The sequence below is a fragment of the Triticum aestivum genome, chromosome 4D, assembly GCF_018294505.1.
Source record: "Triticum aestivum cultivar Chinese Spring chromosome 4D, IWGSC CS RefSeq v2.1, whole genome shotgun sequence".
In the NCBI taxonomy this organism is placed as follows: Eukaryota; Viridiplantae; Streptophyta; class Magnoliopsida; order Poales; family Poaceae; genus Triticum; species Triticum aestivum.
Window position 1 is genome coordinate 313,758,995 of NC_057805.1, and position 72,089 is coordinate 313,831,083.

The 72,089-nt window shown below is 47.3% G+C and overlaps 1 protein-coding gene across 1 annotated transcript; it reads right to left on the reverse strand.

Moving 5' to 3' along the window:
• Window positions 1-7,649: 7,649 nt before the first annotated feature.
• On the reverse strand, window positions 7,650-14,409 carry LOC123097633 (SNF1-related protein kinase regulatory subunit beta-1). Its single transcript, XM_044519424.1, has 4 exons — window positions 14,040-14,409; window positions 9,154-9,335; window positions 8,747-8,909; window positions 7,650-8,107 (listed from the first exon to the last, which is right to left on the reverse strand). The coding sequence occupies exons 1-4, from the start codon at window positions 14,277-14,279 to the stop codon at window positions 7,793-7,795; spliced, it is 900 nt and encodes a 299-aa protein (XP_044375359.1). The 5' UTR covers window positions 14,280-14,409; the 3' UTR covers window positions 7,650-7,792.
• Between the last annotated feature and the right edge of the window lie 57,680 nt (window positions 14,410-72,089).

A 72,089-nucleotide genomic window follows, 5' to 3' on the forward strand; every position in this document is an offset into this window, starting at 1 on the left:
TAACCAATAGCGGAACCTGGATGCTCATATTGGCTCCCACATATTCTACGAAGATCTTTATCGGTCAAACCGCATAACAACATACGTTGTTCCCTTTGTCATCGGTATGTTACTTGCCCGAGGTTCGATCGTCGGTATCACTATACCTAGTTCAATCTCGTTACCTGCAAGTCTCTTTACTCGTTCCGTAATGCATCATCCCACAACTAACTTATTAGTCACATTGCTTGCAAGGCTTATTGTGATGTGCATTACCGAGAGGGCCCAGAGATACCTTTGCGACAATCGGAGTGACAAATCCTAATCTCGATATATGCCAACTCAACAAACACCATCGGAGACACCTGTAGAGCATCTTTATAATCACCCAGTTACCTTGTTACGTTTGATAGCACACTAAGTGTTCCTCCGGTATTCGGGAGTTGCATAATCTCATAGTCAGAGGAACATGTATAAGTAATTATGAAAGCAATAGCAAAAAACTAAACGATCATAGTGCTAAGCTAACGAATGGGTCTTGTCCATCACATCATTCTCCAATTATGTGATCCCGTTCATCAAATGACAACACATGTCTATGGCTAGGAAACATAACCATCTTTGATAAACAAGCTAGTCAAGTAGAGGCATACTAGGGACACTCGTTTGTCTATGTATTCACACATGTACTAAGTTTCCGGTTAATACAATTCTAGCATGAAGAATAAACATTTATCATGATATAAGGAAATGTAAATAATAACTTTATTATTGCCTCTAGGTCACATTTCCTTCAAGGACCACGTGAGAAATTTGTATATTAAACTTCTGCAAAAAGAATCAACTCAAAAGCACTCTTCTGTTAAAAATGAGACTTATTTTCGTGAGCGCAAAAGTTTCTGTTTTTCAGCAAGGTCAAATCAACTATCACCCAACATGATCCCAAAGGCTTTACTTGGCACTTTATTGAAACAAAAGCAATAAAACATGATTACTACAGTAGCTTAATCATGTTAACACACAAAAACAGTAGGTAAAAGTGTTGGGTTGTCTCCCAACAAGTGCTTTTCTTTAATGCCTTTTAGCTAGGCATGATGAGTTCAATGATGCTCGCATAAAAGATAAGGATTGAAACATAACAAGAGCATCATGAATCACATGGCAAGCACATTTAAGCCTTAACCCACTTCCTATGCATCGGGATTTTGTGAGCAAACAATTTATGGGAACAAGAATCAACTAGCATAGGAAGGCATAACAAGCAAAACTTCAAGAGTTTCAACACATAGAGAGAAAACTTGATATTATTGCAATATGTAAAAGCATATGTTCCTCTCTCATAATAATTTTCAGTAGCATCACGAATGAATTCAACAATATAGCTATCACATAAATCATTCTTTTCATGATGCATAAGCATAGAAATTTTGTTACTCTCCACATAAGCAAATTTATTCTCATCAATAGTAGTGGGAGCAAACTCAACAAAATAACTATCATGAGAGTGAAAATTAAAATCATGATGACAAGTTTCATGGTTATCATTATTCTTTATAGAATACATGTCATCACCATAATCATCATAGATAGCAACTTTGTTATCATAGTCAATTGAAGCCTCATCCAAAATGGTGGATTCATCACTAAATAAAGTCATGACCTCTCCAAATCCACTTTCATCAATATAATCATCATAAATAGGAGGCATGCTTTCATCATAATAAATTTTCTCATAAAAAGTTGGGGGACTAAAAACATCATCTTCATCAAACATAGCATCCCCAAGCTTATGGTTTTGCATATCATTAGCATCATGGATATTCAAAGAATTCATACTAACAACATTGCAATCATGCTCATCATTCAAATACTTTGTGCCAAACATTTTATTGACTTCTTCTTCTAACAATTGAGCACAATTTTACGATCCATCATTTTCAAGAAAGATATTATAAAGATGATCAATAATATGATGCAACCTCAATTCCATTTTTTATGTAGTTTTATTTTATAAACCAAACTAGTGATAAAACAAGAAACTAAAAGATTCAATTGCAAGATCTAAAGATATACCTTCAAGCACTCACCTCCCGGCAATGGCGCCAGAAAAGAGCTTGATGTCTACTACGCAACTTTATTCTTGTAGACACGTGTTGGGCCTCCAAGCGTAGAGTTTTGTAGGACGGTAGCAATTTTCCCTCAAGTGGATGACATAAGGTTTATCAATCCGTGAGAGGTGTAGGATGAAGATGGTCTCTCTCAAACGACCCTGCAACCAAATACAAGAAATCTCTTGTGTCCCCAACACACCCATTACAATGGAATATTGTATAGGTGCATTAGTTCGGCGAAGAGATGGTGATAAAAGTGTAATATGGATGGTAGAAATATATTTTTATAATCTGAATAAATAAAAACAACAAGGTAGCAAATAGTAAACGGGCACAAAAACGGTACTGCAATGCTTGAAAATGAGGCCTAGGTCCATACTTTCACTAGTGGAATCTCTCAACAATGCTAATATAATTGGATCATATAACCACCCCTCAAAGTGCGATGAAGAATCACTCCAAAGTTCCTATCTAGCGGAGAACATAAGAATAAATTGTTTGTAGGGTACGAAACAACCTCAAAGCTACTCTTTCCATTCGATCTATTCAAGAGTTCGTACTAAAATAACACAAAGCTATTCTTTCCGTTCGATCTATCCTAGAGTTCGTACTAAAATAACACCAAAGCAAATTCATATTCATAATACTCAATCCAACACAAAGAACTTCAAAGAGTGCCCCAAGATTTCTACCGGAGAAACAAAGACAAGAACGTGCATCAACCCCTATGCATAAATTACCCCAATGTCACCTCGGGAATCCGCGAGTTGAGTGCCAAAACATATATCAAGTGAATCAATACAATACCCCATTGTCACCACGAGTATTCAATTGCAAGAATATATCAAGTGTTCTCAAATCCATAAAAGTATTCAATCCGATAACAACGAAATCTCAAAGGGAAAAACTCAATTCATCACAACAAGATAGAGAGGGGAAAACACCATATGATCCGACTATATTAACAAAGCCCGCGATACATCAATATCGTGACATCTCAAGAACACGAGAGAGAAAGAGATTAAACACATAGCTACTGGTACAAACCCTCAGCCCCGAGGGTGGACTACTCTCTCCTCATCGTGGTGTCCGCCGGGATGATGAAGATGGCCACCGGAGATGATTCCCCCCTCCGGCAGGGTGTCGGAAAGGGTCTAGATTGGTTTTCGGTGGCTATAGAGCCTTGCGGCGGCGGAACTTCTGATCTAGGTTAACCCCTAAGGGTTTTGGAATATTTATGAATTTATAGGGTAAAGAGGCGGGAGGCCACCGAGGTGGGCACAACCCGCCCTGGTGGCTTGTGCCTCCCTCGGGGCACCCCCCAGGTGCTGCTCTGGCCCAATGGATGTCTTCTGGTCCATAAAAAATCTCTGTGGAGTTTTGTTGCATTTGGACTCCGTTTGGTATTGATTTCCTGCGATGTAAAAAACAAGCAAAAACAGTAACTGGCACTGGGCACTGGGTCAATAGGTTAGTCCCAAAAAATGATATAAAGCTGCTATAAAATGATTGTAAAACATCCAAGAATGATAAAATAACAGCATGAATACTTCATAAATTATAGATACGTTGGAGACGTATCACTAGACACTTAGCTCGGGATCCCCTACCCTGAGATCTGTCGGACTTTGCTTCGTCGCTCACCCCTTTCTTTCTCTATGTCTTCCTCTTTTTTGAAGGAGCTCAAGGAGTCCCGCGCGACTTCCTGGTGAGAAGGACGCGTGACACTCGAGGGCTACTAATGAAGGAAAGGGTATTGGACTATTTTACCAAGGACTAACTTCAATTGGAAGATGATAAGACACCCGCCCCGAGAAAGGATTGATGCTGAGACCTGGTGTCCTAGGCAGTGATAGGCGCAACAGGATGATCCTGAGCCTGAGTATGGTACCCTGTAGCCCTCGCTCTACCAGGACATATATGGCAAGGCGAGGGGAAAACCCTAGATAGGAGAAAGCATTCCAACCTACCACCAAATAAGGATCTATGCATCGCCGGGCAGGGGGACTTGTAACCCAAGAAATATAGCTCTCTAGTGATCTTCCTTATCTCCGGTGAGCCCCCAAACAATACAACACTAGATGTAGGAGCACGGTCTTACCTCCCATCGGAAGGCCCGAACCTGCGTAAATCCTATGTTCTTCGCCTCGCCATCTCGATCCCTGTTACGCTGCCCCTTTGAACAAGTCGATCGTCCCTCAACAACATTGCCGGTACGAAACACGGACACTCGGTTCCGGCTAGTAGATACGCTAGGGTTTAGTCCTCACAGGGGCGACACTTGGTAGATGGCGGTACTTCATTGTTGAGATGGTCTTACGGGCTCCCTCCCTCCCTGAGTCTATATGTCACGACAGAGCCTACAAAGCTCCGGCATATATGCATGTCGTCCTCTCGGGGCGGCAAGGGTTTCGTGTTGTGTGTGCGCACTAGCGAGATCTGGTGTGAGGTGCTTCAAATCGGTTAATGGGTTCGACGACGACTACAGCTCCTGGGCACTGGTCCTTAGAGGCATGTGTACAACGGCTTCCCAGCTGTCATCGACAAGGTCAAGCCGGCTCTGGTACCTAGAAGGCAGGTGTACAGTGGCTTGTCATCGGCTTTCTTACGGCGGTAGCGGTCATTAGGTGGTTCAGGAACCTTTATGTAATTTTATTATGTTATAATACTTTTGTAATTATGATAAACATTTATAATATATCCGGGCCCTTTTCAAAAAAGAAAGAAAATAAGAAGTGGTTTAAATCTTAACATGATATAACTTTTTTTTTAAACTTTAACGTGATAGAACTTGGTATGTGCTTGTGGTTGTATACTGATCAAACTCCGCCACACGCTGATGTAATTTGCAACACTAACACTCGGTTTGTCGAATGCAGTGGCATCATTGCGGGGCTTTTCTGGTTGCAAGCTACTCTGCGGATGATTTTCCACAAAGCGATGCACCACAGTAATGTTTGTGGCGGACAAATCTATGGCCGGTATTGGGCAAGAGAAGAGCAAGCTAAGCACTAGCCTCGGCGATCCAAAGTTGGCTACCGAGCTGCAGTAAAGCGTGGCCTACATGAAACATCCGAACAATCCTGCCGTGGCAAAATTTCGTGTTTTGACCCTTTTGGGGTATAAAATCGGGATCTAACCTCGGTTGCAAAAGATTTCGTGATCTGATCCTTTTTTTCTTACCGCCAGGGCGATGGCGGTAGGTTTGACCAGGCTACCGCCGTGACCACCAGCGGTAGGGCACTTATCCACGTCAGCCTCACCAAACGGCTGCCGTTTCCTGCCGTCGACCCTACCGGCAGTACACCCGGCGGTAGGTAGTGCAACCCTACCGCCAATGTCCTTGGCGGTAAAGTGTCGAACCGTTATAAGCCCGCGGGGGCCGGCTCAGCCAACCCAGGCGAAGAGGGTATCTCATCCGCACCAGGATGTTCTGAGCCCATCACCGTTTCAGCAACCGGTTCCTCGTCGTCGCTCGAAGAAGCCGGACGAGGGCCGCTCGAAGACAAACGAGGAGCGTGCCGCCAAGAGGGGGAAGGGGAGGAACTAGTGATGTTGAACTTGCTAAGTTAAAGTAGTTGTATTATGTTGAAACTACTCGGTGTCGTGTTATTGCTACCTATGTTAGTAGTTGAGCCTATTTGATATGTTGAACTTAATGGATACATCGATTTTACTATCTATAAGTGTGAGGTTATCATAATTTCATATGCAAACACTTTTTGCTGTTGTGCTTATCTACCTGTGTTTAATTCAAATGATAAAGTTATTGTAAAAAAACCAGACAGGAGCCTACCGCCAGGAAGAACGGCGGTAGGTATTCACAGCCTGCCGCCATGTACGCCGGCGGTAGCCTGTGTACACCTACCGCGCAGAACCCATCATTTTCAAACACAGAACTCTGGCGCGCTTGCCGCACCCTACCGCCGTCGCGTGCGGCGGTAGAGTATGAAACCCTACCGCAGAAACAACCCTATTTTATGTCACAGAACGTTGCTGGGCGGTTAGGACATGTCAGCCCAGTAATGGCTGCCTGCCGTTAACCTACCGCCGGGAGCCACGGCGCTAGCCTGTTCAAACCTACCACCATAAACCTTGGCGGTAGCAAAAGGGTTAGATTTTAAAAAAGTTGCAAACAGGGGTCAAATCCCGATTTTACCCAAAAGGGTCAAAACACGAAATTTGGCCAGTCCTCGGCGAAGAGCAAGCTAAGCACTAGCCTCGGCGATCAAAGTTGGCTACCGAGCTGCAGTAAAGCGTGGCCTACATGAAACATCCGAACAATCCTGCCGTCAGGACTCGAGTGGATGGATCGAGGAGGAACAGTCGGTGCGGGGGTCCTGGGCAGAGTAGAGCAATAATTGACGCCTTGACTGTTGCTTCATGATGCTGGCGCCGAGATTTTCGCTCAGGCAGCAGGATACGAGCACGACGAGGGCGGGACCTCTCGCGTTGGAGCACGCGGGACTCATTCCTGGTCACTTGGCGACACAGACGGTGGCGTGCGTCCTGTGTGCACTGCACGCCGAGGAGAGGACGTCCCCGCGGAGGCGGGGCGACACCGGTACACACAGCACACGCGCGCAGGGAGCAGAGACCGATCGATCGACGGTGACAGTGAGAGTGAGGAGCCGAAGGACGCGGCCGACCGAGTGCGTCCATTCAACTGGCGCCACAGCGGCCGAACCGAATCATGGTGAGAGAGATGGAGAGGACGGAGACAGAGGCTCGCAGGCGGGAAGGGGAGGGGAGGGCGTGAGGCAGGCATGCATCATTGATGGGCGTGCAGCCAGCCACTGCGGCGACGCTGCAAAGCCAGAATGATCCGTTCCAGTCGACTGGGTGCTGCCTGCCCCATCTAGTTACTTTTTTACTGGAGCGATGCTGTGCCGCTACTACCTACCCAACGTGCAATGTCCCGCCACTTTCTCACCCTGGCTCAGTCGCAAACATCAACATGGGTTGGTGATGGAGATGATACGAGGAAAGATTTGACGCTTCTTTAATCGCACACAATCCTTCTGCTCTTAGTGGCACCAACTGTTCCCAGCCCCGACGCTATCAACACGAATGCCTTCCTTCTAGAATTTCCAGGTGATTTTAACAGCCTGCCACGCTTCTGCAGCAGCGACAGAAGAATGGCACTTGTAAAAGTTGATCTGTCCACTGCTGTGCCTGTGTATGTACACTGTACAAGGTTCATGCTCTCGCAACATCTGAACAGGCAAAGCAAACCAGTGCATAAAACAATGGCAACGCAGAGACAATGGCAGCTTGCAGCCTGGGAGCACTAGGATGACAGATCCAAATCCGTAACCGGTAGCTTTGTATTATTACACAACACCATCATCACCATGAAAAACAATGAAGAAAAAGGATCACAAGATCTAACTCTGAAGCCTAGCGTTTCAGTGGAGTCCCACGGTTCTCAGTTCTCACTTTTCGGTGACAATTCTACACGTCTCATTCCCGAGGGGTTGGAAACAACAACAACAAGTATATGTATGAACTCACGACGATAAGGCCGTCCGCCAGGAGGTATACAGAAGGGGAGCAATATCACGACTAGAACCTCCTTCAAGTTATCGAAAATATTCCTGTACCTGAAGTGCTTTTACAGGGAGAGGCCACGCTGTTGCTGTTCGTTGCTGGTTTCGCGGTGAGTTGTCAAGCATTAGCTTCAACTTCATGCGGCTGCTATGCTATCGTTCTATGGGCTTATACAAGACGACCGTTACATATTTGGACTCAAATCTGTGGGTTACACCAAGAGCCACCAGCGGATGGGCACCCCAACCCTTCTCGATGAAAAGGTGGTTGAGGACGATGTGTTGGGGCCGTGCACATATTTCCTCCGAGTTCTGTGAGTTAAGAACGCCGAGGTGAAGCTGAGACGGAAGAGCAGGTGGCTCCTTCGCAAAGTCCTTTTCCTCGGGTGACTGGAAACTGTAGCTAGATTCTGGGGATGGAGGAGCCTCAAATTCTGATACACTTTCAACACTTTCAGGAACAAAATCCTGCATGCATGAAAAGAAATTCCAAATTTAAGAGGACAATGGAAGGGGCAATTTCAGCATAAATATTCCAGTTTTATCTTAACATTGCCTATGAACAATCATATTTACAATTGGCTGAATGTAAGTGTGTATTGCTTTCTTTATTCCCATAACTGTCTCCAAAGGTCATTATTAGTTTTGCTGATCCCAAGTTGACATCGAAGTTTGATAAGTCTCATATGGTTTATTACCAATAGCACGTAATTAATAGCCAAGAAAAATAGCAGCCAATGCAATAACTTCAATTCTTGAATTCAAGTACTCCATATATCCATAAACAGATATTTAACCAACACCAAACTAAAGGCAATTATCAACACCTATTAAATATAAGAATCAGTGCAATTAGTACAGAACAGGTCCTTCCAGACAACTGTAAAGCTCTTGTCAGTTTAAGCATAGAGCGAACAACCTCTCTAAGTGCCTTTCACATTTATTTATAACCTGGTCTACGAGTGAGTAAAGCTAAAAACAAATGCGAGGCACGATAGGTTGCGTAAAGTCTGTTTATATGCATTTGATCAATTTGTTTCTTCACAAGCATGTTGCTCAAGAAGGAAAAAAAAAAGGTTTCATTCTTGAAGAAGAAAGGAAACTCACATGAACATCAAGTAGGTTAACAGCATTGCCCATGGCATCAGTTTCACATGGAAGGTCAGGAAAACATCTCCTCTCTCCATCTACAACAAATCTATAACGATAAACTCCAGAAGGAAGGATCAACAGAAGAGAATGATCTTTTCCAGATTTCTGCATCGGTTTCCTGCGATGTACGTATGAACATCATCAGAATAAAATTTGCTGCATTCCAGAGTTACAGTTTTACTGAGGAGGTCTTGCATTGAACATATACACAGTGTATTTCCATAAATTTTATTATTATCGGTCAAACTAACGAACGGCCAGTGGGTCCGTAATCAAGGAGATCATGTGATTAACAGATCGTAAAAAAATGTATATATATTCATCATATGTGCAGTAGTTCCATTTTTGCGTTAATCAGTTACCTTGATTTCCAGTTATCCCAAGATCCTTCAACAGATACATTCTTTCCTCCAAGAGTCCACACAATCAAAGCAGGTATTTCCTTTTGAGGGGGGCCATCAAATTCTTCTTCTTGTTCATTCATCAGTATTTCATCGAATACTGGAGTTACATCAGCAGGTCTTTGCAATGGAGGTACAGGTGTCTGCAAAATTGTAGTAATTAATACAAAGAATGCTCTTGCTTCACACATTAAAGATAGCAGGTCTTTGCAATGGAGGTACAGGTGTCTGCAAAATTGTACTAGTAATCAATACAAAGAATGCAAACATTTGTAGTATTAGATAGATGAAAATATCTTATCCTAAAGAAAAGATAGATGAAAACATTTGGAGTAGGATAACACAGATAAAAAGATTATAAATGACAGATAACAAAACCCATCTTAGTCATTTAGCAAATCCCAGGATAAGATAATAATGATTTTCATTAAGTTTTGAGACTGTATTGATATGCTTTATATACTGGTTAAGCAGTTACAGGTAACTGAAAGAAATACCTTACATCAGAAATGCTTGGTTTTCTTAGCAAATGGATCAGAATACATATATACACAACAAAGACATCAATAGTTAGCCTATGCGCAATAAAGACATCAACACTTTCAAGATTTTTTTTTTTTTTGAGTTAACACTTTCAAGATTTAGTAGTATCAGGATCAACTAAGTACTTGTGTTTGTGTTAACACTAGTAAAGACATCAACACTTCCAAGATTTAGTGGTATCAGGATCAACTAAGTACTTGTGTTTGTGTTAACACTACTATGGATGTATTGATCTAGCAAGCCATGATTAAATATCTAATCTCTGGCCTTCTATCCTTTCGAAGTGCAAAACTAAGAAAGATTTTGGTCAATAGTCTCAGAAATCGAATTGTAAACCATTAAGACTGGATCTTTTACATCACAACCCCAGACAGTATAAATTGCCCGATATCTAGTACTCCCTCCGTCCCATAATATAAGAGCGTTTTTGACACTAAACTAGTGTAGTGTAGTGTCAAAAACGCTCTTATATTATGGGACGGAGGGAGTATCTTTCCTATACTTCAAAGTGCATAACTAAGAAAAGTTGTAGTCAGTAGTCGCAGTAATCCATATTGTTAACCATGAAGACTAGATCGTTTACATCAGTCACAGACAATTAGAAGTGTAAAAGAATCAGCATTCAGGATTTGCAGGTTTTAGAGAATAAAGCGGGGCAGAGGCCAGATATTAGTACAATTTTCGAAGAAATAGAAATATCAACTCAGCCACTACGTGATATCCATATTGTTGGGAGGCTCAACCCTAAAGTGAATCTATATCCATAATTGTATATGTATACTTACTCGCAGGCACCCTATAAGAATGAACACATTTCTTCTGAACCACCCTACTATAATGGCATCAGAGGAACTCCACCACTGCTCAAGTGTTTATATCAAAGACAAAAAAAGTCTATGAAAGTTGTGATTGCTAACTTGTTATAAAGAGGAAGACATAGATGAACTATTGAGAGGAAGACAAGGCTGAGATATTAAGGTTACACCCAAATCCCAATGTAATGATACATAAGCAGAAACCATAGATGCTACAAGGGGAGTTAAAGAAGAGAGACAGTAAGGTTGTAATATTGCTTTTCCGAATATGCATCAAAACATGTGTCTTTTTGCATCGGAAGGAACACGTCAAAATGATACACTGTACAAAGAGAGAACTGAAAAACAGAGTCAAACAGAAACCAAAAACTAGCAATGCAAAAAATCAAAACTAGGAAAAAGGAACCAAAACCTAACAGCATGACTACCAAACTAGCAAAAAAAAATATAGAGGCAGCATCTGGAGGCGTAGCATTTTCAGAAAAACAAGGGAGTCGCTTGTTCTGTGAGCCTCCTCTAACTCCCACCTCGTCAGATGTAACAATATAATACCATGTATTGGAATGGCTTTATCTACGCATTCTCTCTCCTAGTAGATATAGCTATTGTTGTGAACCTTGATTCACCATGGGATAACTACTGTGCTGTAGCCAGACGGGCATGGCTGTGAGGGATTGGGTAGACATGGGTTTAAACGAGAGAATAACTTGAGAGGGTGATTGATTGTTCTTGCCTGATTAAAACTGAGACACAATGCATCCTTATATATCGGCTATTTTGCCTCTGGACGTTTTCTAATACGACTGGACTCCTTAGTCCCCAACTGCTATAGAAGCTATGTACTGGCAACACCATAAGAGAACCACACTTAGTCTTACTGCATAATAAAACATCCATTGTTTTGGTGTTTCTAAGGTTGTATCTAGGAGAGAAAGAGTGTATGCATATGTTGTATCTAACCCTTGTTTTATAGCAATAAATGAAGACATAAATATTTAATACTGCATATTTCACTAGAATAGAGCATTCCTTGTTATTTTTACCCCTATGCTTATAATGCTTGCAGTTCATCTAGATGTAACAGAATTTTCTCATTTCCATCTGTGCGCCTACTCGATTCATATGGTTCTACCAAGTAAAGGGCAAGATGATTTGGGTGCATGTTCGAGGTAAGAAAGGGCGAAAGGATATCAACATGCAAATGCACTGAAAACAGAAAAATGAAAACACCATATTGCGCCATTCCAAAGCTAAGCGGGACAGTCATGTTGTGAGCATCGATGTACTCATTTAATGGATTTGAACGTGTCAGCTTTACTAGTGACATCAATGAGAAAATTGATAAATGGAGCAGCTGTGGCAACTACTAATTGCGTATATTTATTTGCTTCAATTATTTTCAGTTTAATCAATCCTTAAGGCTACTGCCCAGGAGAATGGAAAAACACCTAACGCATCAACAACAACAACAACAAAGCCTTTAGTCCCAAACAAGTTGGGGCAGGCTAGAGGTGAAACCCATAAGATCTCGCGACCAACTCATGGTTCTGGCACATGGATAGCAAGCTTCCACGCACCCCTGTCCATGGCTAGTTGTTTGGTGATACTCCAGTCCTTCAGATCTCTCTTTACGGACTCCTCCCATGTCAAGTTCGGTCTACCCCGACCACTCTTGAAATTATCGGCACGCTTTAGTCGTCTGTTATGCACTGGAGCTTCTGGAGGCCTGCGCTGAATATGCCCAAACCATCTCAATGATGTTGGACAAGCTTCTCTTCAATCGGTGCTACCCCAACTCTCATATATCATCATTCTGGACTCGGTCCTTCCTTGTGTGGCCACACATCCATCTCAAAATGCGCATCTCCGCCACACCTAATTGTTGAATATGACGCCTTTTAGTCGGCCAACACTCAGCTCCATACAACGTTATGGGTCGAATCGCCGTCCTATAGAACTTGCCTTTTAGCATTTATGGCACTCTCATGTCACAGAGAATGCCAGAAGCTTGGCGCCACTTCATCCATCCGGCTTTGATTCGATGGTTCACATCTTCATCGATATTCCCATCCTTCCGGGGCATCGACCCCAAATATCGAAAGGTCCTTCTGAGGCACCACCTGCCCATCAAGGCTAACCTCCTCCTCCTCGTTCCTAGTAGTACTGAAACCGCGCCTCATGTACTCGGTTTTAGTTCTACTAAGTCTAAAACCTTTCGATTACAAGGGTTCGTCTCCATAGCTCTAACTTCCTATTGGCCCCCGTCCGACTATCATTGACTAGCACCACATCATCTGCAAAGAGCATACAGCATGGGATATCTCCCTGTATATCTCTTGTGACCTCATCCATCACCAAAGCAAAAAAGATAAGGGCTCAAAGCTGACCCCTGGTGCAATCCTATTTTAATCATAAAAACACCTAACGCATAGTTACATTATATCCAATACTTGATGTCAATGCACCACAAGAGATCTACATTCTGCAGACAGTAATAGCATAATCCCAGGAATGTAGCAGAAGGGTTGGTTCAGAAGTAATAGACAGTATGTCACTGAGAAAACAAATGAGAAGGAAGGTGACCGACATACCAATCCAATCTTCAGCCGTAATAATAGAAAACAATATACATCAGGTCACCCACTCTAATTGAACAAATTAACCCGATATTTTTCCTTTGAATGCTTAGACACGACCTACAGTACGACTGTATATCAAGTATTAGTTTAATTTTTAAAAGCACCTAAAGTCATGGTCTGAAAACCAGCATCAGTGTCGATATGAACCAGAGCCCTAACAGAAAGCCTATAAATTCCTTGGACAACCCACACGGAGACATCATTCTCATGACTAACTTACACATCACCATTACAGTGCCTAAACTAACTATTGGGCAAGGGGCAAACGAAAATTCTAGACCTAACGAATCTGCTTCATGTTAACTTTTAATCAAAACAGAAAAAACCCATAAAAAGTCTGTACAATCAAACGGTCATTCAACAGTTTACACATAATAGAACCTCCCTGTTTACTGTCCAAGTAGCATAGCTTATTCTGAAACAGTTTGCTGCTTAGGAGAAAACAATCAAGCTCGCACAAAGGACTGCCAAAGTGTCTTCCTGCATTGTCATTACAATCAGTAATACTAAGATGAAGTAGCAGCAAGTAGGCTCGCGCTTCTTTGCTCTATTCTCGCGCAGGGATCAAACAGTTTATCCACAGGAAGGGCAGCATTAGCTAAAAGTGAATTTGGAGGATACCGAGCCATTTCCAGATCGCGGCCACTCCTCGCGTTGGGACCCTAAGCCAACCAGCCAGCCAACCAACCAACCAACCAACCAACCAACGAAATCAGTGGAACCTCCACATCTGGAGATCACATACGAGCACCAGCAGGGGGGGAAACTAGGCATCCGAACCGAACCAAACTCTGTAGCAGTAGAGCGAGCAAGGAAATGGAGAAGAGGGTGCGGGATCTGGTGATCTGACCTGGGGCACGAACATCCGCGGCGAGAGGGAGCGGCCGGGGCTCCCGGGCGGCGATCCGGGCCCGGCGCTGGCCCCCACGACACCCACCGAGCACGCACGGCGCACGTGGTTGGCGCCTCCGCCGTAGGGAGGGAAGCCGCGGGCCGAGGAGTCGTCGCCTCCGTCCTCCACGTCGACGTCGGCGGCGTCGGCCTCCCCGGGCGCGGCGGCGTCCTCCTCCCTGCCGCTGGCGTTGCCCATGGCCTCCTTCCCTCCTTCTCTCCTCCGCCCGCCCCCCGCGGCGGCGAAATCACGGAAGTGCCACTCACTGCGTTGTGGCGCTGCTGTTGCGCGAGGGGGCAAGGAAGACGAGCGAGAGAGAGAGGAATGGCTGCGCCCGTTTGGTCGCGTAATTAAGCGCGTGCCGCTGCCTGCCCCTTGCCCGGGAAGCGTGGCGGCACCCGTGCACCCGGCGCTCGTGGGTTGCACCGTCACCGTCGCGTCGGCCCCACGTGGCCCGGCCGCCGGTCGGTGCAGGAGGGTGTAGCGCACGGAGGGCCGTGTTTGGTGATAGTATGTACGTGACGTGGAGCGGGCCCCGGCCCTGGTCACGGCGCGCACGTTCGGACGGGCGTTGGGTGAGGGGGATAGAGGAGCCTTCGGGCGACGGCTCCCGGGACCCGAAATCCGCCATCCGTCTCTGCAATCTCATTGGCGTGTTGTCTCGCGAATCCTTTGCGTTGAAGAATTGAGAATCGTGAAAGGGATGGGTTCGTGTCGAGGAACATGGTAGGTGAAGGATTGGCCTTCTGGCGGTTGCCGTCGCGAGTATCACCCAAATTCCAGTGTTTGTCGTGCCACTGCAGGAAATTTGGCAACACTGTCGTCGTTCGTTTCATGTAGGTTGCGCCTCATCTAGAGCTTGGATTTGCGTCGATGAATTCTGAACCATTTTTATTTGATGTAAGTAGGACGAGAGACGACCTAACAACACTTAGTTAATTAGTTATGCGTTCGGCATGCCTTAACACGAAAGTGGTACTACTCCGCATCGACGTGTGATCCATCTCTACCAACACTACTCAGCTCCTTCTTCGAATCTTACCTCCAAAAAAAAAAGTCCTTAATCGAATCATCGGGAATCGATTGCTGATACAGATGGATCCGGCCACCGTCGAATTATCTAAGGCCCTTCCCAGTGCTTCGTCATGGACAAGTGCTAAGCATGTCACATAAGCGAAAAAATGACATGGCACAGCAATTAAAGAGAAGAGAGAGCATTTTATGATCCCAGAAAGAACCAATGTCAAGCACCTGAACCTAGGCAATCCACTTAAATGAAAGAAGTTGACCAATGCATGACAGAGTTTAGGTGCTAAATCATTAAATAAAGTAAGCGCGGCAACGACAAGACAAGCTAAGCGCATATGCATTGGAGAGTTGACTTGCTAAACTATATAATGCACTTAGCACCTCATCTAAGCATCTTTGCATTGGAAAAGACCTAACGACACCAGCAAAGAGAGTAAATAGGATAAAACTACTGCAATTTGGGTTAGGGCTCCAAAAACTATTATTTTTTTTCACTGGTAACTATCAAGTCTGAACGAATAAATTACAATTCTCTTTCCGACTGCCTCTAAGAGCATCTATGGGGCCTCAGACCTCAAACGCCCGAACGGGTTGATCGGTCACAAAATACTGACTCACACAGGCGCCTCAAACCATCCTCAGACGTCCGAGTTGTCCGGCGCCCATCATATCCAACCCAAATATGGGGCGGATATGGGGCAGCCCGGGCTCGTCCGCTACGTCGGCCCGACCCATGCCGACCCCACATATATCCCCTTTGATAAACCCTAGACCTCAGTTCACTCCACTCTCTCCGTCTTCTCCTCTTCCCAATTTGTTCTTTCCCCTTCCCAATATGTTGTCTCCTCTTCCCAATTCGATCCATGGCAGACGACAGCAGCGGCTCCAGCTCCAATCTCGACGAGGGCGACGTGCGGTCGCTCTCCGAATTGCTTCGCGCCGCTCCCGTCTAGATCAGGACGGCAACAGCGGAGGCGGCTGCTACTTGTGAGCTGCGTTGAGATTTCCCTGAAGAGGACAGGATGATGCAGTACAACAGAGATAAGTATTTTCCTCAGTTAAGAACCAATGTTATTAATCCAGTAAGAGAACCACGCAAGACATCGTGAACAGCACCTACACACAAAATAACTAATACTTACGCCCAACGCAAACAAGGGGTTGTCAATCCCTTGGCAGTTAATTGCAAGGATCAAATCTTGTAGTGATAGATAGATAAACAAACACACACAAAAATAACGATAAAAAAATTGCAGCAATGTACTTTTGGATTTTAATATATGATAAAGATAGACCCTGTGGCCATAGTTTTTACTAGAGGCTTCTCTCTTGAGCAAAAAAACACACGGTGGGTAAACAAATTACCGTTGGGCAATTTATAGAAAAACGCATAATTATGACGGTATTCAAGGCAATGATCATGTATATAGGCATCACGTCTGAGACAAGTAGACCGACTCCTGCCTGCATCTACTACTATTACTCCACACACCGACCGCTATCCAACATGCATCTAGAGTATTGAGTTCATAATGAAGGAAATATGCCCTAGAGGCAATAAAAAAGTTGTTATTTATATTTCCTTATATCATGATAAATGTCTATTATTCATGCTAGAATTGTATTAAGCGGAAACTTAGTACATCTGTGAATACATAGACAAAACAGAGTGTCCCTAATATGCCTCTACTTGACTAGCTCGTTAATCAAAGATGGTTATGTTTCCTAACCATAGACATGTGTTGTCATTTGATGAACGGATCACATCATTAGAGAATGATGTGATGGACAAGACCCATCCGTTAGCTTAGCATTGAAGGAAATATGCCCTAGAGGCAATAATAAAGTTGTTATTTATATTTTCTTATATCATGATAAATGTTTATTATTCATGCTAGAATTGTATTAACCAGAAACTTAGTACATGTGTGAATACATAGACAAACATAGTGTCACTAGTATGCTTGACTAGCTCGTTGAATCAAAGATGGTTAAGTTTCCTAGCCATAGACATGAGTTGTCATTGACTATGAGATTATGCAACTCCCGAATACCGGAGGAACACTTTGTGTGCTACCAAACGTCACAACGTAACTGGGTGATTATAAAGGAGCTCTACAGGTGTCTCCGATGGTACTTGTTGAGTTGGCATAGATCGAGATTAGGATTTGTCACTCCGATTGTCGGAGAGGTATCTCTGGGCCCTCTCGGTAATACACATCACTATAAGCCTTGCAAGCAATGCAACTAATGAGTTAGTTGTGGGATGATGTATTACGGAACGAGTAAAGAGACTTGCCGGTAACAAGATTGAACTAGGTATTGAGATACCAACGATCGAATCTCGGGCAAGTAACATACCGATGACAAAGGGAACAACGTATGTTGTTATGCGGTTTGACCGATAAAGATCTTCGTAGAATATGTGGGAGCCAATATGAGCATCCAGGTTCCGCTATTGGTTATTGACCGGAAACGTGTCTCGGTCATGTCTACATAGTTCTCGAACCCGTAGGGTCCGCACGCTTAACGTTCAGTGACGATCGGTATTATGAGTTTATGTGTTTTGATGCACCGAAGGTAGTTCAGAGTCCCGGATATGATCACAGACATGACGAGGAGTCTCTAAATGGTCGAGACATAAAGATCGATATATTGGAAGCCTATATTTTGACATCGGAATAGTTCCGGGTGAAATCGGGATTTTACCGGAGTACCGGGAGGTTACCGGACCCCCCCCCCCCCGGTAAGTGTATGGGCCTTATTGGGCCATAGTGGAGATAGATAGAGGAGGCCAGGGCAGGCCGCGCGCCCCCTCCCCCTCTGGTCTGAATTGGACTAGGAGGGGGCGGCGCCCCCTGATGACGACATAGACCTAGGGTAGGGTCATAGGCCTGACCTATACGTCCTATCCAGGGTCACTGTCCTAGAAGCAAAGAAGATCAAGAGACAACGGGAAAGGCTCAACAAAGGTGTCGAGTGCAATCCACTCGACCTACCAGATACTCGGAGACCCCTCCTTCCTGAAGTCACTCGACCACTCGACCATACAAGAATCCACTCGACTTATAGAAGACCAGGAGTCATCTAGAACAGCAACAGACGAGCGTTCACTCTGTAGTCTTTAAGGCCATTAAGGCATTTAAGGCTGGCATTACCAGTAACGCCTCCTCTTTATGTACATTGAACTCTTGGTAACGGAGGATGGCCGGGGTCCTGGTGCACTCTATATATGCCACCCTCCTCCTCTGGCACAAGGGTTCGCACCCCCTGTAACACACACACGCATAATCCAGTCGACCGCCTCCGCGCACCGAGACGTAGGGCTATTACTTCCTCCGCGAAGAGCCTGAACTCGTAAAACTCGTGTGTACAACTTCGCCATAGCTAGGATCTTGCCTCCTCATACCTACCCCCCATTCTACTGTCAGTCTTAGATCCACGACAGTTGGCGCCCACCTTGGGGCAGGTGTCTTAGCGACTTTTTGGTGAAGTTGCGATTTTTCCGATTCCCATCATCATGGTTTCCGGCGGTGGATTAGCTGAGGGTCGCAAGATCCGTCTCGGCGCGCTCGTCTTCGTCATCGACGACTCCACCTGGCTTCAAGAGGCTCCACTTGACGTCGAGGCGCTCCCCGTCCGCGGGGCGATGCACTTTCGCGCGTGCGTCCGCGGCGTCCTTCTCCGGCAGTCGTCGACCCAATATCGGTCGGCTCCTGTGGTGTCCTCGCTCCCCGCTGTTCGCCGGCGCAAGCGTTCCGGTCAGTCGCGGCTCCAGCGGTGGGTGAGACATGTTGTGGCCCGTTAGTCGGCCACCCCACAAGTCGCGGCAATCGAGCCCGACGAAACTTTCTACGGCCTGTTCGACTGGCTCCGTCGAGACCGCATCCGAGTGCGACAGCAGCGATCTGGCGGCAGAAGTCTTGATGGTCAACGGACCATGCAGTCCTCCTGGCTTCCCCCGCGACGACGGTGGCGATGGCGGCGGCGATTCGTCGCGCATTCACGAGGAGTACCGCCCTGAGCCCCTTTCTTCGCAGCAGAGGGAAGAGCTTCGCCGCCGCAATATGGATGCACTTCACACTCCTATCGTTGGAGAAACCCCCGAGGCCCGGGCCTTAGAGGAGGCGTGCCTGGCCAACTTGGCTGAGCGCACTTGACTGGAGAACCTCCAGCACGCACTCGACGAGCGTGCTCGGCAGCGGATCCCTGAATCCAGTCGACGGCAGCTTTTTCCGCCTCAAACTCAGGTATACCGCACTCCAATTCAAAATCTCACAGCTGCAGCCCGAATAGCGGAGTCAATTCAGCCTTCCCAGTCGGAAGCTGGCAGAGGTTTGATGCAGATCCGGGCCTTGCTCCGAGCAGCCGGAGAGCAGAACACAGCAGTGTCTTGATACGTCTCCGTCATATCTATAATTTTTTATTGTTCCATGCCAATATTATACAACTTTCATATACTTTTTGGCAACTTTTTATACTATTTTTGGGACTAACATATTGATCCAGTGCCCAGTGCCAGTTCCTGCTTGTTGCATGTTTTATGTTTCGCAGAAACCCCATATCAAACGGAATAAAAACAGACGGAGAATATTTTTGGAATATTTGGAGAATATGGGAAGAAGAATCAACGCGAGACGGTGCCCGAGGGGGCACGAGACAGGGGGGCGCCTGCCCCCCCTGGCGCGCCTGCCCCCCTCATGCCCCCCCCCCCGTAAGGCGGTTGCTGCTCTTCTTTGGCCGCAAGAAAGCTAATTTTCAGAAGAAAAAAATCACGGCGAAGGTTTCAATCCAATCGGAGTTACGGATCTCCATATATATACGAAACGGTGAAAGGGCAGAAAACCAGAACGCAGAAACAGAGAGAGACAGAGAGACAGATCCAATCTCGGAGGGGCTCTCGCCCCTCCCACGCCATGGAGGCCAAGGACCAGAGGGGAAACCCTTCTCCCGTCTAGGGAGGAGGTCAAGGAAGAAGAAGACGAAGGGGGCCCCTCTCCCCTTCTCTTCCGGTGGCGCCGGAACGCTGCCGTGGCCATCATCATCACCGCCATCTTCACCAACAACTTCACCGCCATCATCACCAACTCTTCCCCCCTCTATGCAGCGGTGTAACCCCTCTTTTACTTGTTGTACTCTCTACTTAAACACGGTGCTCAACGCTATATATTATTTCCCAATGATGTATGGCTATCCTATGATGTTTGAGTAGATCTGTTTTGTCCCATGGGTTATTTGATGATCAAGATTGGTTTGAGTTGCATGTTTTATTATTTGTGCTGTCCTATGGTGCTCTCCGTGTCGCACAAGCATGAGGGATCCCCGCTGTAGGGTGTTGCAATACGTTCATGATTCGCATATAGTGGGTTGCGTGAGTGACAGAAACACAAACCCGAGTAAGGGGGTTGTTGCGTATGGGATAAAGCGGACTTGATGCTTTAATGCTATGGTTGGGTTTTACCTTAATGATCTTTAGTAGTTGCAGATGCTTGCTAGAGTTCCAATCATAAGTGCATATGATCCAAGTAGAGAAAGTATGTTAGCTTATGCCTCTCCCTCATATAAAATTGCAATAGTGATTACCGGTCTAGTTATCGATTGCCTAGGGACAAATAACTTTCTCGTGACAAAAAGCTTTCTACTAAAACTAACTTAGTTGTGTCTTCATCTAAACAGCCCCTAGCTTTTATTTACGTGCTCTTTATCTTCTTGCAAACCTATCCAAAAACACCTACAAAGTACTTCTAGTGTCATACTTGTTCTAGGTAAAGCGAACGTTAAGCGTGCGTAGAGTTGTATCGGTGGTCGATAGAACTTGAGGGAATATTTGTTCTACCTTTAGCTGCTCGTTGGGTTCGACACTCTTACTTATCGAAAGAGGCTACAATTGATCCCCTATACTTGTGGGTTATCAAGACCTTTTTTTGGCGCCGTTGTCGGGGAGTCATAGCGTGGGGTGAATATTCTCGTGTGTGCTTGTTTGCTTTATCACTAAGTAATTTGTATTTGCTGTCTAAGTTGTTTTCTATCTTTAGTTATGGGTAGGAAACGCAAAATACCAAAAAAATTAGTTGTACCTACTGAACCAATGGTTGAAGAACCAATCAAAATCTATCACACTCCTGAAGCTTATTACTTGGATCATCTTCGATCCCTATGTGCTCGTGCTGAAACCCCAACTAGCTTAGTTGAGGGCAAATACTTAGATGAGCATGCTTGTTATGTGCGACACCGTATATCTGAAAAAGGGAAACGTTTACTGGATCAAATTCATCGTTTGCAATGCTATGCTTGGAATTTATGTGAAATATATGATGTTACTTGTTGTTCTGAAAACCCTAAGAAACACCTTCCCTACCAATGTGAGTTTATTGATAATGGAATTGTATCTTCTTATGATAAGGGTGTTTATAATTAATATGATGTTAAACAAATTGAAGAATTTGTTGCTTTTAAGGGTGCTTATGAGATTGCTTCTTTGATTGAAACGTATGATGCTACTCTTTACAAATCTGAAAATTTTGCCATACTTGAATATTGTTATGATAATTATGCTTCTAATGTCTATGTTAAACCATATATTGAGGACTCCTCCGCTGTACAAGAAGAGATTAATATTTTGCAGGAGTCTATGGAAGAAGAAATTGATGAAACTGTGAGCTCATTGGATGAAAAAGATGACGAGGAGAGCGAAGAACAAAAGGAGGAAGAGCGGATTAGCTACCCGTGCCCACCTTCTAATGAGAGTAACTCTTCAACTCATACATTGTTTAATTTCCCTTCGTGCTTACCGAAGGATGATTGCTATGATGATTGTTATGATCCCATTGATTCTCTTGAAATATCCATTTTTGATGATGCTTGCTATGCTTGTGGCCAAGATGCCAATATGAATTATGCTTATGGAGATGAACTTGCTATAGTTCCTTATATCAAACATGAAATTGTTGCTATTGCACCCACACATGATAGTCCTATTATCTTTTTGAATTCTCCCAACTACACTATATCGGAGAAGTTTGCACTTATTAAGGATTATATTGATGGGTTGCGTTTTACTATTACACATGATGATTTTTATAGATATAATATGCATGTGCTTGCTGCTCCTACTTGCAATTATTATGAGAGAGGAACTATATCTCCACCTCTCTATGTTTCCAACATGGTAAAATTGCAAGAAACTGTTTATACTATGCATTGGCCTTTACTATGTGTGCATGAATTGTTCTTTTATGACATGCCGATGCATAGGAAGAGAGTTAGACTTCCTTTTTGCATGATATATGTTACTTTGTGCTCACTACTAAATCACAAATCATTGTTAATTAAAATTGGCTTTGATATACCTTGGGATCCGGGTGGATCCATTACTTGAGCACTATATGCCTAGCTTAATGACTTTAAAGAAAGCGCTGCCAGGGAGACAACCCGGAAGTTTTAGAGAGTCATTTATTTCTGTTGAGTGCTTTTATATAGTTTAAAAACAAAAAAATAAAGAGGGGAACCTAAAAACTTTTTCGAAAAGGAAAGTGAAAGTGAGAAAGACGAGCATTGTTAGTGGGAGCTAGCCTTGAACTTTGTTCATGCCCATGGAAACTTTGTGAATCTTAATTACAGCAAATTTTCAACAAAAATAATTATCCCCTTGTGCAATTCTATTGTATTATAAAAATAATGTGCCAAGGTTTGCCTTTAGGATGTTTACAATGCTTGTTGGTTTGTACGGTGCAGGACAGAAACTTTGGCTGTAGTGTGCGATTTTTAATTTTTTACTGGAACATCAAAAAGTTCTGATTCGTTTTGCACTGTCTTTCTATACAAATTTTTTATTTTTCATAATTTTCGCAGAATTTTTCAAGTATCATAAGTATGGTGAATGTTCAGATTATTACAGACTGTTCTGTTTTAGACAGATTCTGTTTTTGATGCATAATTTGCTTGTTTTCATGAAACTATCGATTCATATCAGTGGATTAAGCCATGAAAAAGTTATACTACAGTAGACGCAATAGAAAAGAAAAATATGAATTGTTTGCAACAGTACTTAGAGTAGTGATTTGCTTTATTATACTAACGGATCTTACCGAGTTTTCTGTTGAAGTTTTGTGTGGATGAAGTGTTCGATGATCGAGAAGGTCTCGATGTGAGGAGAAGGAAGAGAGGCAAGAGCTCAAGCTTGGGGATGCCCAAGGAACCCCAAGTAAATATTCAAGGAGACTCAAGCATCTAAGCTTGGGGACGACTCGGAAGGCATCCCCTCTTTCTTCAACAAATATCGGTATGTTTTCGGATTCGTTTCGTTCATACGATATGTGCAAATCTTGGAGCGTCTTTTGCATTTAGTTTTCATTTTTCTTTTATGCACCATGCTGGTATGAGATAGTCCTTGGTTGATTTATAAGAATGCTCTTTGCACTTCACTTATATCTTTTGAGTATGGCTTTATAGAATGCTTCATGTGCTTCACTTATATCATTTGAAGTTTGGATTGCCTGTTTCTCTTTACATAGAAAACCGCCATTTGTAGAATGCTCTTTTGCTTCACTTATATTTGTTAGAGCGTGGCATATCTTTTGTAGAAAGAATTAAACTCTCTTGCTTCACTTATATCTATTTAGAGAGATGACAGGAACTGGTCATTCACATGGTTCGTCATAAAATCCTACATAAAACTTGAGATCACTGAATATGATATGTTTGATTCCTTGTAGTAGTTTTGCGATATAAAGATGGTGATATTAGAGTCATGCTAGTGGGTAGTTGTGGATTGTAGAAATACTTGTGTTGAAGTTTGTGATTCCCGTAGCATGCACGTATGGTGAACTGTTATGTGATGAAGTCGGAGCATGATTTATTTATTGATTGTCTTCCTTATGAGTGGCGGTCGGGGATGAGCGATGGTCTTTTCCTACCAATCTATCCCCCTAGGAGCATGCGCTTAGTACTTTGTTTCGATAACTAATAGATTTTTGCAATAAGTATGTGAGTTCTTTATGACTAATGTTGAGTCCATGGATTATACGCACTCTCACCCTTCCACCATTGCTCGCCTGTCTAGTACCGCACAACTTTCACCGGTACCATAAACCCACCATATACCTTCCTCAAAACAGCCACCATACCTACCTATCATGGCATTTCCATAGCCATTCCGAGATATATTGCCATGCAACTTCCATCATCATCATATACATGACTTGAGCATTTACTGTCATATTGCTTTGCATGATCGTAAGATAGCTAGCATGATGTTTTCATGGCTTGTCCGTTTTTTGATGGCATTGCTACGCTAGATCATTGCACATCCCGGTACACCGCCGGAGGCATTCATATAGAGTCATATCTTTGTTCTAGTATCGAGTTGTAATATTGAGTTGTAAGTAAATAAAAAGTGTGATGATCATCATTATTAGAGCATTACCCCAGTGAGGAAAGGATGATGGAGACTATGATTCCCCCACAAGTCAGGATGAGACTCCGGACTAAAAAAAAGAGAGGCCATAAAAAAAGAAAATAAAAAATGAGACGTGTGCAGAACGTGTGCAGAACTCGGAGGTGCCGTGTATTCGGTACTTGGATCGGTCGGATCGTGAAGACGTACGACTACATCAACCGCGTTGTCATAACGCTTCCGCTTTCGGTCTACGAGGGTACATGGACAACACTCTCCCCTCTCGTTGCTATGCATCACCATGATCTTGCGTGTGCGTAGGATTGTTTTTTGAAATTACTACATTCCCCAACAGTGGCATCCGAGCCAGGTTTATGCATAGATGTTATATACACGAGTAGAACACAAGTGAGTTGTGAGCGATACTAGTCATACTGCTTACTAGCATGTCATACTTTGATTCGGCGGTATTGTTGGATGAAGCGGCTCGGACCGACATTACGCGTACGCTTACGTGAGACTGGTTCTACCGACGTGCTTTGCACATAGGTGGCTGGCGGGTATCAGTTTCTCCAACTTTAGTTGAATCGAGTGTGGCTACGCTCGGTCCTTGTGAAGGTTAAAACAACACATACTTGACGAAATATCGTTGTGGTTTTGATGCGTAGGTAAGAACGGTTCTTGCTCAGCCCGTAGCAGCCACTAAAACTTGCAACAACAAAGTAGAGGATGTCTAATTTGTTTTTGCAGGGCATGTTGTGATGTGATATGGTCAAGACATGATGCTAAATTTTATTGTATGAGATGATCATGTTTTGTAACCGAGTTATCGGTAACTGGCAGGAGCCATATGGTTGTCGCTTTATTGTATGAAATGCAATCACCATGTAATTGCTTTACTTTATCACTAAGTGGTAGCGATAGTCGCAGAAGCAATAGTTGGCGAGACGACAACGATGCTACGATGGAGATCAAGGTGTCGCGCCAGTGACGATGGTGATCATGACGGTGCTTTGGAGATGGAGATCAAAGGCACAAGATGATGATGGCCATAGCATATCACTTATATTGATTGCATGTGATGTTTATCTTTTATGCATCTTATTTTGCTTAGATTGACGGTAGCATTATAAGATGATCTCTCACTAAATTTCAAGGTATAAGTGTTCTCCCTGAGTATGCACCGTTGCTACAGTTCTTCGTGCTGAGACACCACGTGATGATCGGGTGTGATAAGCTCTACGTTCACATACAATGGGTGCAAGCCAATTTTGCACACGCGGAATACTCGGGTTAAACTTGACGAGCCTAGCATATGTAGATATGGCCTCGGAACACTGGAGACCGAAAGGTCGAGCATGAATCATATAGTAGATATGATCAACATAGGGATGTTCACCATTGAAAACTACTCCATCTCACGTGATGATCGGACATGGTTTAGTTGATTTGGATCACGTGATCACTTAGATGATTAGAGGGATGTCTATCTAAGTGGGAGTTCATAAGTAATATGATTAATTGAAGTTTAATTTATCATGAACTTAGTACCTGATAGTATTTTGCATGTCTATGTTGTTGTAGATAGATGGCCCGTGCTGTTGTTCCGTTGAATTTTAATGCGTTCCTTGAGAAAGCAAAGTTGAAAGATGATGGTAGCAATTACACGGACTGGGTCCGTAACTTGAGGATTATCCTCATTGCTGCACAGAAGAATTACGTCCTGGAAGCACCGCTGGGTGCCAGGCCTGCTGCAGATGCAACTGATGACGTTAAGAACGTATGGCAGAGCAAAGCTGATGACTACTCGATAGTTCAGTGTGCCATGCTTTACGGCTTAGAACCGGGACTTCAACGAAGTTTTGAACGTCATGGAGCATATGAAATGTTCCAGGAGTTGAAGTTAATATTTCAAGCAAATGCCCGGATTGAGAGATATGAAGTCTCCAATAAGTTCTACAGCTGCAAGATGGAGGAGAATAGTTCTGTCAGTGAACATATACTCAAAATGTCTGGGTATAATAATCACTTGATTCAACTGGGAGTTAATCTTCCTGATGATAGTGTCATTGACAGAATTCTTCAACCACTGCCACCAAGCTACAAGAGCTTCATGATGAACTATAACATGCAAGGGATGGACAAGACAATTCCCGAGCTCTTCGCAATGCTAAAGGCTGCGGAGGTAGAAATCAAGAAGGAGCATCAAGTGTTGATGGTCAACAAGACCACCAGTTTCAAGAAAAATGGTAAAGGGAAGAAGGGGAACTTCAAGAAGAACGGCAAGCAAGTTGCTGCTCAAGTGAAGAAGCCCAAGTCTGGACCTAAGCCTGAGACTGAGTGCTTCTACTGCAAAGGGACTGGTCACTGGAAGCGGAACTGCCCCAAGTATTTGGCGGATAAGAAGGATGGCAAGGTGAACAAAGGTATATGTGATATATATGTTATTGATGTGTACTTTACTAATGGTCGTAGTAGCACCTGGGTATTTGATACTGGTTCTGTTGCTAATATTTGCAATTCGAAATTGGGGCTACGGATTAAGCAAAGATTGGCTAAGGACGAGGTGACGATGCGTGTGGGAAATGCTTCCAGAGTCGATGTGATCGCCGTCGGCACGCTACCTCTACATCTACCTTCAGGATTAGTTTTAGACCTGAATAATTGTTATTTGGTGCCAGTGTTGAGCATGAACATTATATCTGGATCTTGTTTGATGCGAGACGGTTATTCATTTAAATCAGAGAATAATGGTTGTTCTATTTATATGAGTAATATCTTTTATGGTCATGCACCCTTGAAGAGTGGTCTATTTATATTGAATCTCGATAGTAGTGATACACATATTCATAATATTGAAGCCAAAAGATGCAGAGTTGATAATGATAGTGCAACTTATTTGTGGCACTGCCGTTTAGGTCATATTGGTGTAAAGCGCATGAAGAAACTCCATACTGATGGACTTTTGGAATCATTTGATTATGAATCACTTGGTACTTGCGAACCATGCCTCATGGGCAAGATGACTAAAACTCCGTTCTCTGGAAAAATGGAGCAAGCAACGGATTTGTTGGAAATCATACGTACTGATGTATGTGGTCCGATGAATATTGGGGCTCGCGGCGGGTATCATTATTTTCTCACCTTCACAGATGATTTGAGCAGATATGGGTATATCTACTTGATGAAACATAAGTCTGAAACATTTGAAAAGTTCAAAGAATTTCAGAGTGAAGTGGAAAATCATCGTAACAAGAAAATAAAGTTTCTACGATCCGATCGTGGAGGAGAATATTTGAGTTACGAGTTTGGTCTTCATTTGAAACAATGCGGAATAGTTTCACAACTCACGCAACCCGGAACACCACAGCGTAATGGTGTGTCCGAACGTCGTAACCGCACTTTATTAGATATGGTGCGATCTATGATGTCTCTTACTGATTTACCGCTATCGTTTTGGGGTTATGCTTTAGAGACGGCTGCATTCATGTTAAATAGGGCACCATCTAAATCCGTTGAGACGACGCCTTATGAACTGTGGTTTGGCAAGAAACCAAAGTTGTCGTTTCTTAAAGTTTCTGGTTGCGATGCTTATGTGAAAAAGCTTCAACCTGATAAGCTCGAACCCAAATCGGAGAATTGTGTCTTCATAGGATACCCAGAGGAGACTGTTGGGTACACCTTCTATCATAGATCCGAAGGCAAGATATTCATTGCTAAGAATGGATCCTTTCTAGAGAAGGAGTTTCTCTCGAAAGAAGTGAGTGGGAGGAAAGTAGAACTTGATGAGGTAACTGTACCTGCTCCCTTATTGGAAAGTAGTTCATCACAGAAATCTGTTCATGTGACTCCTACACCAATTAGTGAGGAAGCTAATGATGATAATCATGTAACTTGAGATCAAGTTGCTACCGAACCTCGTAGGTCAACCAGAGTAAGATCCGCACCAGAGTGGTATGGTAATCCTGTTCTGGAGGTCATGTTACTTGACCATGACGAACCTACGAACTATGAGGAAGTGATGATGAGCCCAGATTCCGCGAAATGGCTTGAAGCCATGAAATCTGAGATGGGATCCATGTATGAGAACAAAGTGTGGACTTTGGTTGACTTGCCTGATGATCGGCAAGCCATCGAGAATAAATGGATCTTCAAGAAGAAGACTGACGCTGACGGTAATGTTACTGTCTACAAAGCTCGACTTGTTGCGAAAGGTTTTTGACAAGTTCAAGGAGTTGACTACAATGAGACCTTCTCACCCGTAGCGATGCTTAAGTCCGTCCGAATCATGTTAGCAATTGCCGCATTTTATGATTATGAAATTTGGAAAATGGATGTAAAGACTGCATTCCTGAATGGATTTATGGAAGAAGAGTTGTATATGATGCAACCTAAAGGTTTTATCGACCCAAAAGGTGCTAACAAAGTGTGCAAGCTCCAGTGATCCATCTATGGACTGGTGCAAGCATCTCGGAGTTGGAATAAACGTTTTTATAGTGTGATCAAAGCATACAGTTTTATACAGACTTTTGGAGAAGCCTGTATTTACAAGAAAGTGAGTGGGAGCTCTGTAGCATTTCTAATATTATATGTGGATGGCATATTATTGATTGGAAATGATATAGAAGTTCTGGATAGCATAAAAGGATACTTGAATAAGAGTTTTTCAATGAAAGACCTCGGTGAAGCTGCTTATATATTGGGCATCAAGATCTCTAGAGATAGATCAAGACGCTTAATTGGACTTTCACAAAGCACATACCTTCACAAAGTTTTGAAGAAGTTCATAATGGATCAAGTAAAGAAAGGGTTCTTGCCTGTGTTACAAGGTGTGAAGTTGAGTCAGACTCAATGCCCGACCACTGCAAAAGATAGAGAGAAAATGAATGATGTTCCCTATGCTTCAGCCATAGGCTCTATCATGCATGCAATGCTGTGTACCCGACCTGATGTGTGCCTTGCTATTAGTTTAGCAGGGAGCTACCAAAGTAATCCAGGAGTGGATCACTAGACAGCGGTCAAGAACATCCTGAAATACCTGAAAAGGACTAAGGATATGTTTCTCGTTTATGGAGGTGACAAAGAGCTCGTCGTAAATGGTTACGTCGATGCAAGCTTTGACACTGATCCGGATGACTCTATGTCACAAACCGGGTACGTGTTTATATTGAACGGTGGAATTGTCAGTTGGTGCAGTTCTAAGCAAAGCGTTGTGGCGGGATCTACATGTGAAGCGGAGTACATAGCTGCTTTGGAAGCAACAAATGAAGGAGTCTGGATGAAGGAGTTCATATCCGATCTAGGTGTCATACCTAGTGCATCGGGTCCAATGAAAATCTTTTGTGACAATACTGGAGCTATTGCCTTGGCGAAAGAACCCAGATTTCACAAGAGAACCAAGCACATCAAGAGACGCTTCAATTCCATCCGCGATCTAGTCAAGGAGGGAGACATAGAAGTTTGGAAAATACATACGGATCTGAATGTTGCAGACCCGTTGACTAAGCCTCTTCCATGAGAAAAACATGATCAGCACCAAGACTCCATGGGTGTTAGAATCATTACTGTGTAATCTAGATTATTGACTCTAGTGCAAGTAGGAGACTGAAGGAAATATGCCCTAGAGGCAATAATAAAGTTGTTATTTATATTTCCTTATATCATGATAAATGTTTATTGTTCATGCTAGAATTGTATTAACCGGAAACTTAGTACATGTGCGAATACATAGACAAACAGAGTGTCACTAGTATGCCTCTACTTGACTAGCTCGTTGAATCAAAGATGGTTAAGTTTCCTAGCCATAGACATGAGTTGTCATTTGATTAACGGGATCACATTATTAGAGAATGATGTGATTGACTTGACCCATTCCGTTGGCTTAGCATTCGATCGTTTAGTATATTGCTATTGCTTTCTTCATGACTTATACATGTTCCTATGACTATGAGATTATGCAACTCCTGAATACCGGAGGAACACTTTGTGTGCTACCAAACGTCACAACGTAACTGAGTGATTATAAAGGTGCTCTACAGGTGTCTCCGATGGTACTTGTTGAGTTGGCATAGATCGAGATTAGGATTTGTCACTCCGATTGTCGGAGAGGTATCTCTAGGCCCTCTCGGTAATACACATCACTATAAGCCTTGCAAGCAATGCAACTAATGAGTTAGTTGCGGGATGATGTATTACGGAACGAGTAAAGAGACTTGCCGGTAACAAGATTGAACTAGGTATTGAGATACCGATGACCGAACTATGTTGTTATGCGGTTTGACCGATAAAGATCTTCGTAGAATATGTGGGAGCCAATATGAGCATCCAGGTTCCGCTATTGGTTATTGACCGGAAACATGTCTCGGTCATGTCTACATAGATCTCGAACCCATAGGTCCGCACGCTTAACGTTCTGTGACGATCGGTATTATGAGTTTATGTATTTTGATGCACCGAAGGTAGTTCGGAGTCTCGGATATGATCACGGACGTGACGAGGAGTCTCGAAATGGTCGAGACATAAAGATCGATATATTGGAAGCCTATATTTGGACATCGGAATAGTTCCGGGTGAAATTGAGATTTTACCGGAGTACCGGGAGGTTACGGGAACCCCCCGGTAAGTGTATGGGCCTTATTGGGCCATAGTGGAGAGAGAGAGAGAGAGGAGGCCAGGGCAGGCCGCACGCCCCCTCCCCCTCTGGCCCAAATTGGACTAGGGGATCGGCGCCCCCCTTTCCTTCCTCCCTCTCTCCCCTTCCTTCTCTCCTAGTCCAACTAGGGAAGGGGGGGGGAGTCCTACTCCCGGTGGGAGTAGGACTCCTCCAGGGCGCGCCATAGAGGGCTGCCCCTCCCCCTCCTCCACTCCTTTATATACGGAGGAGGGGGCACCCCATGGACACACAAGTTGATCAGTTGATCTTTTAGCCGTGTGCGGTGCCCCCCTCCACCATAATCCACCTCGGTAATATCGTAGCGGTGCTTAGGCGAAGCCCTGCGTCGGTAGCATCATCATCACCGTCATCACGCCGTCGTGCTGACGGAACTCTCCCGCGAAGCTCTGCTAGATCGTGAGTTCGTGGGACGTCACCGAGCTGAACGTGTGCAGAACTCGGAGGTGCCGTGTGTTCGGTACTTGGATCGGTCAGATCGTGAAGACGTACGACTACATCAACCGCGTTGCCATAACGCTTCCGCTTTCGGTGTACGAGGGTACATGGACAACACTCTCCCCTCTTGTTGCTATGCATCACCATGATCTTGCGTGCGGGTAGGATTTTTTTTTTGAAATTACTACGTTCCCCAACAAGCATAATGATCGTTTAGTTTTATTGCTATTGCTTTCATCATGACTTATACACGTTCCTCTGAGTATGAGATTATGCAACTCCTGAATACCGGAGGAACACCTTGTGTGCTATCAAACGTCACAACGTAACTGGGTGATTATAAAGATGCTCTACAGATGTCTCCGAAGGTGTTTGTTGGGTTGGCATAGATCGAGATTAGGATTTGTCACTCCGTGTATCGGAGAGGTATCTCTGGGCCCTCTCGGTAATGCACATCACTATAAGCCTTGCAAGCAATGTGACTAATGAGTTAGTTATGGGATGGTGCATTACGGAACGAGTAAAGAGACTTGCCGGTAAAAAGATTGAACTAGGTATGATGATACTGACGATCGAATCTCGGGCAAGTAACATACCGATGACAAAGGGAACAACGTATGTTGTTATGCGGTTTGGCCGATAAAGATCTTCTTAGAATATGTAGGAACCAATATGAGCATCCAGGTTCCGCTATTGTTTATTGACCGGAAGTGAGTCTCGGTCATGTCTACATAGTTGTCGAACCCGTAGGGTCCGCACGCTTAACGTTCGATGACAATTGGTATTATGAGTTTATGTGTTTTGATGTACCGAAGGTTGTTCGGAGTCCCGGATGTGATCACGGACATGACGAGGAGTCTCGAAATGGTCGAGACATAAAGATCGATATATTGGAAGGCTATGTTTGGACATCGGAATGGTTCCGGATGAGTTTGGGCATTTTCTGGAGTACCGGGAGGTTACCGGAACCCCCCGGGGAGTCAATGGGCCTTATTGGGCCTTAGTGGGAGAGAGGAGGAGGCGGCCAGGTGGAGGGCGCGCCCCCCAAGCCCAATCCGAGTTGGGGTGGGGGCCCCCCTTTCCTTCTCTCCTTCTCCCTCTTCCTTCTTCTCCTACTCCAACTAGGGAAAGGGGGAAACCTACTCCTATTGGGAGTAGGACTCCCCCTTGGGCGCGCCATAGAGAGGGCCGTCCCTCCCCTCCTCCCCTCCTTTATATACGGGGGAGGGGGCACCCCATAGACACACAAGTTGACAGTTGTCTTAGCCGTGTGCGGTGCCCCCTCCACAAATTTCCACCTCGGTCATATCATTGTAGTGCTTAGGCGAAGCCCTGCGTCGGTAACTTCATCATCACCATCATCACGCCGTCGTGTTGACGAAACTCTCCCTCGGCCTCACCTGGATCAAGAGTACGAGGGACGTCACCAAGCTGAACATGTGCAGATCGCGGAGGTGTCGTGCGTTCGGTACTTGATCGGTTCGATCGCGAAGACGTTCGACTACATCAACCGCGTTACTTAACGCTTCCGCTTTCGGTCTACGAGGGTACGTGGACACACTCTCCCACTCGTTGCTATGCATCACCTAGATGGATCTTGCGTGTGCGTAGGATTTTTTTTGAAATATTACGTTCCCCAACAATGGCATCCGAGCCAGGTCTATGCGTAGATGTTATATGCACAAGTAGAACACAAAGAGCTGTGGGCGATAATAGTCATACTGCTTACCAGCAACGTCTTACTTTGATTCGGCGGTATTGTTGGATGAAGCGGCCTAGACCGACATTACATGACCGCGTTCATGAGACTTGTTCTGCCGACGTGCTTCGCACACATGTGGCTAGTGGGTGTCTGTTTCTCCAACTTTAGTTGAATTGAGTTTGACTACGCCCGGTCCTTGTTGAAGGTTAAAACAACACACTTGACGAAAAATCGTTGTGGTTTTGATGCGTAGGTAAGAACGGTTCTTGCTAGAAGCCCATAGCAGCCAGGTAAAACTTGCAACAACAAAGTAGAGGACGTCTAACTTGTTTTTGCAGGGCTTGCTGTGATGTGATATGGTCAAGACGTGATGATATATAAATTGTTGTATGAGATGATCATGTTTTGTAACAGTTATCGGCAACTGGCAGGAGCCATATGGTTGTCGCTTTATTGTATGAAATGCAATTGCCATGTAATTGCTTTACTTTATCACTAAGCGGTAGCGATAGTCGTAGAAGCAATAGTTGGCGAGACGACAACGATGCTTCGATGGAGATCAAGGTGTCAAGCCGGTGACGATGGTGATCATGACGGTGCTTTGGAGATGGAGATCAAAGGCACAAGATGATGATGGCCATATCATATCACTTATTTTGATTGCATGTTATGTTTATCTTTTATGCATCTTATTTTGCTTAGTACGACGGTAGCATTATGAGATGATCCCTTACTAAAATTTCAAGGTGGACCCTGATTGTATCCCCATTGAGGTGTGGAAAGGTCTCGGGGACATAGCGATAGTATGGCTAACCAAGCTTTTCAACCTCATTTTTCGGGCAAATAAGATGCCAGAAGAATGGAGACGGAGTATATTAGTACCAATCTTCAAGAACAAGGGGGATGTTCAGAGTTGTACTAATTACCATGGAATTAAGCTGATGAGCCATACAATGAAGCTATGGGAGAGAGTCATTGAGCACCGCTTAAGAAGAATGACAAGCGTGACCAAAAATCAGTTTGTTTCATGCCTGGGAGGTCGACCATGGAAGCCATTTTCTTGGTACGACAACTTATGGAGAGATATAGGGAGCAAAAGAAGGACTTGCATATGGTGTTCATTGACTTGGAGAAGGCCTGTGATAAGATACCGCGGAATGTCATGTGGTGGGCCTTGGAGAAACACAAAGTCCCAGCAAAGTACATTACCCTCATCAAGGACATGTATGATAATGTTGTGACAAGTGTTCGAACAAGTGATGTCGACACCGATGACTTCCCGATTAAGATAGGACTACATCAGGGGTCAGCTTTGAGCCCTTATATTTTTGCATTGGTGATGGATGAGGTCACAAGGGATATACAAGGAGATATCCCATGGTGTATGCTCTTTGCAGATGATGTGGTGCTAGTTGACGATAGTCGGACTGGGGTAAATAGGAAGTTAGAGTTATGGAGACAAACCTTGGAATCGAAAGGGTTTAGGTTTAGTAGAACTAAAACCGAGTACATGATGTGCGGTTTCAGTACTACTAGGTGTGAGGAGGAGGAGGTTAGCCTTGATGGCCGGGTGGTACCTCGAAAGGACACCTTTCGGTATTTGGGGTCAATGTTGCAGGAGGATGGGGGTATTGATGAAGATGTGAACCATCGAATCAAAGCCGGATGGATGAAGTGGCGCCAAGCTTCTGGCATTCTCTGTGACAAGAGAGTGCCACAAAAGCTAAAAGGCAAGTTCTACAAGACGGCGGTTCGACCCGCAATGTTGTATGGCACGGAGTGTTGGCCGACTAAAAGGCGACATGTTCAACAGTTAGGTGTGGCGGAGATGCGTATGTTGAGATGGATGTGTGGCCACACGAGGAAGGATCGAGTCCAGCATGATGATATACGAGATAGAGTTGGGGTAGCACCAATTGAGGAGAAGCTTGTCCAACATCGTCTGAGATGGTTTGGGCATATTCAGCCCAGGCCTCCAGAAGCTCCAGTGCATAGCGGACGGCTAAAGCGTGCGGAGAATGTCAAGAGAGGGCGGGGTAGACCGAATTTGACATGGGAGGAGTCCGTTAAGAGAGACCTGAAGGATTGGAGTATCACCAAAGAGCTAGCTATGGACAGGGGTGCGTGGAAGCTTGCTATCCATGTGCCAGAGCCATGAGTTGGTTGCGAGATCTTATGGGTTTCACCTCTAGCCTACCCCAACTTGTTTGGGACTAAAGGCTTTGTTGTTGTTGTTGTTGTTGTTGTTGTTGTTGTTGTTGTTGTTGTTGTTGTTGTTGTTGTTGTTGTTGTTGTTGTTGTATAAGTGTTCTCCCTGAGTATGCACCGTTGCGACAGTTCTTCGTGCTGCGACACCACGTGATGATCGGGTGTGATAAGCTCTACGTTCACATACAACAGGTGCAAGCCAGTTTTGCGAATGCAGAATACTCGGGTTAAACTTGACGAGCATAGCATATGCAGATATGGCCTCGGAACATTGAGACCGAAAGGTCGAACGTGAATCATATAGTAGAGATGATCAACATAGTGATGTTCACCATTAAAAACTACTCCATCTCACGTGATGATCGGACAAGGTTTAGTTGATATGGATTACGCGATCATTTAGATGATGTAGCGACCAGACATCAAACAGTTTGATCTCTGTGCATCAGTGGCATCCCTGGATCGGTAATGCTGACACGCACAATACTTGAAGGATTTATAACAGAGTAGCAATCACACACTTATTACATCGAATGTCTCAAAAGAGAACTTATTACAATAAATATGGATTAAGGCCATCTAATACTATAAGAGCGGAAGGCTTGGAAGATAAAGTGAGTCCATCAACTCCAACGGCATCACTGAGTGAAAGACCACGACCTAAGGCTCCTTACTCGTCGTCTGAAAAGTCTGCAACATGATACGTTGCAGCCCGAAAACGGGTCAGCACATGGAATATGCTGGCAATGTAACACAAAAGGATAATGAACAGAATAATGCTATCACTACATGCATATATGGCTGGTGGAGGCTGTAGGGTTAATATGTTTTTGCGAAAAGCCAATTTTTCCCTACTGCAAAGGAATAAGTTTTATTTAACTACAAAGTTTGTTGAAAACATTGAGAAGGTAAACCCCCTCTCAATCCCAATTAAAAGTAATCATTAACAACCCATCAAATTAATTAAGTAACGTGATGAGATCAACATGATAATCCAAGAACCAGATACTCAAGATGTCCATAACCGGGGACACGGCTAATCATGATTAGTTTGTACACTCTGCAGAGGTTTGCGCACTTTCCCCCACAAGACTCGATCTCCTCCGTTTGATTTCTCGCACTACATGATGTTTGAGAAACGGATGACCGAGACATAGTCTTTCAGAAGCGTTAGCACCTTACGATGGGTAGACCGTACCACCTACATCCCCTACATCTGCTAGTCTACCACTGTAATAGTTCACACGACTTAATCAACTATGCTAGAGCCCATAATAGCTTGTGGCTGCATCTCATGATCCCTTTGAGCCTGGGTGGCAGTCCATAGGAGAATCACACGGTACCCCGGGATTTCCAAAAAAACACAGGCAATCACTGGCATTCCCCAGGTGCCTCAATCCACCCAGATGTGTATTTAAGTTGCCACCTTAAGTTGAACCATTAATTAACAATCTCACAACTGTCATGAATACTCTCAAACCCAATCCACGTCTACGAGCATAGCATAGCAATATAAGCATAACGTAGAAGTAACTCCCAGGGTTTGAATGCAGGGCAATAGGTTCCTACCTCATCAACTACTTCCCGATACCCACATGTTATCAATTCCTAACCATGCAATGTTTGAGGGTGAAACTAATGCATAAAAACTGGGTATGAAAGGGATATGGTCAAAGTGTTACTTGCCTTGCTGATGATCCGTGAAACCTAGAGATTCGAAGTAGCAAGCGGCGCACTCCGGGTACTCTATCGCAAACAAACAAGCATACAATAAGCACTCATCTAATGCATATGTAAAACTCAAATAAGAGATCTAACCACAAAGTTCAACTTAAGAACTCCGGTTTGCAAAAAGAATCAAATCAAACGAAGCAACGAAAATCAAACGGCGAAAGAAACAAGCTTCATTTACTAATCTGGACCTAAGTCAAATTTTACAGTAGCAAAAACTTGTTTGAGTTGGTTAAACGGAAAGAGGGTTTCGAGATGAAACTCTAGGCGCTTGAATCGCCTGATTCCGATAAACGAGCAAAAAGTTATACTAGAACGAAAATCGGATCAGAAATCGCGATCAGAAATAATCTCGGGAAAAATCCGAGAAAAAGAAAACGGACGAACAGACTAATGAACGAACGTTCGCTGTCTGCGGTTAAACGGTGAAAATCGTTCGTTAAAACGAACGAACAAACGAGCGTTTGCTATATAACTAAACCGAACAAAAATAAAAACCGATCTAATAAAAAAACCGCGGTTTTATAAAAAAACCGGGCGGTTAACCGGCAAAAACCGGCGGCGGATCCGGTGGCTACCTCCGGCGGCGGCGAACTCCGGCGAGGGCGGCGGCGGTCGGCGGGGTCCAGCGGGTAGCGGCGGTCGGCGGGGTCGGCAGCGGCGGCGACGGCGCGCGGCGCGGGCGGCGGCGGCGGCTGGGGCTAGGGTTTGGGCGGCGGGGTGGGCTGGGCTGGGGTAGCTCGGGGGCGTGCTATATAAAGGGGCCGGCCGGGCGGAGTCCTGGCCGAATACGGCCCGAGGTCGGTTCGCGTTTTTTTAATAATTTCACGCAGAAAAATAAATAAAAGAAATACTAAATGGACTCCAAAAATCCCGAAGTAAATTTTCTCCGTCCTCTAAAATCTAGCCGGACAAGATGAATATTTATTTGGGGTCTAAATGCAATTTTGAAAAACGTTTATTTTTCCTAATTCAAATAAAATAGCGATAAAACTCCGAATAAAATCCAATATTTGATTTTAATATTTTTCCTCCAATATTTCATTTATTTTGGAGAAGTCATATTATCTCCTCTCATATATTTGAATACGAAATATTTTCGAAAAGAAAAATAATTAAAACAAATAATCCTCGTTTCAATATTTGAGAAAATTCAAATATGAAAACAGGGAAATCCCCAACTCTCTCCGAGGGTCCTTGAGTTGCTTAGGATTTCGAGGATCGCGAAACGAAATGCAGCAAAAAAACGATATGCATGAATGATCTATGTATAACATTCCAAATTGGAAATTTGGGATGTTACAAACCTACCCCCCTTAAGATGAATCTCGCCCTCGAGATTCGGGTTGGCAAGAAAATAGGTGTGGGTGGTCTTTCCGTAGGTCTTCCTCTCGTTCCCAAGTGGCTTCGTCCTCGGTATGGTGACTCCACTGAACTTTGCAGAACTTGATTACTTTGTTTCGTGTAACTCGGCTGGCAAACTCGAGTATCTTGACTGGTTTCTCCTCATATGTCAAATCACTATCCAAACGTATCACTTCTAGCGGCACTGTATCTCTTAGAGGAATATCAGTCATCTCCGCGTGGCACTTCTTCAACTGAGAAACGTGGAAGACATCATGAACTCCGGACAAACCTTCGGGTAATTCCAACTTGTAGGCAACTTCTCCCATCCGTTCCAAAACTTTGTATGGTCCTACAAAACGTGGCGCTAACTTTCCCTTAAATCCAAAGCGCTTCACTCCTCGAAGTGGAGATACTTGAAGGCACACTCTGTCTCCGACTTTGTAGACTGTCTCCTTGCGTTTAGAATCCGCGTAACTCTTCTGCCTGGATTGGGCTACCTTGAGTCTATCGCGAATCAGCTTAACCTTCTCTTCAGACTCTTTAATCAAATCTGGTCCAAACAACTGTCGGTCTCCAACTTCGTCCCACAACAACGGTGTTCTGCACCTCCTTCCGTACAGTGCTTCGAAAGGGGCCATCTTCAAACTGGCTTGATAACTGTTGTTATAAGAGAACTCTGCATAAGGCAAATTATCGTCCCAACTAGATCCATAGTCTAGCGCACAAGCTCTCAACATGTCCTCCAGAATCTGATTTACTCTTTCAGTCTGTCCATCTGTTTGCGGGTGAAAAGCTGTACTGAACTCTAGTCTGGTTCCCAAAGTTTCATGCAACTGATTCCAAAACTTTGAAGTAAACTGGGTTCCTCTATCTGATACAATGATCCTCGGAACTCCATGCAGACATACGATCCTGGTCATGTATATCTTTGCCAACTTAGCACTGGTGTAAGTGGTCTTCACTGGGATGAAATGAGCTACTTTAGTCAAATGATCGACTACAACCCATATCGAGTCATAGCCTGAACGAGTCATGGGTTATCCCATGATAAAATCCATGCCTAGTTTATCCCACTTCCATTCGGGTATAGGCAATGGCTGTAGCAATCCTGCTGGCTTTTGATGTTCTGCCTTCACTCTCTGACATACATCACAAACTGCTACATACTCCGCAATATCTTTCTTCATTCCGGTCCACCAGAAACTATCCTTCAAATCCAGATACATCTTGGTATTTCCTGGGTGAATCGAATATGGTGAATCATGGGCCTCTTGCAGAATCAGCTTCCTGATCTCCTGATCATTGGGCACATATACGCGGTCCTCAAACCTTAAGGTATCGTGCTCATCCTCACGAAATCCTTTAGCCTTTCCTTTACTCATCCTTTACTTTATCTCAGCAATCTCCTTGTCCGTCTTCTGAGCTTCTCTGATCTTATCCATCAAGGTAGATTGAATTTCCAAGGCTGCTACATAACCTCTTGGAACTATCTCCAAACACAGCTCGCAAAGGTCTTCTGCTAACTCCTTGGGTAACTCTCCGGTCATGAGGGTATTTACATGACTCTTGCGGCTCAACGCATCAGCTACTACGTTAGCCTTTCCTGGATGATAATGCAATCTCATATCATAATCCTTAATGAGCTCTAGCCATCTCCTCTGTCTGAGATTCAGCTCCTTCTGCGTGAAGATATACTTCAAACTCTTGTGATCCGTGTATACCTCACAATGGTTTCCGATGTGAAAATGCCTCCATGTTTTCAACACATGCACTACGGCTGCTAACTCCAAATCATGCATAGAATAATTTAACTCATGGGGTTTAAGCTGTCGTGAGGCATATGAAACAACTCTTCCCTCCTGCATAAGTACGGCTCCAAGCCCTCGATGTGAAGCGTCGCAATATACTTCATAATATTTGCGTTGATCTGGTAGAATCAACACTGGTGATGTAACCAAGCGTCTCTTCAACTCCTGAAAACTGGCCTCACATTCCTCAGTCCAATTGAATTTGATGTCCTTCTTCAACAATTCCGTCATAGGCTTTGCAATCTTTGAGAAATTCTCAATGAACCTCTGGTAGTATCCTGCGAGTCCAAGAAAACTCCGGATCTCTCCAACTGTCGTGGGTGACTCCCAATTTGTCACAGTGACAACTTTGGTGGGGTCTACTGCTATTCCTTCCCCGGATATAACATGTCCAAGGAATCCGACTTCCTTCAGCCAAAACTCACACTTGCTGAACTTGGCGTATAGCTGATGTTCCCTGAGCTTCCCAAGTACCAAACACAAATGCTCTTTATGTTCCTCTTCGTTCTTAGAGTAGACCAAAATATCATCAATGAACACCACGACGAACTTATCCAAAAACTCCATAAACACCTTGTTCATCATGTTCATAAAATAGGCAGGTGCGTTAGTCAGACCAAATGACATAACGGTGTGCTCGTATAGCCCGTACCTCATTGTAAAAGCTGTCTTGGGTATGTCCTGCTCTCGAATCTTCAGCTGGTGGTACCCTGATCGTAAATCGATCTTAGTAAACACTTTAGCTCCTTGCAACTGGTCAAACAAATCATTGATCATCGGCAGTGGATACTTGTTCTTAATCGTCACCTCATTCAATCCACGATAATCAACAACCATCCTTAACGATCCATCCTTCTTCTCCACTAGAAGTACTGGTGATCCCCAAGGTGACGAACTTGGGCGAATATATCCCTTATCCAGTAACTCCTTAATCTGCTTCTTAATTTCCTCCAAATCCTTTGCGGGCATTCTGTACGGTCTCTTAGATATTGGCCCTGTGCCTGGCAAAAGTTCAATCAAAAACTCAATGTCTCTATCTGGTGGCATGCCTGGCAACTCTTCTGGAAATACATCCGGAAAATCCTTCACTACTGGTACTTCCTCCTGTACAACTCCTGATAAGGAATTTACTTGAGTTCTCTTCGGCACATGTCGGGATACATACTTGATCCTTCTTCCTTCTGAGGTGGTAAGCAAAATCGACTTACTGGCGCAGTCAATGTTCCCTCCATACTTCGATAACCAATCCATGCCTAATATCACATCCAATCCTTGTGACTCCAATACTATTAGGTCTGAGGGGAACGAGTAGTTACCAATCCTTAACGCTAACCGATCACACCATAGGATAGCCATATACTCTACTCCTGGCGAGGTTACTAACATGGGTGACCTAAGGGCTTGGGTTGGCAGTTTAAACTTATCCACGAATCCCCTTGATATGTATGAATGCGATGCACCAGTATCAAAAAGTACGACTGCAGTAAATGACTTAACCAAAAACTTACCTATTACTGCATCTGGCTGGGCTCCAACCTCCTCCACGTTAACGTGGTTCACTTGTCCCCTGGTGAAAGGGTTGGGCTTCTTCCCAGAGCTTCCATTGCCATTCCCATTCTTGGCTTCAGGACATTCATTGGCGTAATGTCTGGTCTTCTGGCATTTGTAGCACGTCACGTGGCTTAGATCCTTCTTGGCGGGTGTTGCCGGGTTGGAACGGTTCTGTCCGCTACTTCCTCCATTACCATTACCATTCTTGGGGCCACCATGATTGTGCAAACTTCCTCCATTATGAGTGTGGCCTCCATGGTTATGAACAAGTCCTCCCGAGTTCGGGGTGTAACGGGGTCTCTGCTGGGCTCCAGAATTATACTTCCCTTGTCCATACTTCCTCTTGCGGCTGTCAATCTGCTGCTGCTTCCTTTCGAGCATGAGAGCTCTATCTACCAACTCCTGATAGTTATTGAAATTTGCCACCATCAACTGCATGCTCAGCTCATCATTTAGTCCTTCCAGAAACTTCTCCTTCTTAGCTGCATCTGTAGCGACGTCATCTGGGGCATAACGTGCTAACTTACTAAACTCATCCACATATTGGCCAACAGTGCGCCCTCCTTGGCGTAAGTTGCGAAACTCACGCTTCTTCATGGCCATAGCTCCTGCTGAAACATGGGCAGTGCGAAAAGCCTGCTGGAACTGGTCCCATGTCACAGTGTTAATAGGGTAAGTGACTATGAAATTCTCCCACCAAGATGCTGCGGGTCCATCAAGCTGATGTGCGGCAAAACGCACTCTCTCCGCATCTGTGCATCCTGCAGTGGTCAACTCCCTATCAATCTTGCGAAGCCAATCATCTGCAACAATCGGCCCGGTGCTACTGGAGAACACTGGCGGATTCAGCCTAAGAAAACGTGCTAAGTGGTCAACTGGTGGGGGTGGTGGTGGGTTGTTGTTATTGTTGTTGTTCCCCTGATTCTGATTCTGGACTAGTATCTGCATCAATGCATTCTGCTGCTGGATCAACTGAGTGAGCTCCGGTGGGAAAGCAAATCCATTGTCGCGTCTCGGAGGCATCTGCTGGGTTTAGAAAAGATGAGAAAACATAATAGAATGAGGTCTAGAGGGGAAACACTACCCATATGCACATGAGACAAACACAAACATATCACTCAATCAATCAAACAAAGGCATACAATCGGTCTAGAACTATCGTTACAAAAAGTGTTTGGACTATACTATATACATGGTGGAATACTACTACTGATTTGGTGGTCTACTAGAAAAATTGATCGGTCGAAGACTCCATGATATCTGCTCCAGCTTCATCAACATAGTCATCATCGCTATCGTCAGAGTCCGAGTCCGTGTCGTCGATGATGATGTAGTTCTCCGGGCAAGTGGAACTGCCATCTTCTCCTCCTGGCGCAGGGTCTCCCATGAAAACTCCGATCTTCCTCGTCAGGTCGTCATTCTTCTCCACTAGTACGACAATTTCCTCCATATAATCCTCGCGTGTAGCCTTGAGTTCTTCCTCCAGTTCCATGATCCTTGTCATTGCTTTCTTCAAATCCGCCATGCCTGCGCACATCTGGTTCTCCTGGCGTCGAATGTGCTGGTTTAACTCCTGGATGAAAGAGGCAATCGATCTATCCTTCCTGGTGCTGATCATCTCCCATTGCTCATCTCGACGCCCACAAATCTGGTAGATTGTATCCTTGAGATCATTGTGGTAAACTTCTCCAATGCGTCCCATGGTAATGTGAGCTGCCATACTCTTTCCTAGACTCCGGGTTGGTGCATCGAAAGAAAACTCTATGGGCTCAGTGACTGGTGTGAACGTCCTTCCTGGAACTTGAACTTGAATCATCCAGCGCTCCTCTTCTGGTAAAGTGGCGTTGTAGGTCCCGGTGAAGCTTGGTATTCCAATGTTCAGGTATCTAGTGACTTCCTTCAAGTGGCGTCCAAAGGGTGTATCTTCGTCCGGTTGCATGAACTTGTTCCTGGCATCCGCCATCCTAAAAGAGTAGAAAAGATGAGGAGTCAGAAATGAGAAGAGAGAGTAGTGATCTTAGGGCTTTAGCTTAGTGGTCGTGTCCTACAGTCAGCGTGTGCTCTGATACCATCTTTGTAGCGACCAGACCTCAAACAGTCTGATCTCTGTGCATCAGTGTCATCCCTGGATCGGTAATGCTGACACGCACAGTACTTGAAGGATTTATAACAGAGTAGCAATCGCACACTTATTACATCGAATGTCTCAAAAAAACTTATTACATCGAATGTCTCAAAAGAGAACTTATTACAATAATTATGGATTAAGGCCATCTAATACTATAACAGTGGAAGGCTTGGAAGATAAAGTGAGTCCATCAACTCCAACGGCATCACCGAGTGAAAGACCACGACCTAAGGCTCCTTACTCGTCATCTGAAAAGTCTGCAACATGATACGTTGCAGCCCGAAAACGGGTCAGCACATGGAATATGCTGGCAATGTAACACAAAAGGATAATGAACAGAATAATGGTATCACTACATGCATATATGGCTGGTGGAGGCTGTAGGGTTAATATGTTTTTGCGAAAAGCCAATTTTTCCCTACTGCAAAGGAATAAGTTTTATTTAACTACAAAGTTTGTTGAAAACATTGAGAAGGTAAACCCCCTCTCAATCCCAATTAAAAGTAATCATTAACAACCCATCAAATTAATTAAGTAACGTGATGAGATCAACATGATAATCCAAGAACCAGATACTCAAGATGTCCATAACTGGGGACACGGCTAATCATGATTAGTTTGTACACTCTGCAGAGGTTTGCGCACTTTCCCCCACAAGACTCGATCTCCTCCGTTTGATTTCTCGCACTACATGATGTTTGAGAAACGGATGACCGAGACATAGTCTTTCAGAAGCGTTAGCACCTTACGATGGGTAGACCGTACCACCTACATCCCCTACATCTGCTAGTCTACCATTGTAATAGTTCACACGACTTAATCAACTATGCTAGAGCCCATAATAGCTTGTGGCTGCATCTCATGATCCCTTTGAGCCTGGGTGGCAGTCCATAGGAGAATCACACGGTACCCCGGGATTTCCAAAAAAACACAGGCAATCACTGGCATTCCCCAGGTGCCTCAATCCACCCAGATGTGTATTTAAGTTGCCACCTTAAGTTGAACCATTAATTAACAATCTCACATCTGTCATGAATACTCTCAAACCCAATCCACGTCTACAAGCATAGCATGGCAATATAAGCATAACGTAGAAGTAACTCCCAGGGTTTGAATGCAGGGCAATAGGTTCCTACCTCATCAACTACTTCCCGATACCCACATTTTATCAAATCCTAACCATGCAATGTTTGAGGGTGAAACTAATGCATAAAAACTGGGTATGAAAGGGATATGATCAAAGTGTTACTTGCCTTGCTGATGATCCGTGAAACCTAGAGATTCGAAGTAGCAAGCGACACACTCCGGGTACTCTATCGCAAACAAACAAGCATACAATAAGCACTCATCTAATGCATAGGTAAAACTCAAATAAGAGATCTAACCAGAAAGTTCAACTTAAGAACTCCGATTTGCAAAAAGAATCAAATCAAACGAAGCAACGAAAATCAAACGACGAAAGAAACAAGCTTCGTTTACTAATCTGGACCTAAGTCAAATTTTACAGTAGCAAAAACTTTTTTGTGTTGGTTAAACGGAAAGAGGGTTTCGAGAAAAAACTCTAGGCGCTTGAATCGCCTGATTCCGATAAACGAGCGAAAAGTTATACTAGAACGAAAATCGGATCAGAAATCGCGATCAGAAATAATCACGGAAAAAATCCGAGAAAAAGAAAACGGACGAACAGACTAACGAGAACGTTCGCTGTCTGCGGTTAAACGGTGAAAATCATTCGTTGAAATGAACGAACGAACGAGCGTTCGCTATATAACTAAACCGAACAAAAATAAAAACCAATCTAATAAAAAAACAACCGTGGTTTAATAAAAACCGGGCGGTTAATCGTCGTAAACCAGCGGCGGATCCGGTGGCTACCTCCGGCGGCGGCGAACTCCGGCGAGGGCGGCGGCGGTCGGCGGGGTCCGGCGGGTGGCGGCGGTCGGCGGCGACGGCGGGCGGCGGGGTCGGCAGCGACGGCGGCGCGCGGCGCGGGCGCGGCGGCGGCTGGGGCTACGGTTTGGGTGGCGGGGTGGACTGGGCTGGGGCGGCTCGGGGGCGCTCTATATAAAGGGGCCGACCGGGTGGAGTCCTGGCCGAATACTGCCCGAGGTCGGTTCGCGTTTTTTTAAATAATTTCACGCAGAAAAACAAATAAAAGAAATACTAAACGGACTCCAAAAATCCTGAAATAAATTTTCCCCGTCCTCTAAAATCTAGCCGGACAAGATGAACATTGGGGTCTAAATGCAATTTTGAAAAATGTTTATTTTTCCTAATTCAAATAAAATAGCGACAAAACTCCGAATAAAATCCAATATTTGATTTTAATATTTTTCCTCCAATATTTCATTTATTTTGGAGAAGTCATATTATTTCCTCTCATATATTTGAATACGAAATATTTTTGGAGAGAAAAATAATTAAAACAAATAATCCTCATTTCAATATTTGAGAAAATTCAAATATGAAAACAGGGAATTCCCCAAATCTCTCCGAGGGTCCTTGAGTTGCTTAGGATTTCGAGGATCGCGAAACGAAATGCAGCAAAAAAATGATATGCATGAATGATCTATGTATAACATTCCAAATTGGAAATTTGGGATGTTACAGATGACTAGAGGGATGTCTATCTAGGTGGGAGTTCTTAAGTAATATGATTAATTGAACTTAAATTTATCATGAACTTAGTCCTGATAGTATTTGCATATCTATGTTGTAGATCAATTGCTCGCGTATAGCTTCCCCGTTTTATTTATGATATGTTCCTAGAGAAAACTAAGTTGAAAGTTGATAGTAGCAATGATGCGGACTAGGTCCATGATCTGAGGATTATCCTCATTGCTGCATAGAAGAATTATGTCCTTGATGCACCGCTAGGTGACAGAATTATTGCAGGAGCAAATGCAGACGTTATGAACGTTTGACAAGCTCGGTATGATAACTACTTGATAGTTTAGTGCACATGCTTTACGGCTTAGAACCGGGACTTCAAAAATGTTTTGAAACGCCATGGAGCATATGAGATGTTCCAAGAGTTGAAATTGGTATTTCAGACTCGTGCCCGAGTCGAGAGGTATGAGACCTCGGCAAGTATTTTTGCCTACAAGTTGGAGGAGAATAGCTCAACCAGTGAGCATGTGCTCAGAATGTATGAGTACTACAATCGCTTGAATCAAGTGGGAGTTAATCTTCCAGATAAGATAATGATTGACAGAGTTCTCTAGCCACTATCACCAAGTTACTGGAACTTCGTGATGAATTATAATATGCAAGGGATGATGAAAACGATTCCCGAGCTCTTCGTGATGCTGAAATCGACGAAGGTAGAAATCAAGAAAAGCATCAAATGTTGATGGTTGACAAGACCACTAGTTTCAAGTAAAAGGGCAAGGGAAAGAAAGGGAACTTCAAGAAGAATGGGAAGCAAACTGCCACTTCCATGAAGAAGCCCAAAGCTAGACCCAAGCCTAAAACTGAGTGCTTCTACTACAAAGGAAATCGTCACTAGAAGCAGAACTGCCCCAAATACTTGGCGGATAAGAAGGATGGCAAAGTGAACAAAAGTATATATGATATACATGTTATTGATGTGTACTTTACTAGTGTTCATAGTAGCCCCTTGGTATTTGATACTGGTTCGGTTTCTATGATTAGTAACTCGAAACAGGAGTTACAAAATGAACAAAGACTAGTTGAGGGCAAGGTGATGATGTGTGTTGGAAGTGACTCCAAGGTTGATAAGATCACCATCGCACACTCCCTTTACCTTCGGGACTAGTGTTGAACCTAAAAAAAATGTTATTTGGTGTTTGCGTTGAGCACAATATGATTGGATCATGTTTATTGCAATATGGTTATTCATTTAAGTCAAAGAATAATTGTTATTCTGTTTACATGAATAAAACCTTCTGTGGTCATACACCCAAGGTGAATGGTTTATTGAATCTCGATTGTAGTGTTACACATATTCATAATATTGAAGCCAAAAGATGCAAGGTTAATAATGATAGTGCAACATATTTGTGGCACTACCGTTTAGGTCATATTGGTGTAAAGCGCATGAAGAAACTCCGTGCTGATGGGCTTTTGGAATCATTTGATTATGAATCACTTGATGCTTGCGAACCATGCCTCATGGGCAAGATGACCAAGACTCCGTTCTCCGGAACAATGGAGCGAGCAACAGACTTATTGGAAATAATACATACTGATGTGTGCGGAACAATGAGTGTTGAGGCTCGCGGCGGGTATCGTTATTTTCTGACCTTCACAGATGATTTGAGCAGATATGGATATATCTACTTGATGAAGCATAAGTCTGAAACATTTGAAAAGTTTAAGGAATTTCAGAGTGAAGTGGAAAATCATCGTAACAAGAAAATAAAGTTTCTACGATATGATCGCAGAGGCGAATATTTGAGTTACGAGTTTGGCCTTAAAACAATGTGGAATAGTTTCACAACTCACGCCACCTGGAACACCACAGTGTAATGGTGTGTCCGAACATTGTGACCGTACTTTATTGGATATGGTGCGATCTATGATGTCTCTTACCGATTTACCACTATCGTTTTTGGGATATGCATTAGAGACAGCTGCATTCACGTTAAATAGGGCACCATCTAATCCGTTGAGACGACACCGTATGAACTGTGGTTTGGCAAGAAACCTAAGTTGTCATTTCTTAAAGTTTGGGACTGTGATGCTTATGTGAAAAAAACTTCAAGCTGATAAGCTCGAACCCAAATCGGAGAAATGTGTCTTCATAGCATACCCAAAGGAGACTATTGGGTACACCTTCTATCACAGATCCGAAGGCAAAATATTCGTTGCTAAGAATGGATCCTTTCTAGAGAAGGAGTTTCTCGCGAAAGAAGTGAGTGGGAGGAATGTAGAACTTGATAAGGTAATTGTACCTTCTCCCGAATTGGAAAGTAGTCATCACAGAAATCAGTTCCAGTGATTCCTACACCAATTAGTGTGGAAGCTAATGATGATGATCATGAAACTGCAGATGAAGTTACTATCGAACCTCGTAGGTCAACCAGAGTACGGTCTGCACCAGAATGGTACGGTAATCCTATTCTGGAAATCATGTTACTAGACCATGACGAACCTACGAACTATGAGGAAGTGATGATGAGCCGAGATTCCGCGGAATGGCTTGAGGCCATGAAATCTGAGATGGGATCCATGTATGAAGAACAAAGTGTGGACTTTGGTTGACTTGCCCGATGATCGGCATGCCATTGAGAATAAATAGATCTTCAAGAGGAAGATGGACGCTGATAGTCGTGTTACTATCTACAAAGCTCGAATTGTCGCAAAAGGTTTTTGACAAGTTCAGGGTGTTGACTATGATAAGATTTTCTCACTTGTACCGATGCTTAAGTCTGTCCGAATCATGTTAGGAATTGCCACATTTTATGAAATCTGGCAAATGGATGTCAAAACTACATTCCTTAATGGATTTCTTAAAGAAGAGTTGTATATGATGCAACAAGAAGGTTTTGTCAATCCTAAAGGTGCTAACAAAGTGTGCAAGCTCTAGCGATCCATCTATGGACTGGTGCAAGCATCTCAGAGTTGGAATATGCGCTTTGATAAGTTGATCAAAGCATATAGTTTTATACAGACTTGCGGTGAAGCCTGTATTTACAAGAAAGTGAGTGGGAGCTCTATAGCATTTCTGATATTATATGTCGATGACATATTGTTGATCGGAAATGATACTGAATTTCTGAATAGCATAAAAAGGATACTTGAATAAGAATTTTTCAATGAAAGACCTCAGTGAAGCTACTTACATATTGGGCATCAAGATCTATAAAGATAGATCAAGACAGTTGATAAGACTTTCAATGAGTACATACCTTGATAGGATTTTGAAGGAGTTCAAAATGGATCAGTCAAAGAAGGAGTTCTTGCCTGAGTTGTAATATGTAAAGTTGAGTAAGACTCAAAACACGACCACGACAAAAAATAGAAAGAGAATGAAAGTCATTCCCTATGCCTCAGCCATAGGTTCTATAAAGTATGCTATGCTATGTACCAAACCTATTGTGTACCTTGCCATGAGTTTGGCAAGGGGGTACGATATTGATCCAAGAGTGGATCACTTGACAGCGGTCAAAATTATCCTTAAAAGACTAAGATATTTCTCTGTTATGGAGGTGATAAATAGTTCGTCGTAAAGAGTTACGCCGATACAAGCTTTTACACCGATCCGGATGACTCTGAGTCTCAATCTGGATACATATTGAAAGTGGGAGCAATTAGCTAGAGTAGCTCCATGAAGAGCATTGTAGACATAGAAAATTTGCAAAATGTGACAGACCCATTGACTAAGCTTCTCTCACAAGCAAAACATGATCACACCTTAGTACTCTTTGGGTGTTAATCACATAGCGACGTGAACTAGATTATTGACTCTAGTAAAACCCTTTGGGTATCAATCACATTGTGATGTGAACTAATCACATGGTGATGTGAACTATTGGTGTTAAATCACATGGCGATGTGAACTAGATTATTGACTCTAGTGCAAGTGGGAGACTTTAGGAAATATGCCCTAGAGGCAATAATAAAGTTGTTATTTATATTTCCTTATATCATGATAAATGTTTATTATTCATGCTAGAATTGTATTAAGCGGAAACTTAGTACATGTGTGAATACATAGACAAAACAGAGTGTCCCTAGTATGCCTCTACTTGACTAGCTCGTTAATCAAAGATGGTTATGTTTCCTGACCATAGACATGTGTTGTCATTTGATGAACAGGATCACATCATTAGAGAATGATGTGATGGAAAAGACCCATCCGTTAGCTTAGCATAATGATCGTTTAGTTTTATTGCTATTGCTTTCATCATGACTTATACATGTTCCTCTGACTATGAGATTATGCAACTCCCAAATACCGGAGGAACACCTTCTGTGCTATCAAACGTCACAACGCAACTGGGTGATTATAAACATGCTCTACAGATGTCTCCGAAGGTGTTTGTTGGGTTGGCATAGATCGAGATTAGGATTTGTCACTCCATGTATCGGAGAGGTATCTCTAGGCCCTCTCGGTAATGCACATCACTATAAGCCTTGCAAGCAATGTGACTAATGAGTTAGTTATGGGATGGTGCATTACGGAACGAGTAAATAGAATTGCGGGTAACGAGATTGAACTAGGTATGATGATACCGACGATCGAATCTCGGGCAAGTAACATACCGATGACAAAGGGAACAACGTATGTTGTTATGCGGTTTGGCCGATAAAGATATTCGTAGAATATGTAGGAACCAATATGAGCATCGAGGTTCCGCTATTGGTTATTGACCGGAAGTGAGTCTTGGTCATGTCTACATAGTTCTCGAACCCGTAGGGTCCGCACGCTTAACGTTCAATGATGATCGGTATTATGAGTTTATGTGTTTTGATGTACCGAAGGTTGTTCGGAGTCCCGGATGTGATCACGGACATGACGAGGAGTCTCGAAATGGTTGAGACATAAAGATCGATATATTGGAAGGCTATGTTTGGACATCGGAATGGTTCCGGACGAGTTCGGGCATTTTCCGGAGCACCGGGAGGTTACCGGACCCCCCTGGGGAGTCAATGGGCCTTATTGGGCCTTAGTGGGAGAGAGGAGGAGGCGTCCAGGTGGAGGGCGCGCCCCCCAAGCCCAATCTGAATTAGGGTGGGGGGCCGGCCCCCCTTTCCTTCTCTCCTTCTCCCTCTTCCTTCTTCTCCTACTCCAACTAGGGAAAGGGGGAAACCTACTCCTACTAGGAGTAGGACTCCCCCTTGGGCGCGGCATAGAGAGGGTCGGCCCTCCCCTCCTCCCCTCCTTTATATACGGGGGAGGGGGGCACCCCATAGACACACAAGTTGACAGTTGTCTTAGCCATGTGTGGTGCCCCCCTCCACAGATTTCCACCTCGGTCATATAGTTGTAGTGCTTAAGCGAAGCCCTGCGTCGGTAACTTCATCATCACCGTCATCACGCCATTGTGCTGATGAAAATCTCCCTCAGCCTCAGCTGGATCAAGAGTACGAGGGATGTCACCGAGCTGAACGTGTATAGTTCGCGGAGGTGCCGTGCGTTCGGTACTTGATCGGTTGGATCGCGAAGACGTTCGACTACATCAACCGCATTACTTAACGCTTCCGCTTTCGGCCTATGAGGGTACGTGGACACACTCTCCCACTCGTTGCTATGCATCACCTAGATGGATCTTGCATGTGCGTAGGATTTTTTTTGAAATACTACGTTCCCCAACACGTAAAGAGCGGAGTGACGCCTTAAGCAAGATGACATTATGTAGACAAAGTAAATCCAATTGATATGAATAAATCCCATCGTTTTATCCTTAATGACAACGGTACAAACACGTGTCATGTCCCTTTTTATCACTGGGATTGAGGACCGCAAGATCGAACCCATCACAAAGCACCTCTCACATTGCAAGATAAATCAATCTAGTTGGCCAAACCAAACAGATATATCAGAGAGAAATACAAAGCTATAATAATCATGCATAAAAGAGTTCAGAGAAGACTCAAATAATATTCATAAATAATCTGATCATAAACCCACAATTCATTGGATCCCAACAAACACACCGCAAAAGAAGATTACATTGAATAATCTCCAAGAACACCGAGGAGAACATTGTATTGAAGATCAAAGAGAGAGAAGAAGCCATCTAGCTACTAGCTATGGACCCGTAGGTCTGTGGTTCACTACTCGCACATCATCGAAAGGGCAACAAGGTTGATATAGAAGCCCTCCGTGATCAATTCTCCCTCCGACGGAGTACCAGAAAAGACCTCCATATGGGATCACGCAAGAACAGAGCCTTGCTGCAGCAAAAAAAGTACCTTGGGTGGCTCTCCATAGGTTTCCCAATTTTAGAGAATTTACAGAGTTGGAATTAGGTCAAACGGAGGAACTAGGGGCCAACAAAGCACATGGGCATGCCACCCCCCGGCTCACCCATGTGGCTTATGGCCTACTCCTTCGCCTTTTGGCCTCCTCGTGAAGCTTCTAGGGTCTCTTATGTCGAAAAAAATTGCCAAAAAGTTTCGTCACATTTGGACTTCATTTGCTACCGATTTCCTGGAAAACCAAAAACAGGCAAAACAATAGCAACTCGCACTTGGCACTAAGTTAATAGGTTAGTCCCAAAAAATGATATAATATTGCATATAAAACATCCTAGATTGATACTATAATAGCACAGAACAATAAAAAATTATAGATACGTTGGAGACGTATTATACATCCTCAAGCTTAATTCCTGTTCATCCTCGAGTAGGTAAATGATAAAAACAGAATTTTTTATGTGGAATGCTACCTAACATGTTCCTCATGTAATGTTTCTTTTATGGCATGAATATTTAGATCTGAATGATTCAAAGAAATAGTCTATAATTTGGCATAAAGACATCAATACTTAGGCATACCAACAAACAGTCATGCCTTTCAAAATATCAATGCTAAAGAACATTATCCCTACGAAATCATATAGCCTTGCCATGCTCCATCTTCTTGACACAAAGTATAAATCATGCACTACTGATGTCTACTACGCAACTTGTTCTTGTAGACTTGTGTTGGGCCTCCAAGCGCAGAGTTTTGCAGGACAGTAGCAATTTTCCCTCAAGTGGATGACCTAAGGTTTATCAATCCTTGGGAGGCGTAGGATGAAGACGGTCGCTCTCAAACAACCCTACAACCAAATAATAAAAAGTCTCTTGTGTCCCCAACACACCAAATACAATGGTAATTTGTATAGGTGCACTAGTTCAGTGAAGAGATGGTGATACAAGTGTAATAATGATAGTAGATATTGAATTTTGTAATAGGAACAATAATAAACAGCAAGGTAGCAATTGATAAAACGGAGCACAAACGGTATTGCAATGCTTGAAAATGAGGCCTAGGGTCCGTACTTTCGCTAGTGCAATCTCTCAACAATGCTAATATAATTGGATCATATAACCATCCCTCAACGTGCGATGAAGAATCACTCCAAAGTTCCTATCTAGCGAAGAACATAAGAAGAGATCGTTTGTAGGGTACGAAACCACCTCGAAGCTATTCTTTCTCGATCTATCGAAGAGTTCATACAAAAATAACACCAAATAATTTCAGATTCATAATACTCAATTCAACACAAAGAACTTCAAAGAGTGCCCCAAGATTTCTACCGGAGAAACAAAGACAAGAACGTGCATCAACACCTATGCGTAGATTACCCCAATGTCACCTCGAGAATCCGTGAGTTGAGTGCCAAAACATATATCAAGTGAATCAATAAAATACCCCATTGTCACCACGGGTATCCATATGCAAGACATAGATCAAGTGCTCTCAAATCCATAAAAGTATCCAATCTGATAAAACGAAATATCAAAGGGAAAACTCAATTCACAACAAGATAGAGAGGGGAAAACACGATATGATCCGACTATATTAACAAAGCCGGGGAGTCAGAGAAATGACGCCTATGGGATCAGGGGGATCCCTTCTATGGTTGGAAAGGAAAGAGGAGTGCACAAAGAGCAGATATAACGATCAACACGATGGATTTTTTACCCAGGTTCGGGCCGTTGAGAAGCGTAAAACACTAGTCCTGCTTTGAGTGTATATTCAGTGTTCTTGAGCTTCGGCTAGCTGCTACGCATGCAAACTGGGCCGGAAAGTCCAAAAAGTCCGAATCCCTATCCAATAAGCCTTGGGCCTCCTTTTATATGTCCAAGGGGTCGCCACAGTGGCACACAGGAGGTGTAAAGTAGCCATGCTTATCACTGACGTCCTAGGACAAACGCATTAAATGCGCTGGTTACATGCCCCTAACTTTATCAGGGACGGAAATAGAGCTCATCCCGTCCGTCGCCGCCTCACCCCATCTTGGCACGCATCCAGGCTGATGAGGCATGCAATGCTAGGCTGGCTAGCCGCTGCGCTGGAGTGGTGGCAGGATCTTCACGAAGATCTGCATGCCACCACGCAGGTGCTTGCCAGGCTGGCAGGTCAGTCGCTGCGCTCAAGTGTTGGCGGGGCGGCGGAGCCTTGCCGTGGCCTCGCCAATGTCCCCGGCAAGGATCTTGTCGGGGCCTCGCAAACGTCCCCGGCAAGGATCTTGTCAGGAACTTTGTCTTCTGGTCTTCACGAAGAACTGCATGCCACCAGTCTTCACAAAGATCTGCATGCCACTACGCATGCGCCCCTGGGTCTCGGTCTTGACATTGTCGATGGTGTCAGAGCTCTCAACCTCAAGGGTGGTGTTCTTGTGAGTGCTTCGCAAGCCGTCCCGGCAAGCGTCTTGCTGGGGCTTCGCAAGCCGCCACGACAAGGATCTTGCCGGGGGTCCAGCTTGTCCTCTGCTCTCTGGTTACTGGCTTGGACGCCGTCTTCGTTGTCTTGTATTTTGTCCCCAGCTGCCCCTTTCAAGCCTTGCCGCGGGTGCAGCCGCAACTGCCCGTGCACAAGTAAGGGGTACCAAAGGGCCCAAACTTTAGTACACCGACAGGAGCCCCCGGGTCTGGGCCACACACGAGCGTGAAGCGTCATTGGGCCAGGCCCAAACAGTGCGTGGGCACGCGTGGCCAGGATTAACTATTGTAATCTTCTTGTCTGCTGCGCTTCCCCACGATCCGCATTGAGTGCGCGACGTGGGGGTCGTGCGTGGAACGGTCGCAGCGCGCCTGCGCAAACGCCTTCACATCGAACAGTAAAGAGGCAGCCTCGCGCCTTTCCCATAAAAAGAGGAATCCGCAGGGGCGCTGCTCATTTACCCCTTTTGCCCATTCCAATCTAGGAAACTGCCGTCTCCTTCTTCCTCCTCGAGCCCAATCTAGAGCTTCCTCCTCCGCCACTTTCGATCCCCCGCCCTCCATCGGCTGCTATGGCGCCCAAAACGAGCAAGGCAAAGGGAGCATCCAAGGCGAGCGAGGGGGAAGAGGTGCCGAAGAGCGAGCTAGTGAAGATGCGGAGGGAGCATGTCGTCTTTGCTCCGACGCTCGACGCGCGCGCGCTCAGGGACCGATATCAGTTCATGTGGGGGAGAGAGACGACGGGGCATCCTGCCAGCCGCGTCGCCCGCTCCAGATAAATTTCCTTTTTTTCCATTACTTCTACTGCGGGCTCTGCCCCCCATTCTCGGATTTCTTCAACGACATCATGTACACCTTCGGCTTCCATCTCTTGGACTTCACGCCAAACGTCGTGGCGTGTATGGCCACCTTCGCCCACCTCTGCGAGAACTTCGCCGGGGTGGTCCCCAACACGGCGCTCTTCCGCCACTACTTCGTCCCCCGCATCCAGCTAGGAGGGGCCCTATCTGGCTGCGTCACCTGGATCCCGAGGGCCTTGAGCAAGAAGACGTACCCAGACGGGACCCACAAGGAGAAGTGGGACGAATGGCGGCACAGGTGGTGCTAGATCATGGAGAAGGAGCCACAACCATTCTGTATGCCCCGGCAAGCGCAACTGGCCCGTGGCGGCAACTGGGGTGACCTCGATCCTCAAGATGGGAAGCTCACAGTGGCAACCACCAGAATTCATCGCCTCAAGGCTGCCGGGCTCACTCTTGAGATGATTGGGGCCGACTTCCTCCGCCGCCGCATCGCTCCTCTGCAGAACAAAGGGAGGCCGGCTTGGGAGTTCCGGAATGCGGCAGACATCATGAGGCTGCGCCCCGGCCTGAACAACAACCTGACGGTGATGCAACACGTGACTCTCTGCCAAAGGCTATTCCACCTCAAGGCCGAGAAGGCCGAGAAGGCTGACAAGCCACTCAAGTTGCCGGCGGCCGTGATCCCCTTATGCAACAACTCCGCTCTGACCTCTATCATCGCCATGATGCCGGTGTTCAACGCCCATGGCCTTGACCAGACCTGGGCCGAGCCAGACGCGGTGCGGGTGCAAGAGTTCTTCGACAATTTGTCGGAGAGGGCGATCCGCTAAGAACCGCAGCTCATCCGCCCCACCACCGACGAGGAGGTGGCGTATATCGCCAGTAGGGCGGAAGAGGCAGCCCTTGCCGAGGAGGTAAAAGTGTCGGCTTCCGGGAAGACGAGGCTGGCGCAGAGGATGAGTTTGCCGGGCGGGAGGAGCTTGCCGAGGAGCACAGCGGCGCCGCTTCCGGGGGCCCCTCTGCCGAGGAGACAGCTGAAGAGGCGGCTGAAGGGGCAGACGAATAGGAGCCGCACGACGAGCCCCAGTCTCGGGGGAAGAAGAAACGCGTCCTTCGGAGGGTTGGCTCCGACGAGCCAGTACGGCAAGCCTCTTCGAGCGAAGAGGTCCCCGTCAAGGGAGCGGCCGGCAAGGCCGCGCGGCAGCAAGAGGCCCAGCCGCAACCTGTGCGCCAGATGAGGGGCACGGCTGTGGCAGCAAGGGAAGTAGCGGACGCCGCCTCTGCCATGGCCAAGCGGCCCAGGTCTCCATCTCCACCCCCTAGCTCGGACTCCATTCTAGAGGCCGACTTCGACCTCTCCACTTTTAGCCCGAGCAGGGAGAAGAAGCCAGAAGCAGAAGACGAGTAAGTGCCTCACTGCTGTCTTCATCTCCTGAGTCTCTGTCTTGATTATCTTATCTGATTTGATCTTGTTGTGGCTTGTCTCCGCAGAGACATGGAAACGCTGGCGCAGAGGATGGCGAAGAGGGCCAAGACCTCGACGGGCGACGAGCCCCGGACAAGCACTTCAAGCGCGCCGGAGACGATCATGATCAGCCCGGACCCCAGCCCTGATGCAGCCCCCGACTCAGCCCCCAGCGTGAGCCCATTACTCACTTTCCGCTAGCGAGCGTCGGGGTGTGTATCTTTACCGCTAACCTTGCCGGGTTTGCAGGAGAAGAGCGGCAATAGGAGGAGCCGTTAAGGGCCACCCCCAACATGCCTCCTCCGTCAACCACACCACCTAGGGAGGGGTCCCCGGCAAGGATTCTCGCCGATGAGCCTACGCCGCCAGGGGAGGGATCCCCGGCAAGGGCTTCCACTGATGAGCCCACGCGCACGGAGGAAGAGCCAGCGAGCATAGGCGCTGGCAGCTCCATCCCGGAACCGAGTGTTGTCAGGGAGGGAACCACCCCTCCACAACTCGTCACAGGTAAGCTGCCCGCTTCCTGGCCTTTGTCACCTTTCCAGTGCGATCTTTTCTTCCTTTTCTTGTTTTTGTTGTTTTGAGCTTCAACCTTGGTTTCATCTTATTTCTCCTTCTTAGCCTTCAGATCCCTCCTTGGTGGATCCGATGGATGTCGACGCCACCATCAAGGAGACCGCCAAGGATGCTACCGCCGAGGCCACCAAGGTCGCTGCAGACGAGGCCGCCAAGGACGCACATGAAGAGGCCGCCAAGGGGTCTGCTGGGGAGGCTGGCAAGGGGATCGATGACTGTACTGACGGCATCCCTACCGCAGGAGCGCCTGGTGCTACATCGGTCCCGGAGACCTTAGCTGCCGGGGAGACTGTGGTCGAAGACCAACCGTCAACTTCCGAAACCCCCACTCCATGAACATATCTGAAGATCGGCGATGATTTGTTTGTCAGTATCCCGGGGACGGCAAGCACCAGAGCGCCAGCTGAGGGGGAGGTTTTTGACGTGGAAGTCATTGCTGCCGCCAGGCTCACAGTTGTCGATGAGCCGAGGGCCAGCAGCAGTAGTTCCAAGGAGGACCAGCTCCTCCAAGCTATGAGCAGCAACTTTCAGAAACTCCAGGCGCTTCACCGTGCCCGCAAGGAGAAGCTGGACTCCAGGACAACGGCCATCGATGCGGCACAGGCGGACTTCTAGAAGCGCGTCGAGCAAATGCAGATCTGGTTTGCCGAGGCCCGACAGGAGCTGAAGACCAGCCAGGAGCAGCTGAGCGAGCGTTGGAACGAGCTCCTCCTGAAGCAGTCTAATGATGAGAAGGCCCAGGAGGAGGCCGCTGCACAGGCTGCCAAGGACGACGCCCAGCTAAGGGAGCGCCGCGTCTTGCTCGACGCCCAAGAAGTGGACCTTGCCACTCGCAAGGAGGCGCTTGCCGCCAAGCTCCATGGCAAGGATGAAGAAATTGAGAATCTTGTCGCGTAGCGGACCGAGGAGTTGGAGCAGAAGCATAAGGACGCACTCTGTCGGATTTCGGGTTCCGGCAAAACCCTTGAGGTTCGAACACTAGGGTGCGCACGAAGATTTCCCCCTACCTAATCATGCCCTCAGCCTCACCGCGATCTCAAAGCCTAGCTCGACGAACCCGCAACACAAGAGACACGAGATTTATACTGGTTCGGGCCATCGTTGTGGTGCAATACCCTACTCCAGTGTGGTGTGGTGGATTGCCTCTTGGGATGAGGATGAACAGTACAAGGGGAAGAACAGCCTCCTGAGGGGAGGTGTTCTTGTGCTTGGTGGGTGTGAGGATGGAGTGGATCCAGTCCAAGATGAGTTGCCTCCTACTGTGGTGGCTAGTCCTATTTATAGAGGCCTGGTCGAAGGGGGACAACGGGAAGGGATGCCACAACGGCTGATTCGAAGGGGGACAACTAGTACAAGCTATCCTGACTAAGGGTGGTCTTCGCCTGCCAAAGGCTCTGGTGGTGACGCCGTCTTGGGCTCCACGGTGACCTCCGTCCTGCCGTCCTGCTGGTCTTTGGTCTTGTTGCACCAATATGGAAACCTTTGCCCGACGCCTCGGTACTCCTCGCCTACGCTTGCCTCCTTAGCACCAAAGAGGAAATGACGACACTGTGCGCGCTGGCGCCCGCCTGGCGCCTGCCTAGTCTTGGTCGTCATGGCTTACGTCATTGGAACATCGCGAGGTTCGCCTTGCCTTGATCTCTCCGCCCCTCGCAAGCTAGCTTGGTGAGGCCGCTCCCGAGGAGGTCTTGTGTCGTTCGCCTCACGAGGCTTGGCCCCTTGCGAGGGTCTTGAGCGTTTGTTGGTGAAGACGGGCCGTACTGGGTCGCGAGTGGAGCCATGCCGTGGGCCGCAGGCAGGCAAGTCTGGGGACCCCCGTTCCCAGAACGCCGATAGTAGCCCCCGAGCCCAAGGCGCGATCGGACTTGGCTTCGAGGCGAAGCCAAAGGGCAAGTGCGGAGCGCCGCGGGCCCCAATAGCCTGCGGCCTTGGTCGACGCATGGCGATTGATTGGACGTGGGCGTCTGTGCTTCCCCACGCAGCCTTGATATCTGCCTGGCTAGGCGACCACGGCACCCTACACAGTTATTTCCCCCCGCAGGCAATGCACTCCCCCACTCCTCCGCTTCCTCGAAGCCCAGCTTCCTCTTCCGATCTAACTCGAGCTCAGTCCTCTCCATCGCCATGGCACTGAACTGAACGGGGAAAGGGAAGCCAGCCCACCCCCGACAATCGAGCCCGCCGTCGGTCGATCGCAAGTGCTCAATCAGGAGGCCATGGATAAGGTCCGCCCTGCGCTCGCCACCAGCTTCAACGAATGGGGAGGGACGGTGGCCTAGCCTGTGTCCCGAGCTACCGTCGATAGGACAACCAGTGAGGTTCAGGTCTTCATCGACGCCCTGTGGGCTGGCCTGGTTCCTCCTTTCTCCGCCTTCTTCAACGCCGTGCTTTCCCATTATCAGATCCATATGCTGCACCTTGATCCCCAATCCATGGCCCTTCTCGCTGTCTTCGCCTTTGTTTGCGAGGCCGTGGTGGGCATTGCCCCCTCCGTGGCCCTCCTGCGCCAGTTCTTCTCGCTGCACCTGACCGACCCCCTGTAGTGCTCGGGGTGCCTGAGCTTCCAAGCTGTGGCGGAGACGGCTGGCTCAGGGGTTGATTTTGAGATCCCGCCGTCCGAGAGCGGGTTTCAGACGTGGTGGGTGTATGTGGATGTAGGAGTGCTAAGCCCCCTGCTCTCGCCTCCGTCGTTGATCGCCCGCCGTCCCCAGCTCCGGTTGGGGCCATGAGAAGCTCGCGAGCTCTCGCCTTTCCTTCGTCTGGCTCCGGTTGAGGAGGTTGAAGGACCTCAGTGTGACTGCGCCCTAGGTGATGAAGGAGTTCCTCCGACGCCGAATTGCCCCACTCCAGCGCCATTCCCAGCCGATGTGGGCCCTGACCGGCGATCAGGACCGCATGAGGCTTCAGGAGTCGGGGCTCCCAGCTGAGGCGCGAAGAACGGTGCTCAAAGTCTTGACAGGCGACCCCTCGCTAGGCGATATGCCACAGGAGGGTTGCCTCCTGTACTGCTGCTCGAATAGGGCGGAGTTCGCGGGGCAGATGCCCCCCTTCGATGAATGGGGGCTGCGCCCAGTCGGCCTTGTGGGGCCCTGTGAGAGCCCCATCATCGTGGTTCCTCTCCTTGTCACCGGCGCCGTGCTTGCCCCAAGAGTGGACGCAGGGAGGCAAGCACCGCTGGAGGCCGGAGGCATGGGTGCCGAGGTGTCGATGCTGCCTGAGGCTCCCGAGGCGTCATCCTCGGGAACCCGTGATTCTCGCCCTAGGGCAGCAGCTGAGGGGGCGACGCAGTCCGCTGCTCCTGAGGCCGAAGCTCCTGAGGCCTCGGCAGGTCATCACGAGGCGGAGCCCGATAGCTCTCTCCAGCCTGGCGCTCTTGAGGTCATCTCCTTGGGTGCTTCACCAGCCGCGCACCCCGCTGGTCGCCACGTACAACGCTTGGGACGGTTTCGCGTGGACTTCGCGGCGCTTCGTAAAAGGAAGGGGTCTCCAAGTTGCAGCAGTGGCACCGTCCGGCCGTTGAAACATAGGAAGTACATCGCCATAGACGAGTAAGTACCTTATCTTTGTAATTCCTCGAGTGCCACTTCCCTTCCTGACGGTGGCTCTTTAGGATCCCTTCCGCCAAGGCCGTGGAGCCTCCTGAGGAGCAACCTCCTCTTGCCTCAACTCCCCCGCTAGCCTTGAGCGCCCCAAGCCTGCCCGCCACCCCCGGCGCAGGGTCGGCCAGAGAAGCAAGCCTGCCCGCAATGCGCCTCGAGCCCGTGCCTTTGCCATCTCTCCTTCACGGCCTTGCTTGGAGTGTGGCCGGCGTGCCAAGGGCTCCTCCTCTGGTCGTGGATGGCGGCTGGATGGCTTCGATCCTGGGCTCCTCTTCAAGCGGCAGGCCTACGCCTACCCGAGCCCCCCGCAGGGCCTGGCCAGCGACCGAGGGGGCACCAGCCCCCAACCCCCTGCTGAGAGGGGGCGAGCCGCTCCGGACCCCGTAGGCAACTCCCGTGGCGGAGGACGGAATCGGCCGCGCGCTTAAGTTTGCATACGAACGAAGCATCGTCCGCCACGAGCTTTTCCAAGAGGCGATGGGCGCGATGAACCGGCTTGGTGGGGAACTCGCGGACATAGACGCGCGCCACGAGGCCAAGGGTCTTCGACTGATGGAGGAGCGGCACAAGCTGAAGGTGGCCATCAACCTCGGGTGCCACTAGCGCGAGCTTGACAATGCGAAGGCCGAGGCGTCTCTTGCAACCTCGCGCGAGGCCTGCTCCCGAGCCTTGGAAGAAGCCCGGGAAGCCGACCGCCGCCGCGATATCGCAGAGAAGTGCGCGTGGGAGCTCCAGGCCTGGAGCGCCTCCTTGGAGCAGCACGTGGAGGCGCGCCAAGCCGCCCTTACATCGATGAGGGGGACACCTGCCGAGGAAGAAGAGATCCTGAAGTGCGAGGAAGCGCTGGCGCTGGAAGCCATGGAGCGCAGCTTCGAGCTTGAGCGGTTGGAGATGAGGGAGCGCCAAGTTGCTCTAGCGGAGGATGTCGTTGGTGCGCGCGAGGCCCGGGCGCAGGAGGATGTCAACCGCCGCGTGGCCGAGGCTCGCGCGGATCTTGTGGGCAGGTACGACCTGAGGCTGAAGCTCGTAGAGGCCGAGGCTGCGGGCAGGACCACTGCCCTCAATTCTAGGCTAACTGAGGCGAAACGGCGCGAGGAGGCCGCCGCAGCCGCCCTGGTCTCGGCGCAGGCTGAGCTGGCCTCTGCCCGCGCCGAGCTGCTTCCTCTTCAGCAGTGGGTCACCAACGCCGAGGCCATCGCGTAGCAGAACAGGGAGGAAGTGCTTCAACGGCAGATGCTGGAGCGCGTGCACGCCTCCATGCTCCAGGGCCTCAGGAACAGGGCCAACGCGATGCTGGGCCACATCTGCGATGAAAGTGCCCCTCATCCCCACGCGAACGACTACGCCAGCCTCCTCCTCTTCTTCACCGATGTGGTGATGTGCCTGGAGAATCGTTCTGAGAGAGCTCGCCAGCTTGTTGAAGAGAGGAGCCACGGCCTGCTCGAGCACGCGTTCTCCCGCGTCTTCAGCCATCTCCAAAACACCTACCCCAACTTTGATTTTGACGCCGCCATTGCCCCAGTACCCGAGGCCATCTGAGGCGACCTGGCGCGGTGGGTGGAAGACAATGTGGACGCGCTGGTTAGGGCCTTTGCTTCCGAGGACGACGCGGTGGTGGTCGCGGCGGACGAAGGCGACGTGGTCGACGACGATGATGGCGGCGCCGGCGACGGTGATGGTGATGCCAGTGACAGCGACAGCGACGCCAGCGACGCATCTGAAGGCGACCCGAGGGACGCAGCGAGCGACATGTCCGATTGACCCCGTGTTTCCCTACTATTTATCCTGCATGCAAAAGCTCGGGCGCGGCCCTAGTGGTTGTAAGAGCATTTTGGGAGGGGATTCCCTCATGTAAACAGATTACTGTCTCTATTCCTTAGGCCAAGCTGAATGTGTGTCTTCATGAACCTGTGAGTCCTGCGGCGAGTTTGCTGTTGTAATTTACCTTAGCCAGAACAGGTCCCGAACTGGCTCGTGAGGTCGTGAGTTTCTGAGGAGCCTCTGAGGAGCCTACCGATCCGTCCGAGGGGGCCTTGCGAGAAGCAAGCGCCAGTCATGGCAGGGCATGCGTGCAGCACTCGCGTGCTATGCCCATCCCCCGCTCGCGAGGGGCTCACGAGGAGGAGGCAGCAGGCGCAAACTCTGAATTAAGGCAGGAACCAGATTGCAAGAAATCGCACGAACGAGAAAAGGCACCCCCCGCACTCATCAATGAAAATTCAACTTGAACTTAAATCCAAAGCCAGAAAGCAGGGCTACAAAAAAGAGGTTAAAAGCAAATGGTCGCGTCCAGCACCTAGTCTAGTCTTCTTGTCTTCTCACCAGCGCGGAGCTAAGTGCTGCCACTAGGACATGGGAGGGAGCCCCCGAGGCCCGAGGGCGGCACTCCTGATACTCCGGGGCGTGTACAACCTCACTCATTATTACGTGAGAGTGTCACGAGCGGAGACCTTCACAGGCGCGAGCCTTACTTCATATCGCCAGACGAGGGCCCCGCCTTGCGCCGCACTCGACCACCATTGGGGGCGTCCGAAAACCAGGACGTCGCCAAGGGGCAAAGGGGATGCCAGCGGCGCCCTCGGCGACCACGTGTGCTCTGCCGGGGGAAGGATCTCGAGCGCCTCCCCTGCAGAGGGCCTACCTCCCGGGGACGCCCTGCTCCGTGCGGCGCGGGGCGGGGCCTTGCTCCCGACCCCTCTCCTGCAGCCCCCAGTGTGCTCCTCCTGGTGGAAGGGAGGCTGTCGAGCTGGGGCCGCCATCCGCTATTGTGACTTGACCCTCCTGCGACCCATGGTTAGCGTAAGCTTGCTCCTGAGAGACTAGTGGTACCCTATAGCTGTTGTCACCGGCGCAGTTGGTGAGGCTCCCGGGGAGCTCCTAAAAGGTCTCAGCTTCTAGCGCCTCCTCCTCCCAGCCCGGCTCGAGGAACGAGGTGGGGTCGTCTTCCAGCGCGTACTCCTGGTCCACCATGCGGGGCACGTAGGCCTCCGTGGCTGTCGCCTCGAAGACCTCGCCGTAGTGCCCCACGCTCCATGTTGCTTGGCCCAGCGCACCGCCCTGCGGATGGTAGGGTGGCATCCCGCCGGGGCCATAGGTGGCAACACTCGTACCCGCGCTCATCGGAGGTGGCGCGGGTGCGATTGGGCGTCCGGTGCCGCTGGTCACGCCGGTGTCGATGAAGCCCAGGGGAGCGTTCGGGGGCGCGCGGGCGCGACGAGGCCCGCCATGCGATCCGGCCACGGCCTGAGGTGTAAGCAGGGAGCAGAAGGGCGGTGCTCCCGAGGCCGCGGCATCTAGGAGCTCGGCGACGCGCTCCAGCAACGCATCCCGGCCGCTCTCCATTAACCGGCATCGCAGCAGCTCCCGAGCCACCGTGAGCGCGGCCCTCATGTTTGCTTGTTCCCGTGGGGTGTGCGGCGCCGTGGCCACGGCGTGGCTTGAATCCCTTGCGGCTCTGCCCGTGCCTGTCATCGAGTAAGGGCGGACGGTGTGTGACCGCTCCGCCCGCGCCCCGCAGCGTTTGGCGGTGCGCGCGCTTCCTGGGGCGTGGGGTTGAGGTCTTCTTGGACAGATGGCGACGCCCTGGTTGGCCAAGCTGCCCAGCGGCCGGCGTTAGTCCTCGGGTCGCCGGACATCGGATTTCGGAGCCGCGGAGTGTCGGTGGATCAACTGGCGGAAGGAAAGCTCCGGCACACCCCTACCTGGCGTGCCAAATGTTGGATTTCGGGTTCTGGCAAAACCCTTGAGGTTCGAACACTGGGGTGTGCATGAAGATTTCCCCCTACCTAATCACACCCTCAGCCTCACCGCGATCTCAAAGCCTAGCTCGACGAACCCGCAACACAAGAGACACGAGATTTATACTGGTTCGGGCCACCATTGTGGTGTAATACCCTACTCCAGTGTGGTGTGGTGGGTTGCCTCTTGGGCTGAGGATGAACAGTACAAGGGGAAGAACAGCCTCCTGAGGGGAGGTGTTCTTGTGCTTGGTGGGTGTGAGGATGGAGTGGATCCAGTCCAAGACGAGTTGCCTCCTACTGTGGTGGCCAGTCCTATTTATAGAGGCCTGGTCCTCTTCCCAAATATTGAGCGGGAAGGGATGCCACAACGGCCAATTCGAAGGGGGACAACTAGTACAAGCTATCCTGACTAACGGTGGTCTTCGCCTGCCAAAGGCTCTGGTGGTGACGCCGTCTTGGGCTCCACGGTGACCTCTGTCCTGCCGTCCTGCTGGTCTTGGTCTTGTTGCACCAATATGGAAACCTTTGCCCGATGCCTCAGTACTCCCCGCATGCGCTTGCCTCCTTAGCACCAAAGAGGAAACGAGGACACTGTGCGCGCTGGCGCCCGCCTGGTCTTGGTCGTCATGGCTTACGTCATTGGAACCTCGCGAGGTTCGCCTTGCCTTGATCTCTCCGCCCCTCGCGAGCTAGCTTGGTGAGGCCACTCCCGAGGAGGTCTTGTGTCATCCGCCTCGTGAGGCTTGGCCCCTCGCGAGGGTCTTGAGCATTTGTTGGTGAAGACGGGCCATACTGGGCCGCGAGTGGAGCCATGCCGTGGGCCGCAGGCAGGCAAGTCTGGGGACCCCCGTTCCCAGAACGCCGACACACTCGACGCTCTGGTCCTCGATCATGTCGGCAAGCTGAACGAGGCCGTCGACGCCGCCGAAGCCGTAGAGGCCTCCAAGAACAAGCTGGCCAGCAAGGTGGAGAAACTGGAGGTGGAGCTGGAGAAACACAGCAAGGTGGTCTCGACGCTCAAGAGCGCCAGAGACAAAACTGCCTACACCTTGGTGGAGTTACAGGTCACCATATCTGAGAAGACCAAGCAGATCTCTGCCGCCAACGACTCCATGGCTGATCTGAAGCTGAAGCTCCACACTGGAGGAGACCCTTGAGGGCAGCAGGGCTCATGAGAAGACCCTGGCCAAGGAACTCCAGGATGAGAAGCAACTGCTCAAGAGAGCTGCCGCCAACTATAATGACTATGTGAAAGGCGTGGGGATCTGGACTAAGCGCCTCATTGACGTTGCGGAGAGGCTCACCACACAACTGTCCACCATGGGCATGCCGAGCTTCAAGTTCTCCCACGATGAGAGGGTGACTCGGAGCGCCAGGGTGACCATGTTCTTCAAGGCTGTCCTCGATGCCCTGAAGCTACTCCACGACAGCCGAGCGACCCAATTTTCCAAGGAAACCCGCAAGCTCTGCCGGGGCGTCCTCCTTAAGGTGCTCACCAAGGTGGTGTTCAGGAACCCTGGCCTCAACCTCACCAATGTGCTAGATAGCTTGCCGGAGGATGCAGATCGCAAGGCGCTTGAAGAGCTCGTCGCGCCCATCGTCGACTTGGTCGACCAAGTTAAGAGGGTGGAAGGCCAGTGCCGGGACTAGCCGCTTTGCTCCTTCTTGCCGTCATGAATTCGTACCCAAGCCAATTTATCTTAAGTTAGAACTGCAACAACTATTGATGTAATTATAACTTGTTGTGTTTTGGATTGAATGCATGCTATCTTCCTTGTTTGATCCCTCTTCATATGGTACACACCCTACGCGTTATTGGGAAAAGCTTGCCGGTGCGCGCACCCTTGCCGCGATCGCTTTGAGGACGGATCCTTAGCGTCCTGCTGGGGGCGCCGCTGCCGGCAAGGCACCTTGCCGCTCTTAGCGCAACCATTTGAACCGTTGAGCGGACTCGAAGCAGAGCAAGGGCGCAACCAATCGCGACAAAGTTCCTTCGCGTGCAAGTTTTCCATACAAGAACCGAAACCATTCGAGGAAAATAACCTTACATTTAAAAGAAATTTGCTCAAGGTTTGGCGACTTAGCTTTTTGCTGCTGTGTTCTTTTCCGCAAGCTGCCACCTTGGACGCCGCATGTTGGTGCCCACACTCTCTATCCCCTTCGGCAAACTTGTATGCGAGGGAACCTTCTGTCCTGTGAGAAAAAGAAAGAAGAGGAAATAGGAACATGGAACCTTGGCAGTTCGTCAGTACTTGTTGGAAGCAAACGTAGTACGATATTCTGGGCAAGCATGCATATATATATATATATAAACATGGAAATCAACATGAAATGTACATACTGAAGCTTATTCAACTGTGCATAGGGTCTGCGCCTGGCTCTATACATAGGGTTATATGCCTTGCCGGCAAAGCTAGTACAAACGGTGTTGCCGGGGTCCCAGGCAACCGCGCCTCACGGGTAAAACTTGCGAAGATGTTCGATATTCTAGGAGTTGCTCACTGGGATACCATCTTCGGTCTCCAGGCAGACTGCGCCGGGCCTGGTGACTCGTATTACCTGATAAGGGCCTTCCCACTTCAGCGTCAACTTGTTGGAATTCTTGGCCGACTGAACGCGCCGAAGAACAAGGTCGCCTTCCTCAAGGCTTCAGGCATGAACCTTGCGGCTATGGTAGCGGCACAAGGCTTGCTGGCAGCACACAGCTCGCACAGCAGCCTAAAGACGATCCTCCTCTAGGAGCGTAGCATCATCTTGCTACAACTGCTCTTGCTCAAGCTCATCATAAGCGAGCACTCGAGGTGACCCGCATATGAGTTATGTGGGGAGAACTGATTCTGCCCCGTACACTAGGGAGAAGGGCGTCTGGTCGGTGGCTCGATTCAGTGTCGTCTTGATTGACCAAAGAACCGCCGACAACTCATCAATCCGACAGCACTTCAACATTTGCCCTTTCCACATGGCCGTTGCTTCGCGGATGTGCAGCAGAAGCAAAACAGATTTTGCTGCCGAGGTCCTGGATATACTGCATGAAGGTGTGACTTGTGAACTGCGTGCTGTTGTCGGTGATGACTCTTTTTGGCACACCAAAACGGCAAACTAGTCCTTTGAAGAACTTGATGGCTGATTGTGCTGTCACCTTTCTCACTGCTTCCACTTCTGGCCACTTTGTGAACTTGTCGATTGCGACGTACAAGTACTCAAAGCCCCCAACAACACGGGGAAAGGGGCCCAGTATGTCGAGCCCCCAGACCGAAAATGGCCAGGAAAGAGGGATCGTCTGAAGAGCTTGAGCTGGCTGATAGAGCTTCTTTGAACGGAACTGGCACGCTTCACACTTGGTTACTAGTGCAGTTGCATCCTGGAGAGCAGTGGGCCAAAAGAAACCTTGCCGGAACGCTTTGCCGGCAAGAGCTCTTGATCCTATGTGAGAGCCACATATGCCTCCATGTATCTCTGCCAATAGCTCTAGCCCATCCTCCCGAGGAATGCACTTCAATTTCACGCCGCTCGGTCTTTTCCTGTACAGGACATCGTCCACGAACTGGTACATGCTGGACCAACGGGCTACTTTCTCTGCTTCTTCCTGTTCTTCAGGGAGTTCCCCTGTTTGGAGGAAATGAACGGTGTGCTGTGCCCATGCTGGAGCTTGAGGCTCGACGACAAGGACTAAAGGCATGTCCTCCGCCGTGGGAGCAGTTGTCTCTACGGCAAGGGCTTGAGGCCCTGCCGGAGCCTATCGCTCCCCGACAAGCTTGGCGTCCCCGGCAACATCCTTGCCGGCAGCTCCTAGGAGCTCAGCGGGAAAGTATTTGCCAGGGCCTGACTTCCTTTGCTTATTCTGTCATGCCGATGGTTCAACGGATGGCTGAGTCAATTGGAGCACAAAGGTCCCTGGTTCCACAGGTAACTTGAGGGTAGCACTTTTTGATAGGTCGTCAGCAATGTTGTTCTCTGCTCGAGGAACATGCTCTGCTTGTAGACCGTCGAAACGCTCTTCCAACTTCCTCACTTCATCTACACAAGCTTCCATCAATGGGCTCTGATAATCCTTGTTCACTTGCTTCAGTACGAGTTGTCAATCTCCACGGACGATCAACTTTCTGATTCCAAGGTCTGCCGCGATCCTGAGACCGGCAAGCAGTCCCTCATATTCTACAGTGTTGTTTGTCGATCTCTCCCGGGGAAAGTGCATTTGGACTACGTACTTGAGGCGCTCTCTGGTGGGCGCGACAAGCAACACACCAGCACCGGCGCCTTGCAGTGAGAAAGCCCCATCAAAGTACATAATCTAGTCGCGGCTCGTTTCCTAGCCAGGGAGAGTGGTCTCTTGAATTTCTTCGTCAAGGCTCTGCTCTAGATTTTTGAAGTGCTTTCAAACCTGAGACCAAAGCTTGATAGTTCCAACGCCCACTCCACAATCCTTCCAGTTGCATCTGGGTTGTGCAAGATCCGTTGCAACGGGAAGCGAGTGATGACGGTGATCTCATGTGCTTGAAAATAATGATGCAACTTCCTCGAGGCCATACGGAGGCTGAAGAGCAACTTCTGCACACCAGGGTATCTTGATCTAGCCCCCCTGCAGGAAGGAGCTGACAAAATAAACTGGGTGCTGCATCATCTTTTTCTTCTGTATCACTTTGTTCGCTTGTGCAGATCTTGCCTTGCCGGCACCAGACTCTGCCAGGGGTCCTGCCTTGCCGGCACCAGACCCTGCCGGGGAGAGCTCTGGCTCCTCATCCGATGGTTTCGCCACTGCTACTGCTTCTCAATCAACTTCCCTCTACGCCACTAGCGCAGCACTGACCACTTGATTCATTGCCGCTAGATTTAGCAGCAACGGTTCTTGCGGTTTAGGCGCGACTAGTATTGGCGTAGAGGAGAGGTACCTCTTCGAATCTTGTAGTGCTGCCTCGGCCTCCGGAGTCCATTTCATTGGTCCTGCCTTTTTCAAAATCTTGAAAAAGGGCAGGGTGCGCTCAGTAGATTTGGAGATGAACCTACTCAGAGCAGCAACGCAGCCAGCAAGCCAACACACATCTTTGACTCATCTTGGTGCTTCAATCTGCTCAATCGCCTTGATCTTGTCGGGGTTCACCTTGATCCCACGCCGAGACACAAAGAACCCGAGAAGTTTGCCGGATGGGACACCAAACACACACTTCTCAGGGTTGAGCTTGAGGTTGATCTTGCACAAATTCGCAAATGTTTCTTCCAAATATTGCACGAGTGTTACCTTGTCCTTGGTTTTCACCACTATGTCATCCATATAAGCTTCCATATTTCTATGGAGCTGGGGCTCAAAACCAATCTGAACCGCTCTTGCAAATGTCGAACCAGTGCTTTTCAACCCGAAAGGTATTCGTATAAAACAACATGTACCACATGGGGTGATAAACGCGGTCTTCTCGTCATCTTCCTTCGTCATGACGATTTGGTGGTATCCTGAGTAGGTGTCAAGGAACGATAGCAAGTCGCACCCGACAGTGGAGTCCAGGATCTGGTCAATGCGCGACAAAGGGAAAGGATCCTTCGGACATGCCTTATTGATATCTGTATAATCAACGCACAACCTCCATTTTCCATTTGCCTTGCGCACCACCACCGAATTGGCCAACCATGTTGGGTGGAGCACTCCTCTGACCAAACCTGCTGCTTCCAACTTCCTAATCTCTTCAACAATGAACTCTTGCCGCTCCAAAGCTTGCTTCCTGACCTTCAGCTTGACGGGCCGCGCATGAGGACAAACAGCAAGGTGGTGTTCGATTACCTCCCTGGGAACGTCGGGGATGTCAGATGCTTGCCATGCAAACACATCGACATTCGCCCGCAGGAAGGCGATGAGCGCGCTTTCCTATTTACTGTCAAGGGTGGAGCTTATAGTGAAAGCTCCGCCCGTGCCGTCCTCCTTAACGGGCACCTTCTTGGTCTCTGGTGGCGCTGCCTTGGATTTCTTGCTCTTTCCAGTGGATCTCTCTGGCACGTCCTCGACGGGAGTGCAGCACTCCGAGGAGGCGCGCTTGCCGGAGTGGGTGCAAGAGGTCTTGCCGGTCTTCTTCTCCCCGAGAGCTCCAGTGGAAGGAGCAAGTGCCTTGGCGCCATGTGCTACCACTGCCTCCCGGTAGAGTTGGTCGGCACAGATGAGCGCATCTTTCTTGTCAGAGCCAAAAGTGATGATGCTCATCGGGCCGGGCATCTTCAATGTGTTATAGGCGTAGTGTGACGCCGCCATAAACTTGGCCAGTGCTGGACGGCCAAGGATCCTGTTATACGACAATGGGATCTTGGCAACATAAAAAATGATCTTCTCTGTCCTCTAGTTCAGCTCACCACCAAATGTGACTGGTACTGTGATTTTACCTTTGGGATGGCTTCTCCCTGGATTGATCCCTTGAAACGTGCCCATTTCTTTGAGATCTCCATCAAGGATTTGCAATCTCTTGATCACCTTGGGCGAAATCAAGTTCAGACCGGCC

Bases quoted from the DNA above. Each gene is read 5' to 3' on its own strand.
- LOC123097633 (XM_044519424.1), bottom strand. From the start codon at position 14,279: ATGGGCAACGCCAGCGGCAGGGAGGAGGACGCCGCCGCGCCCGGGGAG. The intron at 9,336-14,039 runs GTCAGATCACCA...ACAATTTTGCAG, and splicing joins CGCGGATGTTCGTGCCCCAG to ACACCTGTACCTCCATTGCA. The intron at 8,910-9,153 runs GTAACTGATTAA...CGTACATCGCAG, and splicing joins TGGGATAACTGGAAATCAAG to GAAACCGATGCAGAAATCTG.